The following is a 60,948-nucleotide window of genomic DNA, read 5'->3' as shown; positions in this document are numbered from 1 at the left end:
AGTGGAAGTGGTTGAGGTGGGTATATTAACAACAAGTAAAAGACATTTGGACAAATACATGGATAGGAAAGTTTCAGAAGCAGATGGGCCAAGTGCAGGGAAATGGGGTTAGCGTGGATGGACATTCTGATTGGCATGGGCCAGTTTGGGCCAAAGGGCCTGTCTCTGCTGCAGGACGCTATAACTCTAAGTGCATTTGCTATTTCTCCCCCTAACTCTGTTGGTATCCTGGTATGTATTCTATCAGGGGAAGGAGACTTGTTTACCTTTAGCTCCATTAGCTTGCCCAGCTCTAACTCTATCGTGATAATGATTGTTTCTTGGTCCTCACCTTCCTCAGTCTCCTTATCAATTACTGGCATGTTCTTCGTATCCTCCACTGTGAAGACTGACTGCTGTGTGCTCATATTCCTGAACTCTGCTGGATAGGAATAACCAGGCACAACTCTGAGAGGTCTTCTTTGAGTCTTTTCTTGATGAGACACGGCAGTTATCTGGAGAGTGTACATGCAAAACACCTCCAGGCAGCATCAGGTAACTCCCCGCCTGTCCGATGTGCCACTCCAATTCTTATACCTTTGTGGTTTGGGACCTTGAATAGAGACTGTCTCTCAGTATTATCTCCATGGCAACGGCAAATAGAAAGTCTAGTTCAGTTCAGCACTTTGTGGTTAACCACCACCCCCGCCCCCCCAACACCCCCGTGGCTCCCTCAAGTACCTGACAGGCACTTCAGTTTCCGTGGGGCTCTCTATCAGGATGCTGATGTGCAGGAGCCAGGGTTGGGGTGGGGTGGACAAAGTTAAAAATCACGCAACACCATGTTATAGTCCAACAGGTTTATTTGGAAGTACAAGATTTTGGAGTGTGCTGTGATTTTTAACTTGATCAGGATTATCTCTATGGTAACAGTTAAGTGCTTCAACAATTACAGAGGCCATATGTTCCCCACACAATAGGTTTCCCTCGAGCAGTGTAAACTGCTATTCTGTCCCTGGGGATAGCTACTCATCACTTTTTATCCCCAATTCCATCATGCTTTCTGTTGATCTTTGAGGTTTTTCCAATCTCTGAATTTATCCTTGGTCTTTGCCAATTTGTATGCCTTCTACTTCAATTTCATAGACTCCCTTATTGCCTTAGACATGGCAGATTACTCCTTTTCCTACAGTCCTTCCTTTTCACTGATACATACTTTTGCTGAGAAATTTGAAAAATTACTTTGATATTCCTCCACTGTCTGAGAACTGTCCCACAGTAAAGTCTTTGCTTCCAGTCTGCATTAGCCAACTCCTGCCTCATCCTGTTGTCGTCTCCTTTGTTTAACCACAGTATCTTGGGATTGGATTTAATCTTCCCGCTTTCCATCTGTGTTCTAAATTCTATCAGACTTATCACAAGTCTTTTTATCAGATTATGAGGTGAGACGATGTTTCCTGGGAGTTTTGGGTTTCATTGTCAGCGACCTTGGCTTTGTAATAAAGTACAGGATAGATATTCACAACAGAGTATTCTGGACGCTGTGAATGTACTACACAGTCTAAAATCATAAATCACTGTCTCCCCTCAGTTTAAAATTGCAAAATCATTATCTCCTACACGCTTCCTCACTACCTAAGTTTAGAACGCTAATCCACCTGACTATCCTGCTGTTTCTGAAAATCTCCTTTGGTGAAGATGGTGAGTTTTGGATTCATCTTTCTGGTTATTACCGTAAGAAGATAAGCCCTGGGCACAGGAGAGGCAATGCAGCCCTTCGAACCAGCTCCACCATTTAATACGGTGATGATTGAGCTCACCTCTGTCTCAACTGGATTTTCCTGCCAGCTCTCTCTCACACTTCAACCCATTGCAAATTAAAAATCTGTATCTCTTCATTAAATTGGCTCATTGTCCTGGCATCCACCGCATTTTGAAAAGGGAATTCCACAGATTCACAGCACATCGAGACAAGTACATTCTTCCTCATGAGAATAGAATAGAGTCCCTATAGTGCAGCAACAGGGTATTCATCCATCGAGTCCACACCAACCCTATGATGAGCATCCCATTCAGACCCACCCATTCCCTGTAACCCTGCATTTCCTGTGGCTAATTGCCTAACCAGCACATGCATGGACCCTGTGAGCAATTTGGCCTGACCAATCCACCTAACCTGCACATCCTTGGACTGTGGGAGGAAACTGGAGCACCGAACAAAACCATGCAGACATGGGGAGAATGTGTAAACTCCACACAGTTGCCTAACGCTGGAATCAAACCCGGGTCCCTGACGCTGTGAGGCAGCAGTGCTAGGCACTGAGCCACCTCTGCTTAAAATCTGCTGCCCATTATTACCCTCCCCACCCCGCAATTGGCTGAATGTATATTCCTTACGTCAGAAGTCTGGGTGTCTAAGTGGATGTCTCAGTAAATCCCAGTGACAGCCCACATGTCCTGTGTGTCTGAATAGATATCCTATAGACAACACCCTCCAGCCCACACTTTCTTTCACTTTCCAGGGGCAGGTCCCCAGAGGCTTCATGGGGACTACAACTCCCAGAGTCCCTGAGGCAGGGACCACACGTGTGTGGGGAAACCCAGCACTGTACATGGACAGGATGTGGACGGGTTTTGGAGCATGTTCTTTGGGGTAACTAGCGGAAAGCATTTCACACTGTGATTGGCAGGAGAAGGGACGCATCTGCCTATAATATTGATCTGTTGGGGGGGTCAAAGTGACACTACGCCTAGTTGGGACCAAGTTCCATTCACAACTTGTCATAACAGTGGGAATTGACCAATGGGAAACAAGGAAGAATCTGACCCATTCTCCCAGCCTGAAGGTTCCTCTTCTGTCCAGGATCTGCCACCTCCCTTTCTGTTTCCTTTTGTTTCATTCTGCTGTTACATTATTGACTTGCAGCAACTGAAGGGAAAGGAAGTGAACCCAGAAAGGGTGCAGACTCTAACCAGGCACGGGAAGTGGTGGCATGGATCTGTTTATCAGTAACTCCATGAGAATGGGGAGGGTGTACTTTAGGGGTAGCAGAGTCAGAATGGTAGGAGAGAGTAAGTGGGCTGGAGGGTTACAGCTTTTGGGGATGAAAGGGGAAAAAGATATTCCAGAGAAACTAGAATTGTCTGCTCTGAATTTCTAACCTGTACATATTCCTTTATACAGGGTGCTAGATGGTGAAGATTTGCAGACTGAAATCTCAAAATCACGTGCAGATTGTGATTAAGTTGACCAGCGTTTGAAGAATTAAAAATGGAGAATCACTGGGCCAAAATCCTGCAACACTCTCTCTCCCAGCATTGTCGGTCTATCTGCGCCAAATGGACTGTGAATGGTACAAGACAGCAGCTCACGACCATCTTCTCAAGGGTAACGAGAGATGGGGAATAAATGCTGGCTGAGCCAGTGATGCCCATATCCTGGAAACGGTTTCTATCTCTAGTTGCTGAAACCCAATTGATGTTACTGCAGGATGAAGAGGGATGCTGAGTGCATCCTCCAGGAGGCAGCACCATCACATTACCCCTGCCTACATCCACACAGTAACACCACAACGCCAATGGAACAAAAGGCAGTGAGGCTAAAGGAGGACTGAAATATAGTTCTTCAAGGTAAAGTCATGAAAGGGGATTGGAACACAGCAGGAAGAGGAGACTGAGCTGGATGGTCAGCTGTTTCCCATTGAATGGTGGAGCAGGATTGAAAGGCTGAATGGTCTCCTCCTGCTGCTATCTCCCAGGTATGTATATAGCCATGGAGCCCGGATTGGAAGAAGTGGGCAGGGATTCTCCAGGAGGTTGCACTTCCACAACAGTTTTCAGTGAGGGATGGTTTGATGGATTTTATTTAACATTTATCTTTAACACAAGGTTTGTAAATTTTGGCTTTAAAATGTTGCAAAAGCTTTTTGCACAGCAAATAAAATTAAAGAAAATAACGTAAACTGTCTGAATATAACAGTTTTAAAGCTTTCAACCTCCTGTAAAACAAAATCCTGTCTATTCCCAGACACCATCACTTTCCAGCTACTCAAACTCCAGGGAAATATTCCCTCCCTGTCTGAACCTTTGGTTTGATTTAACTGCTTTTCAGTTCTCATTCTGTGAGGTGTGAAGCGTTCTTTTTCCCCATTTCTCTGACCCAGAAATGTGAGCACAGCAACCTTCCCACCATCAAAATTATCATTCTGCCATTTTGCTTTTGGTTAACCTATAATCTCCAGCAGTGCAAAAGTGAGGACTGCAGATGCTGGAAACCAGAGCCTAGATTAGAGTGGTGCTGGAAAAGGCCTCTCGCCAAAACGTTGATTTTCCAGCTCCTCGGATCCTGCCTGACCTGCTGTGCTTTTCCAGCACCACTCTAATCTACACATATAATCACCAGCAGTAAACCATTTGTGTAACCAATTGAATATTTCCAAACAAAGCCTATTACGGGTCAAGCAAACCATTACAAGTGACAGAGTGAGAAGGGACTAAATCAAAGTAGAGTTGTGGGGAGGGGGTAGCGGTGGCGATAAAGTACTGTATCCCCTGTGGTGCCCATCGAGAGCATTGATCCACACTACATACTCCTTCTCCAAGGACACCCTGCTGTGTAGCCTTTATCCTCAATCATAGAATAAAATCCCTACAGTGTGGAAGGAGAGAATTGTTCCATCAGACCCCACCGACCATCAAAAGAACATCATTTGCAGATGTTTAGTTTTCCAATACTCATCTTGTGTGTTTCAGAGGAGTTTATTGATGAAATTAGACGGTTTTGAAAGTTGTACATTAGGTCACACATCAGCTATGATCATCATGAATGGCAGAGCAGAGTTGAGGGGCTGAATGGCCTCCTCCTGTTCCAATGAAAGTTACCCATCGGCAGCTTGTTGTTACATTTCCCCTCACTGCTCACTTCACCTCCATGTCTAACACACTGTTACTGACTGAACAAACCTGCTCATGGTCAATGGCTCCCTCTCCTGCCACCCGGGTTTAACTCTCATCATGGAATGCTGTCTTGTATTACTGCAGGAATGCCCACAAGGACTAATCCTGGATGTTCAATGTTTGGGAGAAGATTTGTAGCTCGGGTGCTCATTGTTGTGGTTCTGTTTGCCGAGCTGGGAATTTGTCTTGCAAACGTTTCGTCCCCTGTTGAGGTGACATCCTCAGTGCTTGGGAGCCTCCTGTGAAGCACTTCTGTGCCGTTTCCTCCGGCATTTATAGTGGCCTGTCTCTGTTGCTTCCGGTTGTCAGTTCCAGCTGTCCGCTGTAGTGGCTGGTATATTGGGTCCAGGTCGATGTGTTTGTTCATAGAGTCTGTGGATGAGTGCCATGCATCTAGGAATTCCCTGGCTGTTCTCTGTTTGGCTTGCCCTATAATGGTAGTGTTGTCCCAGTCGAATTCATGTTGCTTGTCATCTGTGTGTGTGGCTACTAAGGATAGCTGGTCGTGTCGTTTCGTGGCTAGTTGGTGTTCATGGATACGGATCGTTAGCTGTCTTCCTGTTTGTCCTATGTAGTGTTTTGTGCAGTCCTTGTCCCATGCAATGATCACGCAGTTTTGTCAATTTGTATTTTAAAGAATTGTCATGAGATTCCTGTTTATTTAACAGTATTATTCATTTATTCTATTCTTATTGTAAAATATTGTTTAATTTCCAGTCCATTACACACAGAAACTACCTAATTAATTCCCATTCAAATTACAACAATAAACAGCTGATTAGTTTTCATTTGAGAAACTACAATGAAACACAATATTGCAGTCCTGCCGTCCTGAGTGGGAACATTATGAAAGGAGCTTATGGAGCTGTGGTAGTATCTCTATTACTAAACCCGAGGGAAGGTTTCAACTCACACCTCCAACAGAAATATATCAAGAGCTGCTCTGAATGTTGATTAGAGAGTACCTAAGCACAGACTGAATTGCTATTCAATCCAACATTAGATCTGCTTTTATCTATTATATCAATAATCACAAAATCTGATACTTATCAGATTGCCAGGTTACCAAGAAAAATGTGTTGGAAAATTCGCTTTAGCCACTTTGCTTTTACAAAAGACTTTAATCTGTCCCTGTTTTCTCTAAGTGAAAGAAATCTGAAGAGGATTTTCACTTTTACGAAAAAAGGGGACATGTTTCCCATATAAATTAATGCTTCTTCGACTAACGCCTTTTCAGATTATGTAAGGTTTCATAATAATGCTTTAATTTCGGATAGTGGGGATATCTGTATCGAATTCTGTCACTTATAAATTCCTGGAGAATATTTGAAACTGTTGCAGAATTCAAGATTACGATGTCTAAGTAATTAGATTGATTTTTTTTTGTTACAAAGGGGCAAGTCCAAACAATTGAAACACATTAAACATTGTTCTCTCATGCTATAAATTTGAAATAAAGTTGATACCTTCTTCAGTAAACTAACAAACTCTACCATCTATTACTTGTCAGTCAGCTGATTGCCTACTTTGTAACTAAATGTTGTGATTCATCTAAATATTACTCTGTCCTTTGATCAAAGTGAATTTGTAATTGTTGTTCAGTTTATGAATTGTCAGATACTTGTTTTTATTTTTCCATTCACCTGTTCATTTTGACCGTAAGATTGAAATGCTTTGAAAATATTGGAGTTTATCATTTAAAAATAAGGTTTGCACATCTTTCACATATCTCATTTCTTGTATTATGATTCAAGAATGTTTTCTGGTGGAATTCAAGTAAATTCCAGACATTTGTTCACTTCAAATAAGCTCTTTAACACCTAGTTATCAATCTGATGTTAATGTTTCAGCTGGTTACATTGACATTGATTAGGTACTCATTCAGAGAGATCAACTGACAATTATAAACTATTTGCAGGATTATTGAATTGAAAGAAAGATTCAGACGTGCAAACATTTTTTGGAAGGAATTGCTTTTTCATTCAAATGTGTAGGCTTTTCAAGAATTCTATATCGCCTTTCACTGGTTTTCTTGAAGAGAAATCAAATTTATAATGCATGTGAATTCAAATGTGTTCGTATTTTGAAATTTGCATTAGATTTAAGACAGTTCAATTTATTTTCTTTAATTTTATTTGCTGTGCAAAAAACTTTTACAACATTTTAAAGCCAACATTTAGAAACCTTGTGTTAAAGATAAATGTTAAATAAAATCCATCAAACCATCCCTCACTGAAAACTGTTGTGGAAGTGCAATCGCCTGGAGAATCCCTGCCCACTTCTTCCTACCCGGGCTCCATGACTATATACATACCTGGGAGATAGCAGCAGGAGGCCATTCAGCCTTTCAATCCTGCTCCACCATTCAATGGGAAACAGCTGACCATCCAGCTCAGTCTCCTGTTCCTGCTGTGTTCCAATCCCCTTTCATGGCTTTACCTCGAAGAACTATATCTAAGTCCTCCTTTGGTTTCACTGCCTTTTGTTCCAGTGGCGTTGCTGTGTAGGTGCAGGCAGAGGTAATGTGATGATGCTGCCTCCTGGAGGATGTACTCAGCCTCCCCCTTCATCCTGCAGTAACATCAACTGGGTTTCAGCGACTAGAGATAGAACCCATTTCCATGATATGGGCATCACTGGCTCAGCCAGCATTTATTCCCCATCTCTCGTTACCCTTGAGAAGATGGTCGTGAGCTGCTGTCTTGAACCATTCACAGTCCATTTGGTGCAGATAGACCGACAATGCTGGGAGGGAGAGTGTTGCAGGATTTTGGCCCAGTGATTCTCCATCTTTGCTTCTTCAAATGCTGGTTAACTTAATCACGACCTGCACGTGATTTTGAGAGTTCAGTCTGCAAATCTTCACCATCTAGCACCCTGTATAAAGGAATATGTACAGATTAGAAATTCAGAACAGACAATTCTAGTTTCTCTGGAATATCTTTTCCCCTTCCTTCCCCCAAAGCTGTAACCCTCCAGCCCACTTACTCTCTCCCACCATTCTGACTCTACTACCCCCTAATGTACACCCTCCACATTCTCATGGTGTTACTGATAAACAGATTCATGCCACCACGTCCCGTCCCTGGTTAGACTCTGCACCCTTTCTGGGTTCACTTCCTTTCCCTTCAGTTGCTGCAAGTCAATAATGTAACAGCAGAATGAAACAGACGGAAACAGAAAGGGAGGTGGCAGATCCTGGACAGAAGAGGAACCTTCAGTCTGTGAGAATGGGTCAGATCCTTCTTCATTCCCCATTAGGTGATTCCCAGCATTACAATGAATTGGGGATGGAGAGTGGCCCTACATGGGTGTAGTGACACTTTAACCCCCCAACAGATCAATATTATAATCAGATACATTCCTCCTCCAGCCAATCACAGTGTGAAATATTTTCCGCAAAGTATACTTACCCAAAGCACATTTCCAAAACCCACCCACATTCTGGACATGTACAGTGCCTGGTTTCCCTGCACACGTGTGGTCCCTGCCTCAGGGATTGTTGGAGTTGTAGTCCCCATGAAGCCACTGGAGCCCTGTCTCAGGAAAGTGAAAGAAAAGTGTGGACTGGATGGTGTTGTGTATAGTATCCCCATTCAGATACACAGAACATATGTACTGTCACTGGGTTTTACTGAGACATCTGCTTCCACAATCTGATTTTCTGATGTAAGGAATATAGATTCAGCCAACTGGGGTGTGGAGAGGTTAATAGGAGGAGCAGATTTTAAGCAGAGGTGGCTCAATGGTTAGCATTGATGACTCACAGCGTCAGGGACCTGGATTTGATTTCAGCCTTAAGCGACTGTGTGGAGTTTACATGTTCTCCCCGTATCTGTGCGGGTTTCCTCTGGGTGCTCCAGTTTCATCCCACAGTCCAAAGATGTACAGGTTAAGTAGATTGGCGATGCTAAATTGCCCACAGTATCCATGCGTGTGCAGGTTAAGCCATTAACCATGGGAAGTACAGGGAACGGGTGAGTCTGAATGGGATGCTCATTATAGGATTGGTGTGGACTCCATGGATGATTACCCTGTTTCTGCATGGTAGGGATTCTATTCTATACTCATGAAGAAGAATGTACCTATCTCAATGTGCTGTGAATCTGTGGAATTCCCTATTCAAAATGCGGTGGCTGCCAGGACAATGACCAAATTTACTGAAGAGATAGAGATGTTGATTTTGCAATGAGTTGAAGGGTGAGAGAGAGCAGGTGGGAAAATCCAGCTGAGACCGAGGTGAGCTCAATCATCACCGTATTAAATGGTGGAGCTGGTTCGAAAGGCTGCATTGCCTCTCCTCTGCCCAGTGCTTATCTTCTGACGATAATAACTGGAAAGCTGAATCCAAAACTCACCACCTTCACCAAAGGAGATTTTTTGACAAAGCAGGATAGTCAGGTGGATTAGCGTTCCAAACTTAGATAGTGAGGAAGCGTGTGGGAGATAATGATTTTGCAATTTTAAACTGAGGGGAGTTAAAAATCACACAACAACAGGTTCTTGTCCAACAGGTTTAATTGGATTATGATGAAGGAGCAACGCTCTGAAAGCTAGTGTGTTACCAATTAAACCTTTTGGACTCTTACCTGGTGTTGTGAGATTTTTAAATTTATACACCCCAGTCCAACATTGGCATCTCCAAATCATGTAAACTGAGGGGAGACAGTGATTTATGGTTTTAGACTGTGTAGTACATTCACACTGTCCAGAATACTTTGTTTTGAATACCTATCCTGTACTTTATTACAAAGCCAAGGTCTCTGACGATGAAAACCAAAACACCCAGGTAACATCACCTCACCTCGTAATCTGATAAAAAGACTTGTCATTAATCTGGTTGAATTTAGAACACAGATGGAAAGCGGGAAGATTAAATCCAATCCCAAGATACTGTGCTTAAACAAAGGAGACTACAATAGGATGAGGCAGGAGTTGGCTAATGTAGACTGGGAGCAAAGAGTTTAGGTTGGGACAGTTGACAGCCAGTGGAGGAATATCAAAAATGTTTTCAAACTGCTCAGCAAAAGTATATATCAGTGAAAAGGAAGGACTGTAGGAAAAGGAGTAATCTGCCATGGACGACTAAGGAAATAAGGGAGTCTATCAAACTGAAATAGAAAGCATTCAAATTGGCAAAGACCAAGGAGAAACTAGGAGATTAGAATAACTTTAAAGATCAACAGAAACCTAGATGGGATTGGGGGAGAAAAGCAATAAGTAGCTATCCCCAGGGCCAGAATAGCAGTTTACCCTGCTAGAGGGGAACCTATTGTGTGAGGAACATATGGCCTCTGTAATTGTTGAAGCACTTAACTGTTACCATAGAGATAATCCTGATCAAGTTCAAAATCACAGCACACTCCAAAAGCTTGTACTTCCAAATAAACCTGTTGGACTATAACTTGGTGTTGTGTGGTTTTTAACTTTGCCCACCCCGCTCCAACACCGGCTCTTCCACATCAGAATCCTGGCAGACAGCCCCACTGCAACTGAAGTGCCTGTCAGATACTTGACTGAGCCACAGGCCCGTGGGGGAGGGGTATGTGGTTTAACCACAAAGTGCTGAGCTGAACTCGACTTTTTAACTGCCAATGCCATGGAGATAATACTGAGAGACAGCGTCCATTCAAAACCACAAACCACAAAGGTATAAGAATGGGAGCCATACATCGGACAGGCTGGGAGTTACCTGATGCTTCCTGGAGGTGTTCTGCATGGACACTATCCAGGTAACTGCCATGTTTCATCAATAAAGACTCAAAGACGACCTCTCAGAGTTCTGTACCTGGTTATTCCTATCCAGCAGGGTTCAGGAATATGAGTACACAGCAGTCAGTCTTCACAGTGGAGAACACGAAGAACATGGCAGTAATTGATAAGGAGACGGAGGAAGGCAAGGACCAAGAAACAATCATTATCACGAAAGTGTTAGAGCTGGGTAAGCTAATGGAGCTAAAGGTAGACACGTCTCTTTGCCCTGATGGAATACATCCCAGGGTGCTACCAGAGATAGCGGGAGAAATAGTAAATATACTTGGAATCAGAGTCCTACAGCAGAGGCAGGCACATTGGACCAAACTGGCCCATGCCGGCCAATATGTCCATCCACGCGAACCCCATTTCCCTGCACACTTGGCCCATCTGCTTCTGACCCTTTGCTATCCATGTATTTGTCCAAATGTCTTTTACATGTTGTTAATGTACCCACCCCAACCACTTCCACTGGCAGCTCATTCCATATACATACCATCCTCTGTGTAAAACAGTTGCCCCTCAGGTTCCTTTTCAGAATTTCTCCTCTAACCTGAAACTGATGCCCTCCACTCCTTGATTTCCTGGGAAAACGACTGAGTGCATTCACCTTACTCAAGCCTGTCACAATATTATACACTTCCAGAAATAGATCTCCCCTCTGTTTCCTCGGCTCTAAACAAAAGAAAATCCTCGCTTGTCCAACCTCTCCCTCTAACTCAGACCCCTGAGCCCATTTCTTCTGCACTTTTTCCAGTTTAATAACTGAAACCTACACTCCATTCATCACATTTCCAGTGTCTCCCCATGGCACTGGAACCAACGTGACAACGCCAACGGATTACAAGCCATGATCGATAATTAACTCCTTTACAACAATCCCGTTTTCATAGTATTTTCCATGGTGCAGGTATCCTTGTGTCTTTCTGGTTGCATGGTTAATTAAAAACTTGTCCTCATACAAAACAAATCTGTAACTTAATTGTTCCTGGGAAATGTGACATGTATTTTCTGACTTTAAAAAACAAATGAAATCGCTCTCCACAGTCACCACACTAACATGGACTTGGCTGTGTCTCAGTCATGTTTCCAGTCACATTGAGATTTGAAATATTCGCCCACGGACAGAATACACACCTTTCCTTCCACATGAAAAGGTCAATGATATTCAGATCGCCACGGATCAAGTGACTATCAAAACGGAACATGAAATTCAATTTGAATTTCTCATCCACAAATCCGCCCTTTCAATACCCGACAACAGAGAAAACAATTCACCACTGTTAATACAGGATGGAAATTCATAAGACAATCATAGGATTAAATTGTGGTTTCTTTGTTCCCCCAAAGCTTTAATTCGCAGTCTCACAGTTTCTCTCTTCTGTGAACTGAAATCCAAACCAATCTCCTCACTCCTTTCCTCCACACCCAGTTCTAGTACTCTCTCCTCTCGTTGAATTCAGCTTCCTCGCTCCTGCCTGCAGGCTAAGAGCCAAAACAAAGGTGTGGCACGACGGCACTGCTGCCCCACAGCACTGGGATCCCAGGTTTGATTCCAGCCTTGGTTGACTGTCTGTGTGGAATTTGCATGTTCTCTCCGTGTCTGCGTGGGTTTCCTCCGGGCGCGCCAGTTTCCTCCCACAATCCAAAGATGCGTAGGTCAGGTGAATTAACCATGCTAAATTGCACAGAGTGTTAGGTGCATTAGTCAGAGGGAAATGGGTCTGGGTGGGCTACACTTCCGAGGGTCGGTGTGGACTGGCTGGGCTGAAGGGCCTGTTTCCACACTGCAGGAAATCTAATCTAATCAAATCAATGAATCTGACTGGGAGCCTCCTGGGTGTTGGTGAATCCTCCCCCCACCTTCCAGGGTTTCCTTCCTGGTCAGACCCACATTGATTTTTTTTTCCCAATCTGGAACCTCTTATCTATTTCCCCCACACCGACCCTCTGATGAGAGCCATCCTCCACACATTGGACAAATCATATCTGGTTGAACTAAAATGAACCAAATTAGAACTTTAATTGCAGGCCCACCTTTGTTCCTTTCCATAACATTCCTGAATCTTCACCCGAGTTCTGATAGCTTTCTGCAAAATGCTCCCCCACTGATATGCCGACCATTTGTCACGATACCAGGGCAGGGACTATTCCCCTGGATCCTGTTCTCAGAGGGAGGAAGGGAGGGAGGAGCCAGTGACAGATCAATCCCACACATCCACAGCCTCTCTCCCTGGCACTGACCCATACTGCACATACGCCAACAATTGGCCAGCACTGCGCCCGTGCACTGGTCTCCCCTCCTACAGAGCATGCTCCAGATCACACAGGTGCCTGGGTGATTGACAGCAGCTGCACCCAATAGAGTGGAGGGGGCGGGGCTGGAGGACTGGGACAATGGGATTGTAAACAATGAATGAATGTGGAGGACACTGGGGGATGGACAGGTCAGTGAGGGAGAGGATCAGTGCAGCAGCAAGAAGGGATCCTGGACAAACTGAGCAATGGGAGAGTCTGACAGGAGAGAAACTACAGGAAGGTTCTGTTTAGAGGCTCAGGCAGGGACAGCTGGGAGACAGTATGGTCTGGTGGCTTGGGCAGGTTTACTAATCAGCCTCTTCAAAGATGCTGTTACCAAACTCTGAACCCGATTCTCTTGGTCCAGAGGTAAGGACACTACCACCATTTCTTGGTGGGCTAGTGGAAAGAAGGGAAGATTTTCTCAATCTCACTCACATGGAAACTCCATGAGCTCCTCCCACTTACTGTCTACGGTGGGGAAGGAGGAGACAGAGCAGATGCGAGGGGGTTGAGGGATATTGGGACTGCCTTTCCAAAGGAACTCATCTGTGTTGGTTTTATTAAGACGACTCAGTTCACAGTCACCAACACAAAGCTGGTGTATGGGAACTTTATCCAGAATATTAACACCCATAACTGGGTGACACAGACCCCAATGTACAGAGTTAAGTCCTGGATATTAATAACGGTTTTGTGTGTGAGAAATCACGTCTCATGAATTTGAGTCAATTTTCTTGAAGTAACAACAGAGAGGATTGATGAGGGCAAAGCGGTGGAAATGATCTACGTGGTTGTCAGTAAGGCGTTCAACAAGCTTCCCCATGGGAGACTGGTCAGCAAGGTTAGATCTCATGGAGTACAGAGAGAACCAGCCATTTGGATACAAAAGTTCATCAAAGGTAGAAGACAGGAGGGTGGTGGTGGAAGTTTGCTTTTCAGATTGGAGACCTTGGGCGGCACGGTGGCACACTGGTTATCACTGCTGCCTCACAGCGCCAGAAACCTGGGTTCAATTCCCACCTCAGGTGACTGACTGTGTGGAGTTTGCACATTGTCCCCGTGTCTGCGTGGGTTTCCTCCCACAGTCCAAAGATGTGCAGGTTAGGTGAATTGGCCATGCTCAGTTGCCCGTAGTGTTAGGTGCAGGGGTATATGTAAGGGAATGGGTCAGGGTGGGTGCGCTTCGGCGGGTCGGTGTGGACTTGTTTGGCCGAAGGGCCTGTTTACACACTAAGTAATCTAAAAAAAAACCAGTGGGGTGTCAAAAAGGATCGGTGCTGGATCCACTAATTTTCATAATTTATATAAATGATTTGGATGTGAATATAGGAAGTAATGTTAGTAAGATGACACCAAAATTGGAGGTGTAGCGGACAGTGAAGAGGATAACCTCAGATTATAATGGGATCTTGATCAGATGGTTGAATGTGCTGAGGACTGGCAGATGGAGTTTAATTTAGATAAGTGTGAGGTGCTGCATTTTGGGAAAGCAAATATTAGCAGGATGGATACACTTAATGGTAAGGTCCTCGGGAGTGCTGCTGAACAAAAAGACCTTGGAGTGCAGGTTCATAGCTCCTTGAAAGTGGAGTAGCAGGTAGATAGGATAGTGAAGAAGGTGTTTAGTATGCTTTCCTTTATTGGTCAGAGCACTGAGTATAGGAGTTGGGAAGTCGTATTGCGGCTGTACAGGACATTGGTTAGGTCACGCTCAGAATATTGCGTGCAATTCTGGTCTCCTTCCTATCAAAACAATATTGTGAAACTTGAAAGGGGTCAGCAAAGTATTACAAGCATGCTGCCAGGGTTGGACGATTTGAGCTACAGGGAGAGGATGAATACATTGTTTTCCCTGGAGCGTCAGATGCTAATGGGTGACCTTATAGAGGTTTATAAAATCAGTAGGGGCATGGATAGGGTAAATACACACGGTGTTTTCCCTGCGGTGGGGAGGAGGTACGATGGGGGAGACAGAGAGGGAAGGGTGACCGTTATTTTGTAGATCTACAATACAACGCTGTTCCTGTTTTCTCCCTATCCCCTGCAATCCCACTGAAGGGCTCAGAACAAGTGCACAAACCCTGGAAAGTAGAGTTTCAGGGTGCTCAAGTGCTGAAGGCTGCATTTGGGACGCTGACCTTTATTGGTCTGTGCACTTATCAATAAATGGACCTGGGTTCAATTCCACTGTCCTGGATTCATGTCTGTGGCCACAGACACGCCTGTCTCTGACCCTGACTAGTGGATCTCCTGTCACTATAGCTCTGCCTTTCTCCCTCCTCCCATTCTGTGCAGCGGAGCTATCTGTAGTGTCATAAACCTGGCTGTTGCTGATTTCCCCTGAGTCCACCCCACCTGTTCCCCCCTTATAGAATCCCAAGCGGTACACAATATATGTTTGAAAAGGGGAACGATCAATGGGGTCCTTCCTGACCATTTACTTGATCTGATGGTCACCCATTCCCTTTCTGCCTGTGGCACCCTCACCTGCAGTGTGACTAACTCACTAAACGTACTGTCCATAACATTCTCAGTATTGCTCCACAGTGAGTTCACTCTCAGCTCCAGGTCTGAAAAACAGTTTCCCAGTAGCTGCAGATGGACACACTTGCTGCACACATAGCCGTCACAGACACTGGAAGTGTCCCTTATTTCCCACATTGTGCAAGAGGAGCACACCACTGGTCTAAGGGCTCCTGTCACAATGTCTCTCTAGTATCAGCTCGTTACTCCCATTAGGAGAATCTAAATGAGCTAGCAACCTTCCTTCTCTTCAGACATTTCTATTATAATCAAAAGCCCTGATCTTTACTTAAGCTGACATTTTATACTATAAAATTTGTTTTAAAAAAAAACTCAGCAGGTATTGCTTACAACTTTCCTGTTCCCATTGAGATCACGTGAATTTCTGAATGGCGTGAACTAAAACTGAAGCTGTGGTTCACCTTCTCCCTGTCTCCCCTTGCTCTGTTTACACCCAACTCCAAAACACTCTCATTGAGCCAAGCAGCCCTCACAGTGCAGCCCTGTCATTTTCATTGTCTGCTCATACCTACACTGCCCTCAGCCTCCTGTACTGTTCGAATGCATCTCGATGGGAGCTCAGGACCAGCATCTCATCTTTCAATTCAGCCCTTTGTAATCCCAGAGTCAAAAAGGACTTCAGTAGTTTCTCGATGAACAGACAGTTGTCAGAATCTGGAACATTCCACCCGAAATGGTGCTGCAATTTGAGTGCATAAGGAATTTTAATGAGAAGTTTGCAGGGAATTGAAAATGAGGAGTTTACAGATGAACATCATGAAGTGGGTGATTGGGTCTAAATCTGACAGTTCCTAAATCTGATGAGGTATAATTTGGATAAATCTGTGCTCCCTTTCAGGCCAATGACACCTTGCACAGCTGCAGGGCCCAGAATTAAACACAAACCCCAAGGGTGATCCAACCACAAATTTGACTATTAGATTAGATTACTTACAATGTGGATACAGGCCTTTCGGCCCAACAAGTCCACACCGCCCCGCCAAAGCGCAACCCTCCCATACCCCTACATTTACCCCTTACCTAACACTATGGGCAATTTAGCGTGGTCAATTTACCTGACCTGCACATCTTTGGACTGTGGGAGGAAACCCACGCCGACACGGGGAGAACATGCAAACTCCACACAGTCAGTCGCCCGAGACGGGAATTGAACCCAGGTCTCTGGCGCTGTGAGGCAGCAGTGCTAACCACTGTGCCACAGTGCCGCCCGTGCTTCTTTTTGCTTGAAGGAAACAAATACTTTCCCACAGGCAGAACAGACACACCTTTCTCCTTCCACAGTTAAATGTCAATGGTATTCAGATCCTGATGACCCTGCTGACGATAGAAAATTGCTTTTGAGATCCCTGTCTCAATTATTCTCAATTAATATCCTATAAAATGAATTCACAAAACAAAACTCACAGTCAGTGCAGGCTGAACAGTAAAGGCAACAATTTCTCTTGGTATGTGTTTGATGTGTAAATGCTCCACTTTCAATCACCCCTCCCCCACCAAGGAAGAGGACATGTCCATGTGCCTCGCTGTACCTTGCCCCAAATAAAGATGGCGGCCATAACCCAGGACCTGAGGGCCACAGCCATTTTCCCATTTGCTGTAAACGTGGGACCAAGAGTTTCTAATTCAGGCCTAACTAGCTGTTCAGAGTGTAATTATGGGCGGCACGGTGGCACGGTGGCACAGTGGTTAGCACTGCTGCCTCACAGCGCCAGAGACCCGGGTTCAATTCCTGCCTCAGGCGACCAACTGTGTGGAGTTTGCACGTCCTCCCCGTGTCTGCGTGGGTTTCCTCCGGATGCTCCGGTTTCCTCCCACAGTCCAAAGATGTGCAGGTCAGGTGAATTGGCCATGCTAAATTGCCCATATTGTTTGGTTAGGGGTATGGGTGGGTTGCGCTTCGGTGGGGCAGTGTGGACTTGTTGGGCTGAAGGGCCTGTTTCCACACTAAGTAATCTAATCTAATAAACCCTCCCCATTCCCATTTCCTCCTCCTGTGTTCACCAAGGGTCATTCTCGGCCCAGTGACCCTTCCTCAAAACCGATGGCAGCTGGGAAAATTAGAATCCCTACTGTGTGGAAACAGGCCATTCGGCCCAACAAGTCCACACCCACCCTCTGAAGAGTTTCTCAACCAAACCCATTCCCCGACCCTATCATTCTACATTTCTCCTGACTAATGCAACTAACCTATACATCCCTGAACACCACAAGAAATTTAGCTGGGCCAATTCACCTAACCTGCATACCTTTGGACTGCAGGAAATAGGGGTATAAAGAGTAGATAATAGGTGGGGACAGAGCCCAAAGAGAGACAGGAACATTTAGAAAGACAAAGGAGTGGATAACAATCTGGCTGGGAGGGTGCATAGCTGTTAATGGAGGGGACAGGAACCTGTGTCTGGCAACATCTCAGTGGAGGTACTGGAAATGGCAGCTGATGATCTACGTTCTGCTGCAAAACAGACCCCAAGCTTCCAGTTGCCTGTCACTTTAACACATGAGTTCTGTTCCGTGGCCAACATCTGTCTCATGCTTACTGCAGTGTTCCAGTGAAGCTTGATGCAAGCTGGCAGAACACTCTAGAACATACCAAAACGCCCCGTATTTCAAGGACTGCAATTTCCCCTCCCGTGTTGTCAACAGTACTCTCCAGTGTATCTCCACCACTTCCCACACCTATGCCATTGAACTACACCTCTCCATCTGCAGCAAGGATAGAATCCCTAGTCCTCACCTTCCACCCAGATACAACGCATCAGCATCCGCCATTTCCACCACCTACAAATCAGATCCCACCAGATAGATTTCCCTCTCCATTCCTTTCAGCATTCCACAGAGATGATTCCCTGTGAATTCCTAGTCAGATCCATCCACCCTCCACTCGCCAATGCAAGAGGTGTAAAACCTATGCCCACACATCCCCCTCACCCATAATGGATCCTTCCACATCCAGCAGAGAATTTCCAGCACGTCCAAACACCTCACCTATTATGGCCTTTGCTTTCGATGTGGTCTCCTCTCCACTGGGGAGTCAGGACACCAACCTCCGGAATGTTTCAGGGAACATTTCTGGGACACATGCACCAACCAACCCCACCATCCTGTGGCCGAATACGCCAACTTCCCCACCCACTCCGCCGAGGACATGCAAGTCCTGGGCCACCTCCACCACCAAATCCCAGCCACCCGACGCTTGGAGGAAGAAAACCACATCTTCCACATTGGGACCCTTTAACCACAGAATCAAGGTTTCCTCATCTCCCCTCCCTTACCTTATCCCAGATCCAATCCTCCAACTCGACAACACCCCCTTGAGCTGTCCCACCTGTTCAACTTCCTTTCCAATTATCCACTCCACCCTCTCTCCATTACCCTCCACCTACATCTAGCCTTCCTAGCTCCCTTCCCACCAACCCCACACATCCCTCTTACTTATCTCTCAGCCGTCTTACTACCCCCCTTCTCCATCCAATCCCGGCATTCCTGATCAAAGACTTATGCCCAAAACGTCGATTCTCTTGCTCCTGAGATGCTGCCTGACCTGCTGTGCTTTTCCAGCGCCACACATTAACGCAAGCTGGAAGAACAACACCTCATCTTCTACTTGAGGACCCTGCACCTCTCTAGCCCCAGTATCAAATTCAATTATTTTAGGTCCTGAACTCTCCAATGTCCTAGTGCCCTAGGCTCTTAACCCACATACCAGTCCTTGTTATCATATAGCCTGCCATTATACACTACCTATGGCTAGCCACTAACAGTGGCCATAAACAGTTATTCACCCTCCCCCAGCCAGATCGTTATCCACTCCTTTGTCCTCTTATCACCACCTATCATTTACTCCTTAACCCCAACTTTCTGCATATAAACAGACATTTCTTTTCAGTCACATCAGTTCTGAGGAAGGGTCAGCAGATCCAAAATGTTAATTCTGATTTCTCTTCACAGATGCTGCCAGACCTGCTGAGCTTTACCAGTACCTTTTGGCTGTTGTGAGAGATTTACAGTTCTTTTGGTTCTAATTTACCAGGAATTTCTAATTCAGGTCTCGCCGCCTAAAACCGTGTATTTATAAACACTACCAGTCCATACAAACTCAATTTCTCTCCCAGTCTCTGCTGTCTCTCTCACTCCCTGAGTACACCCCCACCACAGTCACACTGCACCTGCACAGTTCATGGTCACGTGTTGGCCACTGGACCCACCCCTCATTCACTCCCATTGGCTGGAGGATCACACCAACTCTCCTATGAAGCTGCCATCAACCACCCGGGCCCCATTGTGACACGAGTTGTGCACTCCTCCCAGGAGTATCGGAGGCTGAAGGGTGACCTTATAGAGGTTTATCAAATCATGAGGGGCATGGATAGGATAAATAGACAAGGTCTTTTCCCTGGGGTGGAGGAGTCCAGAACTAGAGGGCGTAGGTTTAATGTGAGAGGGGAAATATATAAAAGGGATCAGAGGGTCAAGTTTGTTCACAGCAGGTGGTGCGTGTATGGAATCTTCTGTCAGGGGAAGTGATGGAGGCTGGTACAATTATACCCATCCAGATGCCAAATGGTCTATGTATTGGAAGGGTGTAGTGGGATGTGTACCAAGTGTTGGCAAATGGGACGAAGTTAGGTTAGAATATCTGGTCAGCATGGACTAGTTTGACCAAAGGGGTTGTTTTCCTGTTGTACATCTCTATGGCTCTGCACTGGCATGACCTTCAACATTCAGTGAAAGGGGGCAGTATCACAGAGTAGAGGGACTGGGGACTTTTCAGCACATTGGGGCTGTACTCTCTCCCTCTGGAGATGGTGCCAGTCTGTCCCAATTCACCTCCCATTTGCCTGTAGTCCTCCAAATCCTTCCTTAAAAGAAGCTAAATTGCAAATTTGTTTTGACAATAATTACTGAATCTGCATCCAGCTGTCTTTCAAACTGATCCAGATGCTCAGAACTTACGGAATAAAATAATGTGCACATTTTTAACCTGCATTATTTGCCAATTACTTGAAAGTAGTTACTAAAAATTGTGACGTTAATAATTTCTCCCTCTGTCTCTCGAAATTAAATATCCTGGAAAGAAATCTGCTCCTGGGTGAAATCACTGCTTAACCTTCCGAGCTCCAAGGAGAATTATCTGACCTTCTGCTAACTCTCCACATCGAGAAACTTATATTAATTTTAATGTTTCAGTGCTATCAAGATGTACAGCACAGAAACCAACCATTCGGTCTAACTTGTCCATGCCGACCAGATATTCTAAATTAATCTCGTCCCATTTGACAGCACTTGGCCCATAACCTTCTAAACTTTTCCTAATCACTTACCCAAATCAGATGCCTTTTCAATGTTGCAATTGTACCAGCCACCACACTTTCTCTGGCAGCTCATTCCATACACATACCACGTTCAGCTTGAAAACAATGCCCCTCAGATCGTTTATAAATTGTTTTCCTCACTCCTTAAGCCTGTGCCCCATAAATGTGGACTCACCTAACCTGGGAATAAGACCCTGGCTGTTCACCCTATCCATGTCCCTCACAATTGTATCAACCACTGAGGTCACCTCTCAGCATCCGATGTTCCAGGGAAAGCAGCCCCAGCCTATTCAGCCTATCCCTATATAGCTGAAACCCTCAACCCTAGTAAGATCTTTGCACATCTTTTCTGAACCCTTTCAAGTTTCACAATATCATTCTGATAGTGGGGAAACCAGGACTGAAAGCAGAATTCCAGAAGTGGCTGAATCAACGTGCTGAACAGCCACAACTCCTATACTCAATCCACTAACCAGTAAAGGCAAGGATACTAAACACCTTCTTCACAACCCTGCCTATCTCTGATTCCACTTTCAAGGAACTATGAATCTGCACTCCAAGTTCTCTTTGTTCAGCAACACTCCCCAGGACCTTCCCATGAAGTGTATAAGTCCTGCCCTGATTTGATTTTCCACAACGGAGCACCTCACATTTTTCTGAATTAAACTACATCTGCCACTCCAAAGCCCATTTGTTTGAAGTCCCATTGTAATCTGAGGTAACCTTCTTCCCTGTCTACTGCACCTCCATTTTTGTATCTATGTAAAGTCACTGACCATACCTCCTATATTCACAGAGAAAACATTTACATAAATGATGAAAAGCAGGGACCCAGCAACAATCCTTACAGCATATTGCTCATAGAACATAGAACATTAAAGCAAAGTACAGGCCCTTTGGCCCTCGATGTAGCGCCGACCTGTCATACCAATCTGAAGCCCATTTAACCAACACTATTCCATGTACATCCATATGCTTGTCCAATAACGACTTAAATGTACTTAAAGTTGGTGAATCTACTACCGTTGCAGGCACAGCATTCCATACCCTTACTACTCTGAGTAAAGAAATTACCTCTGACATCTGTCCTATATCTATCACCCCTCAATTTAAAGCTATGCCTCCTCGTGCTCGCTGTCACCATTCTTGGAAAAAAGCTCTCCCTGTCCACCCTATCTAACCCTCTGATTATCTTGTATGTCTCTATTAAGTCACGTATCAACCTTCTTCTCTCTAATGAAAACAGCCTCAAGTCCCTCAGCCTTTCCTCGTAAGACCTTCCCTCCATACCAGGCAACACCCTAGTAAATCTTGTCTGCACCCTTTCAAAGCTTCCACATCCTCCTTATAATGTGGGGAACAGAACTGCACATAATACTCCAAATGCTGCCTCACTAGAGTCTTGTACAGCTGTAGCATACATAACCTCATGGTTCCGGAACTCGATCCCTCTATTAATAAAGGCTAAAACACTGTATGCCTTGTAAACAACCCCGTCAACCTGGGTGGCAACTTTCAGGGATCTGTGTGTACCTGGACACTGAGGTCTCTCTGTTCATCTGCACTACCAAGAATCATACCATTAGCCCAGTACTTTCCATTCGAGTTACTCCAACCAAAGTGAATCACCTCACACTTGACCGCATTAAACTCCATTTGCCACCTCTCAGCCCAGCTCTGCAGCTTATCTAAGTCTCTCAGTAACGTACAATATCCTTCATCACTATCCTCAACTCCACCGACCTCAATGTTGTCTGCAAATTTACTAACCCACCCTTCTACGCCCTCATCCAGGTCATTTCTGAAAATGAGGAACAGCAGTGGATTCAACACCGACCCTTGTGGTACACTACTGGTAACTGGACTCCAGGATGAACATTTCCCATCAATCACCACTGTCTGCTTTCAGCAAGCCAATTACTGATCCAAACTGCTTTATCTCCCACAATCCCATCCTTCTGCATTTTGTACAATAGTCTACTGTGGGGAACCTTATCGAATGCCTTGCTGAAATCCATATACACCACATCAACCGGTTTACTCTCATCTACCTGTTTGGTCACCTTCTCAAAGAACTCAATAAGGTTTGTGAGGCACGACCTACCCTTCACAAAACCGTGCTGACTATTCCTAATCAAATTATTCTTTTCTGGATCCTAACTCTTATAACCTTTTCCAACACCTTACCAACAACTGAAGTAAGGCTCACTGGTCTATAATTACCAGGGCTGTCTCTACTCCCCTTCTTGAACAGGGAACCACATGTGCTATCCTCCACTCTTCTGGAACTATTCCTGTAGACAATGATGATTTAAAGATCAATGCCAAAGGCTCGGCAATCTCCTCCTTGGCTTCCCAGAGGAGCCTAGGATATGTCCACTGGGCCGGATGGGTTTTATCTATTTTTACACTCTGCAAGATTTCTAATACCTCTTCCTTATGAACCTCAATCCAACCCAGTCTAGTAGCCTGTATCTCAGTAATCTCAACAGCATTGGCGTTTTCTGAAGGGAATACTGTTGAAAAATATTCATTTAGTGCTTTCCCTATCTCTTCTGACTCCACACACATCTTCCCACTACTATCCTTGATTGGCCCTAATCTTATTCGTCATTCTTTTATTCCTTAAATACCTATAGAAAGCCTTAGGGTTTACCCTGATCCTATCCGCCAACAATTTCTCATGTCTCCTCCTGGCACTTCTGAGCTCTTTCTTTAGGACTTTCCTGGCTACCTTGTAACCCTCAAGCGCCCTAACTGAGCCTTCACATCTCATCCTAATATAAGCCGCCTTCTTCCTTTTGAAGAGAGATTCCATTTCCTTTGTAAACCACAGCTCCCGCACTCTACAGCTTCCTCCCTGCCTGACAGGTATATACTTATCTTGGACAAACAGGAGCTTTTCCTTGATCTTTGAGGGTCCCTATTCTCTGCCTGGTTACTCGTTTATCCTTAGTGTATTTCTGGAATTTCTGGATTCTCTGGGAACATATTTCCCAAAGCTCTGTCATGTCCCGTTTTTGCTATCCTGTTTTCCCTCGAGTATACTCCTACTGCCCCTATACTCCTCCAGGAATTCACACAAACACAGATGTCTGCACCTGCCGTATCCCTCCTTCATTTTCTTGACCAGACCCTCAATTTCTCACGACAGGCAGCATTCCCTACACTACCTGTCAAGGCCTTAACAGGATCATACTGTCTGTGTACTCTCGTTGTCGCAGGCCTATGGACGCAATGGCAGATGAAGACAGAGAAGCAATCATTCTCAGTAAAGAGGTGGTGTTGGGAAAGGTAACAGCCTAAAGATAGATGGGTCGCCTGGCCGTGGTGGAATGCATCCCAGGGGACGTTAACAGAAGGTAAATAGCAAATGCCCTCGTGATAATTCACTAAAATTTGTTGGACTCTGGGACAGTTCTGACAGATTGGCAAGCTACAAATGTGATGCGAATATTTTAAAATGGACCTGCTAGCGTAACTTCTTTGGTGGGGAAAATGCCCGATCTCTTAAGGAAGAAATAGTGAGCTATGTGGATAGCAATTATCTCATTGAGCAGACACAGCATCGATTCATGAAAGGTAGACGTCACGAAGAGGAGTGGTAGAGCAACGTCTGCAGAGGCCACTGTAAGTCTGCACAGGGATACAGATAGGTTAAGTGAGGGGGTAAGGATCTGGCAGATGGAGGACAAGGTTGGGAAATGTGAAGTCATCCATTTTGGTCGGACTAACAGCTAACTGATGATGAAATGGTGAAAACATGCAACATGCTGCTGTACAGAGGGAGCTAGGTGTCCTTGTGCATGAATCACAGGAAGTTGGTTTGTAGGTACCGCAGGTAAATAAGGCAGTGAAGGGAATATTGTCCTTCATTGCTAGAGGGATAGTTAGGCTGCAGCTGTACAGGGTGCTGGGGAGGCCACACCTGGAGTACTGTGTACAAGTTTGGTCCCCTTACATTAGCAAGGATGTGCTGGCACTGGAGGGAGTACAGAGGAGGTTCACTAGTTTCAGTCAGGATTTCAGAGGGTTGGTGTATGCGGAGGGATTGAGGAAACTGGTAGTATGCTCATTGGAATTTCAAAGTATGGGAGGTTGGATGGGAAAAAAAAATAAATTATGAACGGTGTAGATAAGATAGAAGCAGGGAGGTGATTTCCACTAGGGGTGGGTCAAACTAGGGAGCAGAGCATCAAAATAAGGGGGTATCAGATTTAGGACTGAGTTCAGGTTGGACCTCTTCAGCTAAATCTGTGAATCTGTGGAATTTGCTGCTGAGTGCAGCAATTTAGGTTAGCGACTTGACTATCTTAAGGTCAAAAGGTAGATTTGTGAACAGGAAAGGAACTAAGGATTATGGTGAGAGAACAGGAAAGTGGAGCTGAGGCCATGAAAAGCTCAGCCATGATCTTATTGAATGGTAGAGCAGGCTTGAGGGGCCAGATGAAAGTTCTTGCCTTGTGCCATCAAAATTGGCCTTTGTCCAATTCAGAACCTTAACTTTTAGATCTGGTATATTATTTTATGTAACTCTTTTAACACTAGTAGAATTATCAGAGACTCCCAACAGAGTGGACGCAGGTCATTCAGCCCATCACATTGATACTGACCTGGAGAGCCTCCTAACCTTCCACTGTAACATTGTATTTCCCAGGACCAGCCAACCTACACATCCCTGAACACTGTGGGCAATTCAGCCTGGATAATCCACCCAACCTGCACATTTTTGGACTATGGGAGGAAACCAGAGCGCCCGGACGAAATCCATACAGAAAACCCCAATAAGGTGATCATCCCTTTCTTATTTCCCAGTTCCACCTAATAACTTCACTGGGCGTACTCCCAGGAATATCCTCCCTAAGCAAAAACATAATGCTATCCAGAATCAAAAATGTCATTCCCCCTCCTCTCTTGTCCCCCTCTCTATTCTCCCTATAGCATCTATACCCTGGAACATTAAGCTGCCAGTCCTATCCATCCCTGAGTGATGCCTCTGTAATTGCTATAATATCCCAGTGCCATGTTCAAAACCATACCCTGAACTCATCTGCCTTCCCTGTCAGGCCTCTTGCATTGAAGTAAATGCAGTGTAACTGCTCAGTCCGACTTCATTCTGTGCCTTGCCCTTGCCTGCCTTGACTATTTGACTTCTGAACTGTACCAGCCTCAGACATACTTCTTTCCTCACTATCTTCTTGGGTTTATACCCACTCCCTCACTGGTTTAATGCCTCCCGAGTATCACCAGCAAGTCTCCCTGCCTAGATATTAGACACCTTCCAATTCAGGTACAATCCATCCTTCTTATGCAGGTCAACTCTACTCCAGGAGATCACAATGATCCAAAAAAATGTGAATCCTTTTCCCCTGCACCAGCCCCTTAGCCACTCATTGAGCACCTCCTTCTCCTCTGTAATATGGACATTTTTCAAGTTGTCAGCATTTATTTCCCCACATTCTATATCTCCCATGTACTTCTTCACAGTAAACACTGATGCAAAATACTTGTTTCCTATCTTGCCCAATGCCTGCATCTCCACACAATGGCTGCCTTGCTGATCTTTGAGGGTCTCTATTTTCTTCCTAGTTAGCCTTTTGTTCCTCATGTATTTACAAAAGCCCTTTGGATTATCCTGAACCCTATGCGCCAAAGCTATCTCACGTCCATTTGTTGCCTCCTGATTTCCCTTTTAATTATACTCCTACAGCCTTTATACTCAAAAATTTTTTGGATTGGAATAAATGCAAAATATAACATCCTGACAAAACAAACGAGGGTAGGATTTACACTCAATAAAAGTAGGGCCTGAGAGACTGAGAGCTTCACGTCTTTGAAGTTTGTGTTACATGTAGACAGGGTGGTGAAGAAGATGCTTTGCTTAACACACTTACCTTCATTGCTCAGACCTTTGAGTCCAGGAGTTGGGACGTTATGTTGAGGATGTACAGGACGTTGGGGAGGCCTCTTCTGGAATACTCTGTCCAGTTCTGGTTGTGCTGTTATATGAAGGATATTATTAAATTGGAGCAGGTTCAGAAGAGATTTACCAGCAGGTTGTCATGAATGGAGGGATTGTGTTCAAAGGAGAGGCTGGATAGGCTGGGAATTTTTTTCACTGGCGTGCACGAGTTGAGGGGTGACCTTATTAGAGGCTTACAAAATCAGAAAGAGTGTAGCCGGGGGAGAGAGGGATTCAAAACTCGGGTGCATTCATTTTGAGAAGAAATTAGAAAGATTTGAGAAAAGACATTAGTTTTAAAAAAAAATGTATACATCTGAAATGAACTTCCAGAGGAAGTGGTAGCTGTGAATACAATTACAATATTTAAAAGACCTTCAGATAAGTACATAAATAGGAAATATTTGGAGAGATGTGGACCAAGTGGAGGCAGCTACAATTAGTTCAGTTTGGAATTATGGTTGGCATGGACTGGATGGACCACAGGGCCTGTTTCCTTGCTGTCTAACATTATGACTCTAATCCTCACTAACTCTAAATTCCTCCATCCTCAACTCTCCCGATCACTGTCACCTCATCCAGCCTCACAACTCTTCCTTATTTATATAATTCCTCACCAGCCACAGAACGCTCCCTATCTCATGTCCTCCAGTTCCGCAAATCTCTGCGATATGTGCCTTTCTTTAGTTCCAGCCTTGAGGATGCCCTCATTCACTCCGATTGGTTGGAGGACAAAGTGGTACGACCTGGTCCTCCAGTACTGCCCTCTGCCCCCCATTGGCCTGCGCTGACATCAATCATCGGGGCCCATTGTGAGGTGAGTGGTGGGATCCTCCCTCTCTCTCCCCTGGGATGAGCTTCAACATTCACAGTCAATGGGACAGTATCACAGAGCACAGGGGCTGGGGCTATTCAACCCATTGGGGCTGTAACCTCTCCCTCTGAAGATGCTGCAAATCTGTCCCAATTCCCTTCCCATTTGCCCATAGACCCTCAAATCTTCCCTTAAAAAGTAAAATTCCAAATCTGTTTATGAATAACTACTGAGTCTGTGTCCAGCTGCCATTCAGACTGTTCCAGATACTCAGAACTTACTGAATAAAATAATGTTCACATATTCACATTATTTGCCAATTACCTAAAAATAGTTACTAAAATTATGACATTGTTAACAATTCCCCTCTCTCTGCAGATTAGATATCCTAGAAACAAATTTGCACCTGGTCAAAATCACTGCTTAACCTTCTCAGCTCCAAGGACAATTATCTGTGCTTCTGCTAGCTCTCCACAAAAGAGGAACACATCTTATTTTCATTTATTATGTCATAGAGATGTACAGCACAGAAACAGACCTTTGGTCCAATTGGTTGATGCCAACTAGAAATCCTCAACAAACGGAGCGCCATTTGCCAGTTATTGGTCCGTATCATTGGAAACTCTTCCTATTCACGTACCCAATCGGGTGCCTTTCAAATGTTGTAATTGTATCAGTCTCCATTACTTTATCTGGCAGCTCAGTCCACACATACACCACACACAGCTTGAAAACTTTGCCCCTAGGATCTGTTTTTAATCTTTGCCCTCTCAACTTAAGCCCATGTGATCTTATTTTGAACCCACCTAACTGGGGGGAAAAGACCCTGGCTGTTCACCTTATCCATGCCCTTCATGATTTTATAAATCTCCATTAAGTCACCTCTCAGTCTTTGACTCTCCAGGGAAATTAACCCTGGCCTATTCAGCCTCTCCCTGTAGCCCAAATCCTTCAACCCTAGCAAAGTCTTTGTAAATCTTGTCTGAACTCTTTCAAGATTCACAACATCCTTTCCAGAACAGGGAATTTCGAACTTAAAACATAATTCCTGAAATGGCTTAATCAATGACCTGTCCAACCACAATTTGACGTCCCAGCTTCTGTACTCAATGCATTGACCAATAAATATAAGCATACCAAAGACCACCTTCACTAGTCTGCCTACCTGTGACTCTACTTTCAAGGAACAATGAACCTGCACTCCATGGTCTCTATGTTCAGCAACATTCCCAAGGACTTTACCATTAAGTGTATAAGTCCTGCTCTGATTTGCCTTTCCAAAATCCAACAGCTTACATTTGTCTAAATTGAACCCAGTCTGCCATTCCTTGCTCCAATGGCCCATCTGGTCAAGATACTGTTGCATTCTGAACTAACCTTCTTCATTGTCCACTACACCTCCAATTTTGGTGTCTTCTGTAAACCCACTGACCATATCTCATATATTCACATCCAAGTCATTTATTTAAGGACCCAATATCCATTCGTGCAGGACAATGCTGCTCACCGGCCTCCAGTCCGCAAAGCAACCCTCCATCACCACCCTCTGCCTCCTACCTTCAAGCCAGTTTTGTATCCAAATGGCTAGTTCTCCCAACATTTCATGTTATCTAACCTTACTAACCAGTCTGCTTTGTGGAACATCGTTCAGTGCCCATATAGACAACGTCCACAGTCTGCCTTCATCAATCATCTTTGTCACATCTTCAAAAAAACTCAATCAAGTTAGAGAGAGAGAATTTCCCACACACAAAGCCACGTTGACTATCACTAATCATTCCTCATCTTTCCAAATACATGTAAATCCTGTCCCTCAGAATCCCTTCCAACAATTTACCTACCACTGACGTTAGGTTGACTGTTCTCTTGTTCCTTGGCCTTTCCTTACCACCTTTTTAAAATAATGGCACCCATCTTCCAGCACCTCACCTGTCACAAACAATGATATAAATACCTCAGGGAGGGGCACTGCCATCACCTTCCTAGCTTTCCACAAATTTCTGGGATACACCTGATCAGGTCCCAGGGATTTATCCACCTTGCCACTGTTTAAGACATCCAGTACTTCCTCCTCTGTAATATTATTTCAAGTTATCACTATTTATTTCTCCAAACTCTCCAGAATAGAATAGCATAGTATTTCTCCCACCTCCTGTTGTTCCATAGATGGCCTTGTTGATCGTTAAGGGGTCCTATTCTGTGTCTGGTTATTTTATCCTTAAAGTATTTGTAGAATCTCTTTGGATTCTCCTTAAACTATTTCCTAGAGATATTCCAAGTCCCCTTTTTGCTCTCCTGATTACCCTCACGTATATTCCTGTAAAAACGTGATCCTGTACTACCAATTCCGCCGCCTCTGCCATATCTGCTCCCAGGAGAAGCAATTCCACTCCAGGACATCCCAGAAAGGTTTCCTCTTTCAAGGACCGCATTTCCCTCCCACTTGATCAACAATGCACTCCAACGCATATCCTCCACTTCTTGTACCTCCGTCTTCCCCCCACCCATCCAACAACAATAAGAATATAATCCCCCACTCCTCACCTGCCACCCACTAATCTCCAGTAACCTCTGCTATGTCCGCTACCTACAGTCTGACCCCACCACCAGGGATATATCTCCCTCCCCAGCCCTTTCTATCTTCCACAGAGACCATGGGATCTTTGGTGCTGATGTGCTGCCCCACGGATACCTCAGTCACTCACCCTGCCAAATGGCCGAGTGAGATTATCACTAGATGGATAATCCAGACACCCTGATAACGTTCTGGGGCCCAGGGTTTGTATCCAGTCACGGCAGTCAGTGGAATGTGAATTCAATAATAATTTGGAATTAAGAATCTATTAAAGACCATGAATCCACTGTTGATTATTGCAAAAAAAAACCTCATCAGATTCACTAATACCCGTTAGGGAAGGAATCTGCCATCCTTACCTGGTCTGGCCTACATGAGACTCCAGACCCACAGCAATGTGGTTGACTCTTTACTGTCCTTTGGGCCCAGGCAGTGATACCCTCATCCTGTGAATGAATAACAAAGAAGGTCAAGTCTTGTACACAACCATAATGTCCTTACAGATAAGTGATCTCTTAGTAAATTTGCTTTTCAAATCCCTGCTGACTACTGGGGAAGGGGGTCAACATTACCATCCCAATAAGGAGATCATCCCTTTCTTATTTCTCAGTTCCACCTGTATAACCTGCCTGGATGTACTACCAGGAATACCCTCTTGAAGCCCAGTTGTAATGTTATCCCTAATCAAAAATACCACTCCCCCTGCTCTGTTGCCCCCTTTCTATCTTTGCTATAGCATCTATACACTGGAATATTAAGCAGCTGGTTCTATCCATCATTAGGTCATGCCTCTGTAATTGCTATAATATCCCAGTGCGATGTTCAAAATCATAGCCTGAGCTCCTCTGCCCGACCTATCGGGCCTCCTTCATTGAAATAAATGCAGAGTAACTGCTCATTCTGTGCCTTGCCCTTGTCTGCCTTGACTGTTTGACGTCTGAACTGCACCAGAGTCAGACTGAGCTCTTCCCTCACTCTCTCTCTCTGGGTTTACTCCCATTTCTTCACTGGTTTAATGCCTCCTGAATAGAGCTAGCAACTGTTCCCTTCCAGTGCCAGTACAATCCATCCTTCTGATGGAGGGCAATTCTACCCCACAAGAGATTCCAATGATCCAATAATGTGAACTCTTCTATTCCTGTCATTGACAGCAATAAACAACTGCCTCCCCTCAAAATGTATATTCTCCCCTTTAAGAATATTCTGCTCCCTCTCTGAGACATCCTTATACAAAAATTACACATTCGAATAATAAACCTTACACTCATCAGGTCATCATAAAAGGATTACATGACACATTGAAGGTTTGGGGAGACCTTTTGAGAGGATGCGATGATTCAAAGGAGAATTTTTAAGCAGCAAATGGGATTGATCTGGAACACAATACTCACACACACACAATGTGAATATCCAGATCCTGATGTACTGAGTAATTCAATCAGAGTTTAGCAGAATATTTACTGAGATTACTAATACAAGTTTATAAAATCTGTCACTATCAGTTCAAGTTAGAAACCCACATCTCCTCCTCGTGGCCCAGGATTACTGTACATATTACCCTTGAGGACATCAGCAGTCAACTCAGAGGCAAATCTGTGGGTTTCTAGGAGATTCCAACTTGAGATCTCATGTGACTGAACACAGCAGTTCTTTGACACATTGGAGAAAATGATCCAAGCATCAGTGAGATATGGGGAACAAGAATTACTTTAAAATTCTTTCATTTCATTGATGAGGCAGAGCGGCAGCACAAGACATGGGTGTGAAAGGCTAATGCCTAACGATGGGCAAGTTGTCTCCAACCTGACCAATGGGTAGGAAGATCCTCTCAATCACTCCAAAGCATATCCCTAAAAAGATAGCAACTCCGCCTGCTTCCCACTGCCCAGTGCTCCCAGTAAATGTTTGGAAGAAGGGGAAGTGGGGGAATATCTCCTAGAAAAGGCATAACTGTAAAGGTCTAAGAGGATTATGAAAAGAGAGAGATACACAGGAGAAGGGGGCAACAAGTTGCTAGATGGGGTGTAACTTGGGAAAATGGGAAGTTGCTCATTTTGGAGGAGATAATAAAAGAACAAAGTACTATTTAAATGGTGGAAACTTTAGACAGCTGCATAACAAAGGGACCAGGGGTAATTGTTCAGGAAACACAGAAAGCTATCACACAGTTACAACAGGGAATCAGGAAGGGGAATGGAATGTTTCATTTCAAAGTTTTTCATTATTAGAGCTTGGAGTATATACCCGAGAGTAATGTGTGGAAGTGCTGGTGAGACCACCATATCTGCAGGAATGAGAGCAGTTTTGGTCCCTTTAGATAAGGAAATGTGTCACTTTATTGGAGGCATTTCAGGGAAGATTCAATGAGATGATCCCTGGTTTGGAGGGTTTATCGTTTAAATAAAGGCTGAAAAGGTTGGGACTCTACTCACTGGATTTTGGAGAAAGAGAGGTGATCTCATTGAGACAGATGGGATTCTTAAGGGGTTTGACAGGATAAATACTGAGAGGATGTGTCCGAGGGTAAATACTGAGAGGGGAGCCTGAAACAAGATTCTGAGTTACGGAATCAAGAGTTCTGTTTTGGATTCAAGTTTAAGGCGACACAGACGTGGGTAAGGGGTTTCAGTAGCAATGGAGCTGGGGTGAGGTGGAGAAGAGCAACGTTTAAGAGATTGGATTTCCTGGTATTGTGATTGTGTGGATGTCTGAACAGAAGGTCACCTTGGGGTCAGACATAACAGCAATATTGTGAAGAGTGTCGTTCTGCCTCAGACAGTTCCCAGTGGGAGGGAGGGGCTCAGCAGAAAGGTAAAGGTAAGGCAATGGGTTTAACCATGACAACGTTTCATTGGAGGAAATTGCAGCTAATCGAGTAGTGGGAATGTGATAAGCAGTTTGATAACTGAGTAACAGTGGAGTAATGGAGAGGGATGATGGGGAGGGAGAGCTGGGCATCGTACGTGTACATGTCAAACCTAACACAGTGTTTGGATGATATCACCTCCTGGCACTATGTACGTGAGATACAGGAGAGACCAAGGATAGATCGTTGAGGGACACCAAATGCAAGGAATTCAGAAAGGAAAGGGAGAGTGGAGATGGAGCAGGATTTTCCAACAACGGTGAGGTCAAATATTAGTTTTTCACAGAATGGGAGAGAAGGACATAACCAGAAAAGACCAACAGACAGAACAAGGAACAATATCTATGAATTGGTGAGGGGGAGTGATGAAGGCGGCAGCGGAGGAAAGAGAGTTGGAAAGTGAGTTTAGCGAGATTAGGGTAAAGCGTCAAGGTGAGCTCTGATAAGGCTTGACAAGAGACTGGAGAAAGATGTAGGTTTAGGACAAAACTAGGAACACCACGTGAGGCAGTTTGGCTCAGTGGGCTAGTGGGAGGGAGAGAAACAGCAGATCGGATTATCTCAGTCTTAGTGACAGAGAAACTCCATGTGCTCCTCACTCGTTGTTGGAGGAGACAGGATGATGGACAGTGTTTCACAAAGAAACAAAACCAGGGTTAGTGATATTTAAAATGAGTGAACAAAACTGATGTATTTAGCTTTTATCCAGAATATTAAAACAAATGACTGAAGTCCTGTTTCGAATCCCATCTTGGCAGATGGTGGAATCTGAATTCAAGAAAAAAAACGTATTAGGAATCTCATCTCCATGAAACCATTGTCAATGGCGAAAAAATCCTGCCAACCTGACAGCGGCCCAGCCAGCTACTCACTGTATTAATCACTGCAAAGTCACAATACAGGAATGAAACTGGATGGACCAGTTGGCAACTAACAAGGCACCAGAAATTACAACCACAAAATCAGCCCTCTCGATGGTGCAACCTCCTCCTCACTAACATATGGTTTTTGGTGCCAAAAGGTGGAGAGCTGTCTCACAGACTAGTCAAGGAACAGCCTGACAAAGTAATACCCACGGAATCATCCCTTACAAAGATGACCAGACACGACCATCACCATCCCTAGATATCGAGTGTGTGGTGCTGGAAAAGCACAACAGTCAGGCAACATCCGAGGAGCAGGAGAATCGATGTTTCTAGCCTAAGCCCTTCATCAGCCTGACCTGATGTGCTTTTCCAGCACCACACTCTCAACTCTGATCTCCAGCATCTGCAGTCTTCACTTTCTCCTGAAATCTCTGGATATGTCCCGTCCCACCGGCAGGACAGACCAGGCAGAGGTGGTGACACAGTGGTGTACAGACAGGGAGGATTTGCCCTGGGAGTACTCAGCATTGACTCCAGAGACCAGGAAGTCTCATGGCTCCTGCTGATTACCACGTCCCGCCCTCTCTTGGCTGATGAATCACTCCTCCTTCATGTTGAATAACATTTGGAGGAAGCACTGAGGCAATAAAATGGTGTCAAATGTACTCTGGGTACAGGATTTCAATGTCCACAATTGAGACGAGCTCTGCAATAGAATTACTGACTGAGCTGGTCAGGTCCTAAAGGGTATAGCTGCTCAACTGAGTCTGCAGCGGGTGGTGAGGGAACCAACAAGAGGGAAAAACATACTTGATCTCATTGTTATGAATTGACTAGCTGCAGATACATCTGTCTATGACAGTATCGGTAAGAGCAACCATCACACATTCCTTTTGGAGACAGAAGTCTTGCCTTAAAGTTGAGAAAAACCTCCATCGTGTTGAGTGGCACTACCACTGTTCGAAATGGGACAGACTTCGAAGAGATGTAGGATCTCAAACTGGGTATCTCTGAGGCACTGTGGGACATCAACAGCAGCAGAACTGTACTCCAGCACAATCTGTAATCTCATGGGTTTTAAATCCTGCTCTCACCCATCACAATGGACAGTAAAGGAGGGCATGCCAAGAGCAGCACCAGGCAGACTTAAAAACAAAGTGCCAACCTGGTGAAGCTATCAAACAGAACTACCTGCATATCAAACAGCATCAGCAGCAAGCAACAGAGCTAAGTGATCCTACATCCAATGGAACAGATCGGAGCTCTGCAGTTCTGCCACACCCAGTTGTGAACGGTGATGGACAATTAAACAACTCACTGGAGGAAGTATCACAGATATCCCCACCCTTACTGATGGAGGGGCCTCACACACCCATGCACCAGATAAGATGACAGCATTTGCAGCAATCTTCAGCCAGAAGTGCAAAGTGAGATGATCCATCTGAGGCTTCTCCAGTGGTTTCCAACATCACAGAAGTGAATTTTAAAGCAGTTCAGTTCAGAAATGGTTAAGTAGTGCAAAGGCTACAGGCCCTGCCAATATTCTGGCAATAATGCTGATATCTTGTGCTCCATAACTTGCCACCCACCAAGCCAAGTACCGCTCCAGCACTGGCATCTACCGAGAATGTGGAACATTGCCCAGGGATGTTCAACACAAAAACACAGGGCAACCCAACCCAGGCAATTTCCCTCTATCAGTCCACACTCGATCAGCAGTAAAGTGATGGAAGATGTCATCGACAGAGCTACCAAGCAGCAGCTGCTCAGCAACAGTCAGCTCAGCGAGACTCATTTTAGGCTCCACCAGGACCATTCAGCTCCCGATTGTGTTACCGCCCTGATTCACAATCTGGCAACTAGCTGAATCCCAGAGGTGAGGTGAGTGTGATAACTCAGTCCCACTCCAAGACCACTATTTCTAGCTGATTCCACCCTTGTCTCAGCTCATGTCATCTCATCCACCTTGTGTTATCTCCAGATTTCATTTTCCAAACACACTCAGGGCCAGCTTCCCACATTCAACCTCCCTGTAATCTCAACAAAGTCTAAATTTCTGCTTGTTGATTCATGAAAAGGCTCCTAATTATAATCAACAGAGATGTACAGCATGGAAACAGACCCTTCGGTCCAACCCGTCCATGCCGGCCAGATAACCCAACCCAATCTAGTGTCACCTGCCAGCACCTGGCCAATATCCCTCAATTTAAAATTCTCACACTTGATTTAATTCCTGGCTGTGATAATCCCTAGCTCCCTGCACCACACACACCGAGACCTCGACAACCCATTTTCTTCGAGACTCCCAACCATTTGTTAATTCATTACTTCACCTGTATGTCTGTTTCTACAGTTGCTGAAGCAGCATGGTCTGAACTTCGCAGCCAAAACCTCACAGGTCTGCTTTCCACCTTTAAGACATCCCTCAAAACCTGCTTTTTGGCAATGCTTTTGGTCACCTGACCTAATATCTCCATCTCTGGCCTTATGTCTAAAGTTCCCAATAGTATTTTTGTGAAATTATAAGCATGATAATAAAAATACAAACTGTTGTTGATTTGGGCATTATTTTCAAATCATCACTGTTGCTGAATGAATAATCTATAATGTCACTTACCCAACCACATTGTAGGAGCACCTTCACCACACAAACTGCAGCTGTACAAGAAAGTCAAACATCACCCTCGCCACAAGCAACAGGGCTTTGGCATTAATCACTGGTATCTGTGGAAGGAGAAACACAGTTGATGTTTCAGGGAGTGCAAAATGGATTACAAGGAATGAAAATGGTGCAGAATTTGATAGTCAGAAATGGAAGGAAAATACACTTGCTTGTTGGAAAAAAAGAATTCTTGAATGTCAAAAATATTCAAGAAAAAAGTAATCTGATAATACAGCAGTACATGGTCAGGAGCTGGGCCGCAGTGAAAAACTCACTTACAAAGGGTCTATAAGAGTAAAAATACACCCATAGTTCGAGATTGAGGAAGCTATATATTGACAAAGTAGTTATGAGGGAGCCCAGAGGCGAATCAGAGCAGTATTGGCTGCTATGATCTCAGTGACTCTATACTAGAGAAAGGCTGCACATGCGCCTGGCTGCATCTTGACCCCTACAAAGATGGCGGCTCCGCACATGTTCAGTGAATCCTTGTCCCGATTAAAGATGGCGGCGCTCACTCAGGCCTGCAGCCGCACTGAGGCCATTCCTCAAACACGGGACTGGGACGTTCAAATTTGTGTTTTCCGACGGGCACAATTTGTTTGTAAAACCTCTCCGCTCATAGCAACGCAGTTTTTCTCCCGTTTCCCTGTTTATTTATTTCCTTACCGGATCCTTTCTCTCCATAACTTCCTGAGCATTCATTACGGCGACTCTGCGCCACGCGCGAGGGTGATCACATGGTTTAGTTTAGCTCCGCCCTTCATTTATTTTGATTGGCTGAAGGACCAACTTCCCGCTAAGTCCTCCAGATCCGCCCACCGTGCTTTCATTGGTCCGGTGCAGACATCAATCACCCGCGGGTCACTTTGTTAGCTAGAGCATGCGCAGTGCGTCCTGCTTTAGCTGATATGTTGGGTAATGTGATGGGAGAGTTTACTGAGGGTAAGAATTCCCTTTGTGTGAGCTCTGCAGTAGATTTCCTTTATTCATGGAGGGAATTGCCTTCCTACTCACGACTGTATAGCTGTGATTGATGAATCAATGCCATCTGAACCAGTACATAAACACCCCATTTTCACAACATCTGAGATCTTTAGCACATTGTATCACACTCTTCTTTGGAAACAACAAAAAACATGAAACGGAGCCTCAAGGAACCGGAGCAGGAGTAGGGCATTCATCGCCTTCAGCTTGTTCCCCCATTCTATCAGATCATGGCTGGGCCAATCCAGACCTCAACACCTTTTATGCTTGATCCGCATAGCCCTCAACTGCTCAACATTTCAAAAATCTATGTGCCCTCTTTTAAAATAATTTGAGACAGAATCACAGATTCTCTACTATGTGGAAACAGGCCTTTCAACCCAACAAGCCAGAACAACCCTCCGAAGAGTAACCCAACTATTACCCTCCCACATTTAACTTTCACAGTTGTTTGGGCGAGAAAATTCTAGCCATTCACTGAGAGAAAAAAATTCTTTACTTTTTCTAAAATGAATGTTCCCTTATGTAATGTCAACTGGTTTGAGACTTCACTGGTGCTAGAAGATCTAGTCAACATCTACCCTGTCAAGCTCCTCAGAATCTTGTTTCCATAAGATCACCCCTGCTTATCTATTCTTGATAGGTCAACCCTTTTGTCCTCAAAGCAACTAAGTGAATCTTTTTTGAATGGTCTCCGATGTTAGTTTATCCTTTACTAAATATGGGAGCTAACATTGTATACAGTACTCCAAGTGAGGACTCAGCAACAGCCAGTGTGGTTAACCAATCCTCAGTCCATGCTAATACATTACCCCGATACCATGAGCTCCTAAATTGTGCAATTAACTTTTATGTAGCACCTTATCATTTGCATTTTTAAAATCCAAATACAGAACATCATTGGATTGCCCTTTATCAGCTCTGCTTGTTATCTCCTCAATGAACTGTCGCAAATTTGTCAAATATAGTTTCGCTTTCACAAAACCCAGTCTACCATGTTTAATAATAAGCTTTTCTAAATATCCTGCAATTTCTTACTTTAATATTCAACTCTGTAGACTCTTTCAGTAGATTTGCTAAGTATGATTCCCCACTCTTAAATCCATGTGGACTCTGTCCAATCCTGTCACTGTTCAGTAAGAAACTTGACTGTACTCCAATATACTTAGTAAATGTATCTGTATTTATTTTTAAAAATTGATTACTTATAAATGCTGGACCCATGCAATATCAATGAATTAGTGACTCTGAATTTGGGTTATAATGTTTTTTCTATTAATTCCTTTTCATACTGTGTTATGCAGACAGCACCAAGTGATCACTCTTAATTGTGAGTAACTTTGAAAATAATATATTTTAAAAATGACATCCCAAAATGCTGCCTCATTATTGTGCAAGGAGGATTTTGCATTCAATAGTTTGCAGATAAAATTGAACAGATTTTTGCTGCAATTTGGCCAGACTGCAGGTTACACCAAAGTGGCAACTCTGCTCTCAAATTCTTACTTGACACTGCCCAAGGCGATACTGATGGGACTTCACTTTGCCATTCTGGGTCACCAGCTTTATTTCCAGGTTTAATCCTACAATCATCCTAGAGCTTGTAATTTTAGATAACTTCTCTTTTAGGTACATATGTAAATATCATACTGAAATGTTGCACTGAATGGTACCAAATCTGAAATTAGTCTCTAATCTGACCCTTCTACATATGTATTGGCATAAGTCTATGCCAGTTATTTTTCTGAAGCCTGTGATTCCTGATGAAGGGCTTATGCCTGAAACATCAACTCTCCTGCTTCTCACATGCTGCCTGACTTGCTGTGCTTTTCCAGCATGACACTTTTCGACTCTGATATCCAGCTTCTTTGGTCATCACTTTCTCTTTTGAGAAGTTTAAACCAAGAATAATTTTTGTTGATCAAAGTGCAATAGGAACCAATTCATGAAATTCAGATATCTCACATTTACCTTAACTATGGGAAGTCTAAGACATGACTAAATTATTGTCAGTAATTGAAACCGTGCTGACAAACTTGTGCAGTATCAGTGCCTCACCTTTAGAGTGTTCCCAGATATCGCACAGCTGCAGTATTTTGTTTTGCACTCAACTATATGTTGTTTTCACTTTTTTCTTTGTGAAAGATTACAAAATTAACTTGGATGAATAAACTTATAATTTCTTTAACCAATGTTGGGAGAAAAAAAATGTCAGTATTTCAAGTGCTGATAAAGTAAAATAAACTGAATCAGTAGAAAGGGTTTAAGATGGATATGGAACAAATGCTGGCAAATGGGTCTAGATTAATTTTGGATATCTGGTCAGCATGGGCAAGTTGGACTGGGCGTTATTGGACAGTGGTGAGGGTCTGGCTGCGGCTTTATTGGGCAGTGGTGAGGTTCAGGCTGGGGCATTATTGGACAGTGGTGAGGGTCAGGCTGGGGCATTATTGGACGGTGTTGAGGCTCAGGCTGGGGCATTATTGGACAATAGTGAGGTTCAGACTTGGGCATTATTGGACAGTGGTGAGGTTTAGGCTGGAGCGTTATTGGACAGTGGTGAGGGTCATGCTGGGGCATTATTGGACAGTGGTGTTGGTCAGGCTGGGGTATTTTAGGACATCAGTGAGGGTCAGACTGGGGCATTATTGGACAGTGGTGACGGTTAGGCTGGGGCGTTCTTGGACATTGGCGAGGGCCAGGATGAGCATTATTGTAAGGCAATGAGGCAGAGGCTGTGGCGTTATTGGACAGTGGTGAGGTTTAGGCTGGAGCGTTATTGGACAGTGGTGAGGGTCAGGCTGGGGCATTATTGGACAGCAGTTAGGGTCAGGCTGGGGCATTATTGGACTGTGGTGAGGGCCAGGCTGGGGCATTATTGGACTGCAGTGAGGGACAGTGTGGGGCATGATTGGACAGCAGTAAGGGTCAGACTGGGGCATTATTGGACAGCAGTGAGGGTCAGGCTGGGGCATTATTGGACAGTGGTGAGGGTCAGACTGGGGTGTTATTGGACGGCAGTGAGGATCAGGCTGGGTCGTTATTACACAGTGGTGCGGGTCAGGCTGGGTCATTATTGGACAGTGGTGAGGGTCAGGCAGGGACATTATTGGACAGTGGTAAGCGTCAGGCTGGGGCATTATTGGACAGTGGTGAGGGTCAGACTGGGGTGTTATTGGACGGCAGTGAGGATCAGGCTGGGTCGTTATTACACAGTGGTGCGGGTCAAGCTGGGTCATTATTGGACAGTGGTGAGGGTCAGGCAGGGACATTATTGGACAGCAGTGAGGGTTTGTCTGGGGCATTATTGGACAGCAGTGAGGGTCAGGCTGGGGCATTATTGGACAGTGAAGAGCGTCAGGCTGGGGCATTATTGGACAGTGGTGAGGGTCTGGCTGGGGTGTGATTGGACGGCAGTGAGGGTCAGGCTGGGGCATTACTGGACAGTTGTGAAGGTCAGGCTGGGGCGTTATCGGACAGCAGTGAGGGTCAGGCTCGGATGTTATTGGACAGCAGTGAGGGTCTGTCTGATTTGTTATTGGACAGTGGTGAGGGTCAGGCTGGGGAGTCATTGGACAATGGTGAGGGTCAGGCTGGAGTGTTATTGGACAGTGGTGAGGATTAGGCTGGGGCGTTGTTGGACAGTCGTGAGGGTCATGCTGGGGCGTTATTGGACGATGGTGAGGGTCTGAATGTGGCGTTATTGGACAGCAGTGACGGTCAGGCTGCGGCGTTATTGGACAGCAGTTAGTCGGGCTGTGGCTTCATTGGACAGTGATGAGTTGCAGGCTGGGGCATAATTGGACAGTGGTGAGGGTCAGGCTGGGATTTTTTGGACAGCCGGGAGTGTCAGCCTGGTGTGTTATTGGACAGCAGTGAGGGTCAGGCTGCGGCGTTATTGGACAGTGGTGAGGGTCAGGCTGGGGCCTTATTGGACAGTGGTGAGGGTCAAGCTGGGTCGTTATTGGACAGTCGTGAGGGTCATGCTGGGGCATAATTGGACAGTGGTGAGGGTCAGGCTGGGGGTTTTCGGACAGCAGTGAGTGTCAGGCTGGGGCATTATTGGACAGTGGTGAGGGTTAGGCTGGGGCATTATTGGACGGTGTTGAGGCTCAGGCTGGGGCATTATTGGACAGTAGTGAGGGTAAGGATTGGGCGTTATTGGACAGTGGTGAGGTTCAGGCTGGGGTGATATTGGACAGTGGTGTGGATCAGGTTGGGGCATTATTGGACAGTGGTGAGGGTTAGGCTGGGCCGTTATTGGACAGTGGTGAGGGCCAGGCTGAGCATTAATGGAAGGCATTGAGGGAGAGGCTGGGGCGTTATTGGACAGTGGTGAGGGTCAGGCTGCGGCGTTATTGGACAGTGGTGAGGGTCAGGCTGCGGCGTTATTGGACAGTGGTGAGGGTCAGGCGGGAGCATTATTGGACAGTGGTGAGGGTCAGGCTGGGGCATTATTGGACAGTGGTGAGGGTCAAGCTGGGGCGTTATTGGACAGCAGTGATGGTCAGGCTGGGGCATTATTGTACAGTGGTGAGGGTCAGGCTGGGTCATTATTGGACGGCAGTGAGGGTCAGGCTGGGGCGTTATTGGATAGTGGTGAGGGTCAGGCTGGGGCGTTATTGGATAGTGGTGAGGGTCAGGCTGGGGCGTTATTGGATAGTGGTGAGGGTCAGGCTGGGCCGTTATTGGACAGTGGTGAGGGTCATACTGGGGCATTATTGGACATTGGTGTCGGTAAGGCTGGGGTATTATTGGACTGTGGTGAGGGTCAGGCTGGGGCATTATTGGACAGCAGTGAGGGTCAGGCTGGGGCATTATTGGACAGCAGTGAGGGTCAGGCTGGTGCATTATTGGACAGTGGTGAGAGTCAGGCTGGGGCGTTATTGGATTGTGGTGAGGTTCAGGCTCGGGCGTTATTGGACAGCAGTGATGGTCAGGCTGGGGCATTATTGGACAGTGGTGAGAGTCAGGCTGGGGTATTATTGGACTGTGGTGAGGGTCAGGCTGGGGCATTATTGGACAGCAGTGAGGGTCAGGCTGGGGCATTATTGGACAGCAGTGAGTTTCAGGCTGGGGCATTATTGGGCAGTGGTGAGAGTCAGGCTGGTGGCGTTATTGGACAGCAGTGATGGTCAGGCTGGGGCGGTATTGGACGGCAGTGAGGGTCACTCTGGGGCATTATTGGACAGTGGTGAGGGACAGGTTGGGGCGTTATTCGGCGGCAGTGAGGGTCAGGCTGGTGAGTTATTGGACAGCAGTGAGAGACAGGTTGGGGCATTATTGGACGGCAGTGAGGGTCAGGCTGGGGCGTTATTGGACAGCAGTGAGGGTCAGGCTGGGGCGTTATTGGACAGCAGTGAGGGTCAGGCTGGGGCATTATTGGACGGCAGTGAGGGTCAGGCTGGGGCGTTATTGGACGGTGGTGAAGGTCAGGCTGGGGTGTTATTGGACAGCAGGGAGCTTCAGGTTGTGGCCTTATTGGACAGTGGTGAGTGTCAGGCTGGGGCATTATTGGACATTCGTGAGGGTCATGCTGGGGCGTTATTGGGCAGCAGTGAGGGCCATTATTGGACAGCAATGAGAGTCAGGCTGGGGCGTCCTTGGACAATTGTGAGAATCAGGCTGGGGCGTTATTGGACTGTGGTGAAGGTCAGGCTTGCGAATTATGGGACAGTGGTGAGGGTCAGCCTGGGGTGTTATTGGACGGCAGTGTGGATCAGGCTGGGTCGTTATTAGACAGTGGTGAGGGTCAGGCTGGGTAATTATTGGACAGTGGTGAGGGTCAGGCTGTGACATTATTGGACTGCAGTGAGGATTTGGCTGGGACATTATTGGACAGCAGTGAGGGTCAGGCTGGGGCGTTATTGGATGGCAGTGAGGGTCAGTCTGGGGCATTATTGGACAGTGGTGAGGGTCAGCCTGGGGTATTATTGGACAGCAGTGAACGTCAGGCTGGGGCATTATTGGACGGCAGTGAGGATCAGGCTGGGTCGTTATTAGACAGTGGTGAGGGTCAGGCTGTGACATTATTGGACTGCAGTGAGGGTTTAGCTGGGGCGTTATTGGACAGCAGTGAGTGTCAGGCTGGGGCATTATTGGGCATAGGTGAGAATCAGGCTGGGGCGTTATTGGACAGGGGTGAGGGTCAGGCTGGGGCATTATTTCACAGCAGTGAGGGTCAGGTTGGGCATTATTGGACAGCAGTGAGGGTCAGGCTGGGGCGTTTTTGGACAATTGTGAGAATCAGGCTGGGGTATAATTGCACAGTCGTGAGGGTCAGGCTGGGCCATTATTGGACAGCAGTGATGGTCAGGCTGGGGCGTTATTGGACGGCAGTGAGCGTCAGGCTGGGGCATTATTGGACAGCAGTAAGGGTCAGGCTGGGGCGTTATTGGACGGCAGTGAGCGTCAGGCTGGGGCGTAGTTGTACAGTGGTGAGAGTCAGGCTGGGGCGTTATTGGACTGTGGTGAGGGTCAGGCTGAGGCATTATTGGACGGTGGTGAAAGTCAGGCTGGGGCATTATTGGACAGTGATGAGGGTCAGCCTGGGGTGTTATTTGACGGCAGTGAGGATCACGCTAGGTCGTTATTAGACAGTGGTGGGGCTCAGGCTGGGTCATTATTGGACAGTGGTGAGGGTCAGGTTGTGACATTATTGGACTGCAGTGAAGGTCAGGCTGGGGAATTATTGGACAGCGGTGAGGGTCAGTCTGGGGCACTATTGGACGGTGGTGAGGGTCAGGCTTGGGTGTTATTGGACGGCAGTGAGGGTCAGGCTGGGGCATTATTGGACAGTGGTGAAGGTCAGGCTGGGGCGTTATTGGACGGCAGTGAGGGTCAGGCTGGGGTGTTATTGGACAGCAGTGAGGGTCAGGCTGGGGCGTTATTGGACAGTGGTGAGGGTCTGGCTGCGGCTTTATTGGACAGTGGTGAGGGTCAGGCTGGGGCATTATTGGACAGTGGTGAGGGTCAGGCTGGGGCATCATTGGACAGTGGTGAGGTTCAGGCTGGGGGGTTTTTGGACAGCAGTGTGGGGTAGGCTGGGGCATTATTGGACAGAGGTGAGGGTCAGGCTGGGGCATTATTGGACGGTGTTGAGGCTCAGGCTGGAGCGTTATTGTAGAGTGGTGAGGGTCTGGCTGGGGCGTTATTAGACAGTGGTGAGGGTCAGTCTGGGGCATTATTGGACAGCAGTGAGGGTCAGGCTGGGGCAGTATCGGAATGTTGTGAGGGTCAGGCGGGGACATTATTGGACAGCAGTGATGGTCAGGCTGGGGGATTATTGGACAGCAATGAGGGTCAGGTTGGGGCATTATTGGATCGTGGTGAGGGTCAGGCTGGGGTGTTTTTGGTCAACAGTGAAGGTCAGGCTGGGGCATTATTGGACAGTGGTGTGGGTCAGGCTGGTGTATTATTGGACAGCAGTTAGGGTCAGGCTGGGGCATTGTTGGACAGTGGTGAGAGTCAGGCCGGGGCGTTCTTGGATTGTGGTGAGGTTCAGGCTGGGGCGTTATTGGACAGAAGTGAGTGTCAGGCTGAGGCATTATTGGGCAGTGGTATGAGCCAGGCTGGGGCGTTATTGGATTGTGGTGAGGTTCAGGCTGGGGTATTATTGGACAGAGGTGAGTGTCAGGCTGGGGAATTATAGGACAGTGGTGAGGGTCTGGCTGGGGCATTATTGGACAGCAGTGAGGGTGAGGCTGGGGCATTATTGGACAGTGGTGAGGGTAAGGCTGTGGCGTTATTGGACAGCAGTGAGTGTCCGGCTGGGGCATTATTGGACAGTGGTGAGGGTCAGGCTGGGGGGTTTTTGGACAACAGTGAGGGTCAGGCTGGGGCATTATTGGACAGTGGTGTGGGTCAGGCTGGGGTATTATTGGACAGCAGTAAGGGTCAGACTGGGGCATTATTGGACAGCAGTGAGGGTCAGGCTGGGGCATTATTGGACAGTGGTGAGCGTCAGGCTGGGGCATTATTGGACAGTGGTGAGGGTCAGATTGGGGTGTTATTGGACGGCAGTGAGGATCAGGCTGGGTCGTTAGTACACAGTGGTGCGGGTCAGGCTGGGTCATTATTGGACAGTGGTGAGGGTCAGGCAGGGACATTATTGGACAGCAGTGAGGATCTGTCTGGGGCATTATTGGACAGCAGTGAGGGTCAGGCTGGGGCATTATTGGACAGTGAAGAGCGTCAGGCTGGGGCATTATTGGACAGTGGTGAGGGTCTGGTTGGGGTGTTATTGGACGGCAGTGAGGGTCAGGCTGGGGCATTATTGGACAGTTGTGAAGGTCAGGCTGGGGCGTTATCGGACAGCAGTGAGGGTCAGGCTAGGATGTTATTGGACAGCAGTGAGGGTCTGTCTGATTTGTTATTGGACAGTGGTGAGGGTCAGGCTGGGGAATCATTGGACAATGGTGAGGGTCAGGCTGGGGTGTTATTGGACAGTGGTGAGGATTAGGCTGGGGCGTTGTTGGACAGTCGTGAGGGTCATGCTGGGGCGTTATTGGACGATGGTGAGGGTCTGAATGGGGCGTTATTGGACAGCAGTGAGGGTCAGGCTGGGGCGTTATTGGACAGCAGTTAGTCGGGCTGTGGCTTTATTGGACAGTGATGAGTTGCAGGCTGGGGCATAATTGGACAGTGGTGAGGGTCAGGCTGGGATTTTTTGGACAGCCGGGAGTGTCAGGCTGGTGTGTTATTGGACAGCAGTGAGGGTCAGGCTGCGGCGTTATTTGACAGTGGTGAGGGTCAGGCTGGGGCATAATTGGACAGTCGTGAGGGTCATGCTGGGGCATGATTGGACAGTGGTGAGGGTCAGGCTGGGGCGTTTTTGGACGGCAGTGAGGGTCAGGCTGGGGTGTTATTGGACAGCAGTGAGGGTCAGGCTGGGGCGTTATTGGATAGTGGTGAGGGTCAGGCTGGGCCGTTATTGGACAGTGGTGCGGGTCAGGCTGCGGCATTATTGGAGAGTGGTGAGTGTCAGTCTGGGGCGTTATAGGACACTGGTGTCGGTAAGGCTGGGGTACTGTTGGACAGTGGTGAGGGTCAGCCTGGGGCATTATTGGACAGCAGTGAGGGTCTGGCTGCGGCATTATTGGAGAGTGGTGAGGGTCAGGCTGGGGCGTTATTGGACAGCAGTGAGTTTCAGGCTGGGGCATTATTGGGCAGTGGTGAGAGTCAGGCTGGGGCGTTATTGGACAGTGGTGAGGGTCAGGCTTGTGCATTATTTGACAGCAGTGAGGGTCAGGCTGGGGCGTTATTGGACAGCAGTGATGGTCAGGCTGGGGCGTTATTGGACAGTTGTGAGCATCAGGCTAGGACATTATTGGACAATGGTGAGGGTCGCTCTGGGGCATTATTGGACAGTGATGAGAGTCAGGCTGGGGCGTTATTGGATTGTGGTGAGATTCAGGCTGGGGAATTATAGGACAGTGGTGAGGGTAAGGCTGGGGCGTTATGGGACAGCAGTGAGTGTCAGGCTGGGGCATTATTGGACAGTGATGAGCGTCAGGCTGGGGCGTTATTGGACAGTGGTGAGGGTAAGGCTTGGGCATTATTGGACAGCAGTGAGGGTCCGGCTGGGGCATTATTGGACAGTGATGAGCGTCAGGCTGGGGCATTATTGGACAGTGGTGAGGGTCAGCCTGGGGTGTTACTGGACGGCAGTGAGGATCAGGCTGGGTCATTAATAGACAGTGGTGAGGGTCAGGCTGGGTCATGATTGGACAGTGGTGAGGGTCAGGCTGTGACATTATTGGACTGCAGTGAGGGTTTGGCTGGGGCGTTATTGGACAGTGATGAGCGTCAGGCTGGGGCGTTATTGGACGGCAGTGAGGGTCAGGCTGGGGCGTTATTGGACAGTGGTGAGGGTCAGGCTGGGGAATTAATGGACAGTGGTGAGGGTAAGGCTTGGGCATTAGTGGACAGCAGTGAGGGTCCGGCTGGGGCATTATTGGACAGCAATGATGGTCAGGCTGGGGCGTTTTTGGACAGTTGTGAGAATCAGGCTGGGGTATTATTGGACAGTGGTGAGGGTCAGGCTGGGGCATTATTGGACAGTGGCGAGGGTCAGTCTGGGGCATTATTGGACAGTGGTGAGGGTCAGCCTGGGGTATTATTGGACAGCAGTGAGCGTCAGGCTGGGGCATTATTGGACGGCAGTGAGGATCAGGCTGGGTCGTTATTAGACAGTGGTGAGGGTCAGGCTGGGGCGTTATTGGACAGTGGTGTGGGTCAGAATGAGGAATTATTGGACAGTGGTGAGGGTCAGGCTGGGGCATTATTTGACAGCAGTGAGGGTCAGGCTGGGGCATTATTGGACAGTGATGAGCGTCAGGCTGGGGCGTTATTGGACAGTGGTGAGGGTAAGGCTTGGGCATTATTGGACAGTGTTGAGGGTCAGGCTGGGCCATTATTGGACAGCAATGAGAGTCAGGCTGGGGCGTCCTTGGACAATTGTGAGAATCAGGCTGGGGCGTTATTGGACTGTGGTGAAGGTCAGGCTTGCGAATTATGGGACAGTGGTGAGGTTCAGCCTGGGGTGTTATTGGACGGCAGTGAGGATCAGGCTGGGTCGTTATTAGACAGTGGTGAGGGTCAGGCTGGGTAATTATTGGACAGTGGTGAGGGTCAGGCTGTGACATTATTGGACTGCAGTGAGGGTTTGGCTGGGGCATTATTGGACAGCAGTGAGGGTCAGGCTAGGGCGTTATTGGACAGCAGTGAGGGTCAGGCTGGGGCGTTATTGGATGGCGGTGAGGGTCAGTCTGGGGCATTATTGGACAGTGGTGAGGGTCAGCCTGGGGTATTATTGGACAGCAGTGAACGTCAGGCTGGGGCATTATTGGACGGCAGTGAGGATCAGGCTGGGTCGTTATTAGACAGTGGTGAGGTTCAGGCTGTGACATTATTGGACTGCAGTGAGGGTTTAGCTGGGGCGTTATTGGACAGCAGTGAGTGTCAGGCTGGGGCATTATTGGGCATTGGTGACAATCAGGCTGGGGCGTTATTGGACAGTGGTGAGGGTCAGGCTGGGGCATTATTTGACAGCAGTGAGGGTCAGGCTGGGCATTATTGGACAGCAGTGAGGGTCAGGCTGGGGCGTTTTTGGACAGTTGTGAGAATCAGGCTGGGGTATAATTGGACAGTGGTGAGGGTCACGCTGGGGCATCATTGGACAGTGTTGCGGGTCAGCTTGGGCCATTATTGGACAGCTGTGATGGTCAGGCTGGGGCGTTATTGGACGGCAGTGAGCGTCAGGCTGGGGCATTATTGGACAGCAGTGAGGGTCAGGCTGGGGCGTTATTGGACGGCAGTGAGCGTCAGGCTGGGGCGTAGTTGTACAGTGGTGAGAGTCAGGCTGGGGCGTTATTGGACTGTGGTGAGGGTCAGGCTGGGGCATTATTGGACGGTGGTGAAAGTCAGGCTGGGGCATTATTGGACAGTGATGAGGGTCAGCCTGGGGTGTTATTTGACGGCAGTGAGGATCACGCTGGGTCGGTATTAGACAGTGGTGGGGCTCAGGCTGGGTCATTATTGGACAGTGGTGAGGGTCAGGTTGTGACATTATTGGACTGCAGTGAAGGTCAGGCTGGGGAATTATTGGACAGCGGTGAGGGTCAGTCTGGGGCATTATTGGACGGTGGTGAGGGTCAGGCTTGGGTGTTATTGGACGGCAGTGAGGGTCAGGCTGGGGCATTATTGGACAGTGGTGAAGGTCAGGCTGGGGCGTTATTGGACGGCAGTGAGGGTCAGGCTGGGGTGTTATTGGACAGCAGTGAGGGTTTAGCTGGGGCGTTATTGGACAGCAGTGAGTGTCAGGCTGGGGCATTATTGGGCATTGGTGAGAATCAGGCTGGGGCGTTATTGGACAGTGGTGAGGGTCAGGCTGGGGCATTATTTGACAGCAGTGAGGGTCAGGCTGGGCATTATTGGACAGCAGTGAGGGTCAGGCTGGGGCGTTTTTGGACAGTTGTGAGAATCAGGCTGGGGTATAATTGGACAGTGGTGAGGGTCACGCTGGGGCATCATTGGACAGTGTTGCGGGTCAGCTTGGGCCATTATTGGACAGCTGTGATGGTCAGGCTGGGGCGTTATTGGACGGCAGTGAGTGTCAGGCTGGGGCATTATTGGACAGCAGTGAGGGTCAGGCTGGGGCGTTATTGGACGGCAGTGAGCGTCAGGCTGGGGCGTAGTTGTACAGTGGTGAGAGTCAGGCTGGGGCGTTATTGGACTGTGGTGAGGGTCAGGCTGGGGCATTATTGGACGGTGGTGAAAGTCAGGCTGGGGCATTATTGGACAGTGATGAGGGTCAGCCTGGGGCATTATTGGATCGTGGTGAGGGTCAGGCTGGGGTGTTTTTGGTCAACAGTGAAGGTCAGGCTGGGGCATTATTGGACAGTGGTGTGGGTCAGGCTGGTGTATTATTGGACAGCAGTTAGGGTCAGGCTGGGGCATTGTTGGACAGTGGTGAGAGTCAGGCCGGGGCGTTCTTGGATTGTGGTGAGGTTCAGGCTGGGGCGTTATTGGACAGAAGTGAGTGTCAGGCTGAGGCATTATTGGGCAGTGGTATGAGCCAGGCTGGGGCGTTATTGGATTGTGGTGAGGTTCAGGCTGGGGTATTATTGGACAGTGGTGAGTGTCAGGCTGGGGAATTATAGGACAGTGGTGAGGGTCTGGCTGGGGCATTATTGGACAGCAGTGAGGGTGAGGCTGGGGCATTATTGGACAGTGGTGAGGGTAAGGCTGTGGCGTTATTGGACAGCAGTGAGTGTCCGGCTGGGGCATTATTGGACAGTGGTGAGGGTCAGGCTGGGGGGTTTTTGGACAACAGTGAGGGTCAGGCTGGGGCATTATTGGACAGTGGTGTGGGTCAGGCTGGGGTATTATTGGACAGCAGTAAGGGTCAGACTGGGGCATTATTGGACAGCAGTGAGGGTCAGGCTGGGGCATTATTGGACAGTGGTGAGCGTCAGGCTGGGGCATTATTGGACAGTGGTGAGGGTCAGATTGGGGTGTTATTGGACGGCAGTGAGGATCAGGCTGGGTCGTTATTACACAGTGGTGCGGGTCAGGCTGGGTCATTATTGGACAGTGGTGAGGGTCAGGCAGGGACATTATTGGACAGCAGTGAGGATCTGTCTGGGGCATTATTGGACAGCAGTGAGGGTTAGGCTGGGGCATTATTGGACAGTGAAGAGCGTCAGGCTGGGGCATTATTGGACAGTGGTGAGGGTCTGGTTGGGGTGTTATTGGACAGCAGTGAGGGTCTGTCTGATTTGTTATTGGACAGTGGTGAGGGTCAGGCTGGGGAATCATTGGACAATGGTGAGGGTCAGGCTGGTGCGTTATTGGACAGTGGTGAGGGTCAGGCTGGGGCATTATTTGACAGCAGTGAGGGTCAGGCTGGGGCGTTATTGGACAGCAGTGATGGTCAGGCTGGGGCGTTATTGGACAGTTGTGAGCATCAGGCTAGGACATTATTGGACAATGGTGAGGGTCACTCTGGGGCATTATTGGACCGTGTTGAGGGTCAGGCTGGGGTATTATTGGACAGTGGTGAGGGTCAGGCTGGGGCGTTATTGGACGGCAGTGAGGGTCAGGCTGGGGCGTTATAGGACACTGGTGTCGGTAAGGCTGGGGTATTGTTGGACAGTGGTGAGGGTCAGGCTGGGGCATTATTGGACAGCAGTGAGGGTCTGGTTGCGGCATTATTGGACAGTGGTGAGGGTCAGGCTGGGGTTTTTTGGACAACAGTGAGGGTCAGGCTGGGGCATTATTGGAGAGTGGTGAGGGTCAGGCTGGGGCGTTATTGGACAGTGGTGTGGGTCATACTGGGGCATTATTGGACATTGGTGTCGGTAAGGCTGGGGTATTATTGGACAGTGGTTAGGGTCAGGCTGGGGCATTATTGGACAGCAGTGAGGGTCAGGCTGGTGCATTATTGGACAGTGGTGAGAGTCAGGCTGGGGCGTTATTGGATTGTGGTGAGGTTCAGGCTGGGGCGTTATTGGACAGCAGTGAACGTCAGGCTGGGGCATTATTGGATGGCAGTGAGGATCAGGCTGGGTTGTTATTAGACAGTGGTGAGGGTCAGGCTGTGACATTATTGGACTGCAGTGAGTGTTTAGCTGGGGCGTTATTGGACAGCAGTGAGTGTCAGGCTGGGGCATTATTGGGCATTGGTGAGAGTCAGGCTGGGGCGTTATTTGACAGCAGTGAGGGTCAGGCTGGGGCGTTATTGGACGGCAGTGAGCGTCAGGCTGGGGCGTAGTTGTACAGTGGTGAGAGTCAGGCTGGGGCGTTATTGGACTGTGGTGAGGGTCAGGCTGGGGCATTATTGGACGGTGGTGAAAGTCAGGCTGGGGCATTATTGGACAGTGATGAGGGTCAGCCTGGGGCATTATTGGATCGTGGTGAGGGTCAGGCTGGGGTGTTTTTGGTCAACAGTGAAGGTCAGGCTGGGGCATTATTGGACAGTGGTGTGGGTCAGGCTGGTGTATTATTGGACAGCAGTTAGGGTCAGGCTGGGGCATTGTTGGACAGTGGTGAGAGTCAGGCCGGGGCGTTCTTGGATTGTGGTGAGGTTCAGGCTGGGGCGTTATTGGACAGAAGTGAGTGTCAGGCTGAGGCATTATTGGGCAGTGGTATGAGCCAGGCTGGGGCGTTATTGGATTGTGGTGAGGTTCAGGCTGGGGTATTATTGGACAGTGGTGAGTGTCAGGCTGGGGAATTATAGGACAGTGGTGAGGGTCTGGCTGGGGCATTATTGGACAGCAGTGAGGGTGAGGCTGGGGCATTATTGGACAGTGGTGAGGGTAAGGCTGTGGCGTTATTGGACAGCAGTGAGTGTCCGGCTGGGGCATTATTGGACAGTGGTGAGGGTCAGGCTGGGGGGTTTTTGGACAACAGTGAGGGTCAGGCTGGGGCATTATTGGACAGTGGTGTGGGTCAGGCTGGGGTATTATTGGACAGCAGTAAGGGTCAGACTGGGGCATTATTGGACAGCAGTGAGGGTCAGGCTGGGGCATTATTGGACAGTGGTGAGCGTCAGGCTGGGGCATTATTGGACAGTGGTGAGGGTCAGATTGGGGTGTTATTGGACGGCAGTGAGGATCAGGCTGGGTCGTTATTACACAGTGGTGCGGGTCAGGCTGGGTCATTATTGGACAGTGGTGAGGGTCAGGCAGGGACATTATTGGACAGCAGTGAGGATCTGTCTGGGGCATTATTGGACAGCAGTGAGGGTTAGGCTGGGGCATTATTGGACAGTGAAGAGCGTCAGGCTGGGGCATTATTGGACAGTGGTGAGGGTCTGGTTGGGGTGTTATTGGACAGCAGTGAGGGTCTGTCTGATTTGTTATTGGACAGTGGTGAGGGTCAGGCTGGGGAATCATTGGACAATGGTGAGGGTCAGGCTGGTGCGTTATTGGACAGTGGTGAGGGTCAGGCTGGGGCATTATTTGACAGCAGTGAGGGTCAGGCTGGGGCGTTATTGGACAGCAGTGATGGTCAGGCTGGGGCGTTATTGGACAGTTGTGAGCATCAGGCTAGGACATTATTGGACAATGGTGAGGGTCACTCTGGGGCATTATTGGACCGTGTTGAGGGTCAGGCTGGGGTATTATTGGACAGTGGTGAGGGTCAGGCTGGGGCGTTATTGGACGGCAGTGAGGGTCAGGCTGGGGCGTTATAGGACACTGGTGTCGGTAAGGCTGGGGTATTGTTGGACAGTGGTGAGGGTCAGGCTGGGGCATTATTGGACAGCAGTGAGGGTCTGGTTGCGGCATTATTGGACAGTGGTGAGGGTCAGGCTGGGGTTTTTTGGACAACAGTGAGGGTCAGGCTGGGGCATTATTGGAGAGTGGTGAGGGTCAGGCTGGGGCGTTATTGGACAGTGGTGTGGGTCATACTGGGGCATTATTGGACATTGGTGTCGGTAAGGCTGGGGTATTATTGGACAGTGGTTAGGGTCAGGCTGGGGCATTATTGGACAGCAGTGAGGGTCAGGCTGGTGCATTATTGGACAGTGGTGAGAGTCAGGCTGGGGCGTTATTGGATTGTGGTGAGGTTCAGGCTGGGGCGTTATTGGACAGCAGTGAACGTCAGGCTGGGGCATTATTGGATGGCAGTGAGGATCAGGCTGGGTTGTTATTAGACAGTGGTGAGGGTCAGGCTGTGACATTATTGGACTGCAGTGAGTGTTTAGCTGGGGCGTTATTGGACAGCAGTGAGTGTCAGGCTGGGGCATTATTGGGCATTGGTGAGAGTCAGGCTGGGGCGTTATTTGACAGCAGTGAGGGTCAGGCTGGGGCGTTATTGGACGGCAGTGAGCGTCAGGCTGGGGCGTAGTTGTACAGTGGTGAGAGTCAGGCTGGGGCGTTATTGGACTGTGGTGAGTGTCAGGCTGGGGCATTATTGGACGGTGGTGAAAGTCAGGCTGGGGCATTATTAGACGGCAGTGAGGATCACGCTGGGTCGTCATTAGTCAGTGGTGGGGGTCAGGCTGGGTCATTATTCGACAGTGGTGAGGGTCAGGATGTGACATTATTGGACTGCAGTGAGGGTAAGGCTGGGGAATTATTGGACAGCGGTGAGGGTCAGTCTGGGGCATTATTGGACAGTGGTGAGGGTCAGGCTGGGGCATTATTGGACAGTGGTGAAGGTCAGGCTGGGGTGTTATTGGACGGCAGTGAGGGTCAGGCTGGTGTGTTATTGGACAGCAGTGAGGGTCAGGCTGGGGCGTTATTGGACAGTGGTGAGGGTCTGGCTGCGGCTTTATTGGACAGGGGTGAGCGTCACGCTTGGGCCGTATTGGACAGTGGTGAGGGTCAGGCTGGGGCATCATTGGACAGTGGTGAGGTTCAGGCTGGGGGGTTTTTGGACAGCAGTGTGGGGTAGGCTGGGGCATTATTGGACAGTGGTGAGGGTCAGGCTGGGGCATTATTGGACGGTGTTGAGGCTCAGGCTGGGACATTATTGGACAGTGGTGAGGTTTAGGCTGGAGCGTTATTGGAGAGTGGTGAGGGTCTGGCTGGGGCGTTATTAGACAGTGGTGAGGGTCAGGTTGGGGCATAATTGGACAGTGGTGAGGGTCAGGCTGGGGTATTATTGGACAGCAGTTAGGGTCAGGCTGGGGCATTATTGGACAGTGGTGAGAGTCAGGCCGGGGCGTTATTGGATTGTGGTGAGGTTCAGGCTGGGGCATTATTGGACAGCAGTGAGGGTGAGGCTGGGGCATTATTGGACAGTGGTGAGGGTCAGGCTGGCGCATTATTGGACAGTGGTGAGGGTAAGGCTTGGGCGTTATTAGACGGTGGTGTGGGTCAGAATGGGGCGTTATTGGGCAGCAGTGAGGGACAGGCTGGGGCGTTATTTGACAGCAGTGAGGGTCAGGTTGGGGCATTATTGGGCAGTGGTGAGAGTCAGGGTGGGGCGTTTTGGTCAGCAGTGAGTGTCAGGCTGGGGTATTATTGGACAGTAGTGAGGGTCAGGCTGGGGACTTACAGGACAGTGGTGAGACTCAGGCTGGGGCATTATTGGACAGCAGTGAGGGTCAGGCTGGGGCATTATTGGACAGTGGTGAGGTCACGCTGGGGCATTATTGGACAATCATGAGGGTCAGGCTGGGCCATTATTGGACATCAGTGAGGGTTAGGCTGGGGCATTATTGGACAGTGATGAGGTTCAGGCTGGGGCGTTGTTCGACGGCAGTGAGGGTCAGGCGGAGGCATTATTGGACGGTGGTGAGGGCCAGGCTGGTGCGATATTGGACAGCAGCGAGTGTCAGGCTGGGGCGTTATTGGACAGTGGTGAGGGTCAGGCTGGGGCATTATTTTACAGCAGTCAGAGTTAGGCTGGGGCATTATTGGACAGTGGTGAGCGCCAAGATGGGGGGTTATTAGACAGTGGTGAGGGTCAGGCTGGAACGTTATTAGACAGTGGTGAGTATCAGTCTGGGGCATTATTGGACAGCAGTGAGGGTCAGGCTGGGGTGTTATTGGACAGCAATGAGGGTCAGGCTGGGGTGTTATTGGAGGGCAGTGAGGGTTAGGCTGGGGTATTATTGGACAGTGGTAAGGTTCAGGCTGGGGCATTATTCGATGGCAGTGAGGGTCAGGCTGTTGTGTTATTGGACAGCAGTGAGGGTCAGGCTGGGTCATTATTGGACGGTGGTGAGGGTCAGGCTGGGGCGTTATTGGATTGTGGTGAGGATCAGGCTGGGTCATTATTGGACAGTGGTGAGGGACTGGCGGGGGCATTATTGGACATTGGTGAGAGTCAGGCTGGGGCGTTATTGGACAGTGGTGAGTGTCAGGCTGAGGCGTTATTGGACAGTGGTGAGGGTCAGGCTGGGACATTATTTGACATCAGTGAGAGTCAGGCTGGGGCATTATTGGACAGTGGTGAGGGTCAGTCTGGGGCACTATTGGACAGTGGTGAGGGTTAGGCTGGTGCATTATTGGACAGGAGTGAGGGTCAGGCTGGTGCATTCTTGGAGAGTGGTGAGGGTCTGGCTGGGGCGTTATTAGACAGTGGTGAGGGTCTGTCTGGGGCATTATTGGACAGCAGTGAGGGTCAGGCTGGGGCATTATCGGAATGTTGTGAGGGTCAGGGGGGGCATTATTGGAGAGCAGTGATGGTCAGGCTGGGGCATTATTGGACAGCAATGAGGGTCAGGCTGGGGCATTATTGGACAGCAGTGATGGTCAGGCTGGGCCAATATTAGACGGTGGTGAGGGTCAGGCTGTGGCATTAATGGATAGTGGTGAGGGTCAGGCTGGGGCAGTATTGGACGGTGGTGAGTGTCTCGCTGGGGCATTATTGGACATTGGTGAGGTTCAGGCTGGGGCATGATTGGGCAGTGGTGAGGGTCAGGCTGGGGTATAATTGGTCAGTGGTGAGGGTCAGGCTGGGGGGGTGTTTGGACAGCAGTGAGTGTCAGGCTGGGGCGTTATTGGACGGTGGTGAGGGTCTGGATGGGGCATTATTGGACAGCAGTTTGGGTCAGGCTGCGGCTTTATTGGACATTGGTGAGGTTCAGGCTGCGGCTTTATTGGACAGTGGTGAGGTTCAGGCTGGGGCATTATTGGGCAGTGGTGAGGGTCAGGCCTGGGCAGTATTGGACGGTGGTGAGTGGCTGGGGCATTATTGGACAGTGGTGCGTGTCAGGCTGGGGCGTTACTGGACGGTGGTGAGGGTCAGGCTGGGTCTTAATTGGACAGTGGCGAGGTTCAGGCTGGGGAGTTTTTGGACAGCAGTGTGGGGTAGGCTGGGGCATTATTGGACAGTGGTGAGGGTCAGGCTGGGGCATTATTGGACGTTGTTGAGGCTCAGGCTGGGGCATTATTGGACAATAGTGAGGTTCAGGCTTGGGCATTAATGGACAGTGGTGAGGGTCAGGCTGGAGCGTTATTGGAGAGTGGTGAGGGTCTGGCTGGGGCGTTATTAGACAGTGGTGAGGGTCAGTCTAGGGCATTATTGGACAGCAGTGAGGGTCAGACGGGGGCATTATCGGAATGTTGTGAGGGTCAGGCGGGGGCATTATTGGACAGCAGTGATGGTCAGGCTGGGGCATTATTGGACAGCAGTGAGGGTCAGGCTGGGGGATTATTGGACAGCAATGAGGGTCAGGTTGGGGCATAATTGGACAGTGGTGAGAGTCAGGCTGGGGCGTTATTGGATTGTGGTGAGGTTCAGGCTGGAGTATTATTGGACAGTGGTGAGGGTCTGGCTGGGGCATTATTGGACAGCAGTGAGGGTGAGGCTGGGGCATTATTGGACAGTGGTGAGGGTAAGGCTGTGGCGTTATTGGACAGCAGTGAGTGTCCGGCTGGGGCATTATTGGACAGTGGTGAGGGTAAGGCTTGGGCGTTATTAGACGGTGGTGAGGGTCAGAATGGGGCGTTATTGGGCAGCAGTGAGGGACAGGCTGGGGCGTTATTTGACAGCAGTGAGGGTCAGGCTGGGGCATTATTGGGCAGTGGTGAGAGTCAGGCTGGGGCGTTATTGGATTGTGGTGAGGTTCAGGCTGGGGCGTTTTGGTCAGCAGTGAGTGTCAGGCTGGGGTATTATTGGACAGTGGTGAGGGTCAGGCTGGGGAATTATAGGACAGTGGTGAGGCTCAGGCTGGGGCTTTATTGGACAGCAGTGAGGGTCAGGCTGGGGCATTATTGGACAGTGGTGAGATCACGCTGGGGCATTATTGGACAGTCGTGAGGGTCAGGCTGGGCCATTATTGGACAGCAGTGAGGGTCAGGCTGGGGTGTTATTGGAGGGCAGTGAAGGTTAGCCTGGGGCATTATTGGACAGCGGTGAGGTTCAGGCTGGGGCGTTGTTCGACGGCAGTGAGGGTCCGGCTGGTGTGTTATTCGACAGCAGTGAGGGTCAGGCGGGGGCATTATTGGACAGTGGTGAGGGCCAGGCTGGTGCGATATTGGACAGCAGCGAGTGTCAGGCTGGGGCGTTATTGGACAGTGGTGAGGGTCAGGCTGGGGCATTATTTGACATCAGTGAGAGTTAGGCTGGGGCATTATTGGACAGGAGTGTGGGTGAGGCTGGGGCATTATTGGACATCGGTGAGGGTCAGGCTGGGGCATTATCGGAATGTTGTGAGGGTCAGGCTGGGGCATTATTGGACAGCAGTGATGGTCATGCTGGGGCATTATTGGACAGCAGTGAGGGTCAGGCTGGGCCACTATTGGACAGCAGTGAGGGTCAGGCTGGGGCGTTATTCGATGGCAGTGAGGGTCAGGCTGGTGTGTTATTGGACAGCAGTGAGGGTCAGGCTGGGGCGGAGTTGGACAGTGGTGAGGGTCAGGCTGGGGCATTATTGGACAGTGCTGAGGATCAGGCTAGGGCGTTATTGGACAGTGGTGAGTGTCAGGCTGGGCATTATTGGACAGTGGTGAGCGACAGGCGGGGGCATTATTGGACAGTGGTGAGGATCAGGCTGGGGCGTTATTGGACAGTGGTGAGGGTCAGGCGGGGGCATTATTGGACATCAGTGAGAGACAGGCTGGGGCATTATTGGACAGTGGTGAGCGGCAGGCTGGGGGCTTATTGGACATTGGTGAGGGTAAGGCTTGGGCATTATTGCACAGCAGTGAGTGTCAGGCTGGGGCATTATTGGACAGCAGTGAGGGTCAGGCTGGGGCGTTATGAGACAGTGGTGAGGGTCAGTCTGGGGCATTATTGGACAGCAGTGAGGATCAGGCTGGGGCATTATTGGAATGTTGTGAGGGTCAGGCGGGGGCATTATTGGACAGCACTGATGGTCAGGCTGGGGCATTATTGGACAGCAGTGAGAGTCAGGCTGGGCCAATATTGGACGGTGGTGAGGGTCAGGCTGTGGCATTATTGGATAGTGGTGAGGGTCAGGCTGGGGCATGATTGGGCAGTGGTGAGGGTCAGGCTGGGGTATAATTGGTCAGTGGTGAGGGTCAGGCTGGGGGGGGGTTTGGACAGCAGTGAGGGTCAGGCTGGGGCGTTATTGGACGGTGGTGAGGGTCTGGATGGGGCATTATTGGACAGCAGTTTGGGTCAGGCTGCGGCTTTATTGGACAGTGGTGAGGTTCAGGCTGGGGCATTATTGGGCAGTGGTGAGAGTCAGGCCTGGGCAGTATTGGACGGTGGTGAGTGTCTGGCTGGGGCATTATTGGACAGTGGTGAGGGTCAGGCTGGGGTGTTACTGGACGGTGGTGAGGGTCTGGATGGGGCATTATTGTACAGCAGTTTTGGTCAGGTTGGGGTATTATTGGACAGTGGTGAGGTTCAGGCTGGGGCATTATTGGACAGTGGTGAGGGTCAGGCTGGGGCATTATTGGACAGTGGTGAGGGTCAGGCATGGGAATTATAGGACACTGGAAAGGGTCAGGCTGGGGAATTATTGGACAGCAGTGAGGGACAGGCTGGGGCATTAATGGACAGCAGTGAGGGTCAGGATGGCGCATTATTGGACAGTGGTGATAGTCAGGCAGGGGCGTCATTGGACGGTGGTGGGGGTCAGGCTGGGGCGTAATTGGACAGTGGTGAGGGTCAGGCTGGTGTGTTATTGGACAGCAGTGAGGGTCTGGTTGGGGCGTCGTTGGACAGTGGTGAGTGTCAGGCTGGGGCGTTATTGGACACCAGTTCCAGTCAGGCTGCGGCGTTATTGGACAGTGGTGAGGGTCAGGCTGGGGCATAATTGGACAGTGGTGAGGGTCAGGCTGGTGTGTTATTGGACAGCACTGAGGGTCAGGCTGGGGCGTAGTTGGACAGTGGTGAGTGTCAGGCTGGGACGTTATTGGACACCAGTTAGGGTCAGGCTGCGGCATTATTGGACAGCTGTGAGGGTCAGGCTGCGGCATTATTGGACAGCTGTGAGGGTCAGGCTGTGGCATAATTGTACAGCAGTGAGGGTCAGGCTGGGGCCTTATTTGACGGTGGTGAGGGTCAGAATGGATCGTTATTTGACACCAGTTAGGGTCAGGCTGGGGCGTTATTGGACAGTGGTGAGGGTCATACTGGGGCATTATTGGACATTGGTGTCGGTAAGGCTGAGGTATTATTGGACAGTGGTGAGGGTCAGGCTGGGGCGTTATTGGACAGCAGTGAGTTTCAGGCTGGGGCATTATTGGACAGTGGTGAGAGTCAGGCTGGGGCGTTATTGGACAGTGGTGAGAGTCAGGCTGGGGCGTTATTGGACAGTGGTGAGGGTCAGGCAGGGGCGTTATTGGATAGTGGTGAGGGTAAGGCTTGGGCATTATTGGACAGCAGTGATGGTCAGGCTGGAGCATTATTGGACAGCAGTGAGGGTCAGGCTGGGGCGTTATTGGACAGTTGTGAGCATCAGGCTAGGACATTATTGGACAATGGTGAGGGTCACGCTGGGGCATTATTGGACAGTGTTGAGGGTCAGGCTGGGCCATTATTGGACAGCAGTGAGGGTCAGGCTGGGGCATTATTGGACAGTTGTGAGCATCAGGCTAGGACATTATTGGACAATGGTGAGGGTCACGCTGTGGCATTATTGGACAGTGTTGAGGGTCAGGCTGGGCCATTATTGGACAGCAGTGAGGGTCAGGCTGGGGCATTATTGGACAGTGGCGAGGGTCAGGTTGGGGCGTTATTCGGCGGCAGTGAGGGTCAGGCTGGTGAGTTATTGGACAGTGGTGAGAGTCAGGCTGGGGCATTATTGGACAGTGGTGAGAGTCTGGCTGGGGCATTATTGGACAGTGGTGAGAGTCAGGCTGGGGCATTATTGGACAGTGGTGAGAGTCAGGCTGGGGCATTATTGGACAGTGGTGAGGGTCAGCCTGGGGTGTTATTGGACGGCAGTGAGGGTCAGGCTGGGGTGTTATTGGACAGTGGTGAGTGTCAGGCTGGGTC

At 48.3% G+C, this 60,948-nt stretch overlaps 1 long non-coding RNA gene across 2 annotated transcripts; it reads right to left on the bottom strand.

Annotated features, from left to right (window-relative positions):
- Window positions 1-5,949: 5,949 nt before the first annotated feature.
- On the bottom strand, window positions 5,950-37,318 carry LOC140487232 (uncharacterized). Of its 2 annotated transcripts, XR_011962815.1 has the most exons (6): window positions 37,261-37,318; window positions 36,547-36,653; window positions 30,557-30,643; window positions 26,741-26,845; window positions 8,349-8,471; window positions 5,950-7,812 (listed from the first exon to the last, which is right to left on the bottom strand). It is a non-coding gene; the product is annotated as an uncharacterized lncRNA (long non-coding RNA). The 2 variants fall into 2 exon arrangements; XR_011962816.1 differs by lacking the exon at window positions 8,349-8,471.
- Window positions 37,319-60,948: the final 23,630 nt, after the last annotated feature.

This window comes from Chiloscyllium punctatum, chromosome 16, assembly GCF_047496795.1.
Source record: "Chiloscyllium punctatum isolate Juve2018m chromosome 16, sChiPun1.3, whole genome shotgun sequence".
NCBI lineage: Eukaryota > Metazoa > Chordata > Chondrichthyes > Orectolobiformes > Hemiscylliidae > Chiloscyllium > Chiloscyllium punctatum.
This window is presented reverse-complemented; position numbering and strand designations above follow the sequence as displayed.